This window comes from Onychostoma macrolepis, chromosome 13 (assembly GCF_012432095.1).
Source record: "Onychostoma macrolepis isolate SWU-2019 chromosome 13, ASM1243209v1, whole genome shotgun sequence".
Lineage (NCBI taxonomy): Eukaryota > Metazoa > Chordata > Actinopteri > Cypriniformes > Cyprinidae > Onychostoma > Onychostoma macrolepis.
The window spans coordinates 608,101-680,189 of record NC_081167.1 but is presented as its reverse complement, the minus strand read 5'-3'; the positions used below and the strand labels follow the sequence as shown (position 1 = coordinate 680,189).

General features: G+C 41.0%; 4 protein-coding genes, 1 long non-coding RNA gene and 1 pseudogene across 7 annotated transcripts in view; 1 reads left to right on the top strand and 5 right to left on the bottom strand.

Moving 5' to 3' along the window:
• The window catches only part of lgi1a (leucine-rich, glioma inactivated 1a), a 6,632-nt gene extending 5,852 nt beyond the window's left edge, over positions 1-780 (bottom strand). Inside the window, exons 1-2 of one of the 3 annotated variants that reach the window (XM_058795918.1) lie at positions 376-780; positions 201-272 (exon numbers count right to left, since the gene is read on the bottom strand). In XM_058795918.1, the coding sequence (XP_058651901.1) occupies positions 201-272; positions 376-551 (248 nt within the window). In that variant the 5' untranslated portion in view covers positions 552-780. The remainder of the gene's footprint in view (positions 1-200; positions 273-375) is intronic. The other 2 variants (XM_058795919.1, XM_058795917.1) reach the window with 2 other exon arrangements.
• A 1,971-nt stretch (positions 781-2,751) lies between these two features.
• On the bottom strand, positions 2,752-10,301 carry LOC131552264 (uncharacterized). Its single transcript, XR_009273934.1, has 6 exons — positions 10,241-10,301; positions 3,812-3,849; positions 3,676-3,727; positions 3,241-3,335; positions 3,087-3,142; positions 2,752-2,891 (listed from the first exon to the last, which is right to left on the bottom strand). It is a non-coding gene; the product is annotated as an uncharacterized LOC131552264 (long non-coding RNA).
• Positions 10,302-10,310: 9 nt separating this feature from the next.
• Positions 10,311-11,170, bottom strand: LOC131552572 (uncharacterized). The gene is made up of 2 exons (XM_058796431.1): positions 10,505-11,170; positions 10,311-10,331 (listed from the first exon to the last, which is right to left on the bottom strand). Exons 1-2 carry the CDS (start codon positions 11,168-11,170, stop codon positions 10,317-10,319), a joined length of 681 nt encoding a protein of 226 aa, XP_058652414.1. The 3' UTR covers positions 10,311-10,316.
• A 12,425-nt stretch (positions 11,171-23,595) lies between these two features.
• LOC131552521 (trace amine-associated receptor 6-like) lies at positions 23,596-24,597 on the bottom strand. The gene has a single exon (XM_058796352.1). The coding sequence runs from the start codon at positions 24,595-24,597 to the stop codon at positions 23,596-23,598; it is 1,002 nt and encodes a 333-aa protein (XP_058652335.1).
• Positions 24,598-44,046: 19,449 nt separating this feature from the next.
• Positions 44,047-45,048, bottom strand: LOC131552529 (trace amine-associated receptor 13c-like). Its single transcript, XM_058796356.1, has one exon. It carries the CDS (start codon positions 45,046-45,048, stop codon positions 44,047-44,049), a length of 1,002 nt encoding a protein of 333 aa, XP_058652339.1.
• A 14,260-nt stretch (positions 45,049-59,308) lies between these two features.
• Positions 59,309-60,817, top strand: LOC131551971 (uncharacterized; annotated as a pseudogene).
• Positions 60,818-72,089: the final 11,272 nt, after the last annotated feature.

Below are 72,089 nucleotides of genomic sequence, written 5' to 3'. Positions count from 1 at the left end.
AGGAGTAAACAAGTCTGACTACATTTATGACAAAGCGGTTTTTAATGTCTATCATAAGGTGTTATGAAGAAATACCATTATTACATACAGTCTGTATTGATCAGACAAAGCATGGGTTGATATCTATAACAACGCTCTCTCTCTCTCTCTTTGTGTGTGTGTGTGAGTCATGTAGATGTAGTGATGCTGATGAGTCTTACAGAAGATGGAGGGCTGGCGTGTGAATGAAACTCTCTTTAGGGATTTCATTAAAGCCGGACTTGACGAATGATCTGTAAATGAAAAAGAAATGAATAAACCAACCAACCTCTGAGCACAAACTGAAGCTGAACGATAATCAATATTACTATCGCTCGTGATTACTGCTGCGCTTACAGTGAGATGACATCAGGCGGGAAGCTCCTCGGTATTGATCCGGTATTGGCACACAAGGCGTTATCTTTGCTGCACGTGCATGAACCGGGGCAGCGCGCTTGTCTCCTGCGGCTGCCGTGAAGAACCAGCATCAGCGAGCACAAGAAGCAGAAGAGCACGGTCCTTCTGAGACCCATCTTCACCGAACCCCGAGCCTTCACCGATGCAGTCCCGACGATTGCGCTGCTGCGAGCCACGAGCTCATAACGGAAAGCAATCAACCAAATAATAATGTATTGTTGTTGTTGTTTTTGTCCAGATTTGTGTTAACTGCACGAGCAGGTAGAATCCATAGAAATACAATCAGCGCAGAGAAAGACAGTCAGCATCACAGTCGGAGAATGGGCGGGGCTTATCCGATCCACTTGTCTCAAATTGATCAAATACGAAGGATTTACACAATTTTCTGTATTGTATTTCTTCACCACGTACCTTAAATTATATTGCCTATTAAAATTTGTCAGTGACATTAATTGATTTTCCATGGCTACTGCTGAAGCAGCACGCGTCCAGAGTCACGTGGTTCCTGTTACTTTCCTCAGAGCTGGTCAGAATGAACCAGTAACAGTCACTTGATTACTGGCGAAAGTCTTTTATCTAATAATTAAATAGAGGTTTGAGACGCGGATTTCCATTTGTTTGTGAGGGGAAGCACATCGAATTGCTAGTTTTAAACGTTCAAATTTTAAGCTACTGTTTGTACTCGCAAAAAAAAAATGAAAGAGTTGAATGTGAATCGGTGATGGATTCGCTTCGTGAGCCTCACAGCGCGAACTGAGAGAAAACCCCGCGTGAGTGTGAGAAATCAACATTAACAGTTAACGTTAGCCTGGGACATCCCTGCTTGACCAAAGCAGCAAAGCCAAAATCACAAGAGTATGGTAAAACACTGCTACAAGGAGTTTACTTTTCAATTTCAAATTAATTTTGTTTTAAATGTTGTTTTAACATTTTTCATTGACACAGAAGTAATATGGTATTCCCATAGTTTGTTAGGCTTGGTATGCATGACATGAAACAGGAGGTGGGGTAATGAAATTCAGTCAAATATAAAAGGATTAGTGTTCCACTTCTACAGATCTTTCTGCTGAGTTCTGTGGGTGCAGATTTTGGAACAAGTTATATTCAATCACACACTAATTGCTGACTTAAAGAGGTTAGGGACAGGGGCGGACTTAGTGAGTTGGCCCAGATGAAAAATAAATATATTTAAATTGTGCTTTTTCAGACACACTTAATATATTTATATTATACTAGTGCATATTAAATGTATTATTTTGAAACAACTTTAAGTATATTAAGTGTATTTCAAGATATATTTAAGTTCAATTTTAATCTATTTGTAATATATTTAATATATTGAAATTGTGTTAAATTGGAACCACTTTAAGTATATTTAGTGCAATTTAAGTGTATTTCTTAAAATACATTTAAAATGTACTTTTAATACTTCATGAACTACAGGTAGAATATATTTGAAGCATAGTTTTAATTTGCTTCAAGTACATTTCAATTGTATTTCAGCTCATTAGAAATGCATTAGCATTACACTACTAGTATATTATATTAATTAGTATTATATTTTTCAGTATATACACAGACGTACACTTTGATATCTAGAAAACTTTAATGTATTACATATTATGTACATTACAGATATTCATACAGTATTCATAAGTACATTATTCAAATTCATACATTCATAAGTACATTAAATAAAGTACAGCAGCAGCATATATACTTTGGTGAAAAACAAAAAACATACTATTAAATGTATTAAAAATGTACTTCAAATGTTTATAGTATATTTGTATTACTACACAAGTACATTTTAAAACATTATACAAAAAAACATTATAATAAATTTAAAAAAAAGACAAATGCTATGGAAAAGATATCTTATCCATTTGTAGAACATTTCAGTTATATCTGTATTACTGAAAAGTTAAGAATTTTACATCAATGAATAAATAAAAATTTCAATGCAATTTTCTGAAGAAAAAAAACAACAAAAATTTACAGAACAACTAAGTGCAGAAGTGAATAGATGTGTGTGCAGACTGAAGATGATAAAGTTCAAGCAACAGAATAGGGAGGGATGGAGGGGGTTTTGGAGGTGGACGAGGAGATGGTGTAGGAATGGTGAGAGGCAAAGGTGCGGGATGATGGCAGGATGTGGTGAAGGGATGGTGATGGGAGGATGACGATGATGCCCTGGCAGCTTAGATGGAGTTTGACATATGGCACAGACCCAGAGAATCCCAGTGCTGACAACACACGGCGGAGTCGAGGGAGGGAGGAGCCAAGATGTAGATGGTGTGGCTGCCGACATCTGGGGGCCGACTGATGGAGACAGAGCTGGTGGATCCGAAGGCGCAGACGGAGGGCAGATGGAGCTGAGCATCGTCGCAGGTTCCGGAGACCTGGGCACAGCCTAGTTGTCCTGGGATACAATATTTTGCACAAGTGCCTTGCAGCTTTAGAAAAAAACAAAACAGAAACAAAATTAGATAATGGATTTTTACATGAATGACTGAAAGGAAGCACAAATTAGCCACCTGGAATGGACACACTGCTAACATTTTTCTTCCAAGATTGATCGAATCATCCTCCATTAGGCCTGATTCAAAAATCTCTATAACAGAGGTGATACGATATTAAAATATACTTACTATTCCTTTGCTTGTCTGTGCACTCAGATTTCAGTTTGTAGTCTATAGCAGCTGATCTGAAAAACAACAAATGTTAATATTTCTCACACGCACAAAAAAAGGCAAATGATGATTGGTGATTTGTTTTCTATTTAAGAATGACAGAACAATGTACCTGGTCAGAAATATAGTCAAAAACCTTCCCAGCCTCAGCAGTTTCAGATATGCTCTTACAAGCAGCCCTTCTTACAATTTAATCTTTGTTCTTATCTATAATGAGAAATATATATTAGAAAATAAAGTCGATAAGGTTGTCAAGCTTGAACAAATATAAACACCAATCTACCAACACTACCACAGTTGGGTGATCAGCTCAAGACAAAGTAACTGTATGTTCACAATCATGTTTTTTCAAAGATCATTAACCTCATTACAATGAAGCCAAATTGTTCAGGAAATCAGAAATAAATACACCATGTTGCAAATAAAAACTGTTAATGTTGTAAATGTTATAATGAATAATTTTATTTAGTTAATTTTTTTCTGCCAATGCATTTGTCAAAAACACGACTGGTACAGACAAATAACGTTAATTAAATACAAATCTTACCTGAAGTCACAGTGAGGTTCCAACAGCCAGACGCCATACACGCTTGCAGAAGCTGGTAAAAATAAGAACATACCGCTATGTTTTCTAATTAATTTCATAGTTCCCCCAAAACAATTTGAATTATGTCATCACTCACCCTTAAGATGCTCCAAACCATCTAAGACTTTCGTTCATCTATGAAAGAAAAGTGGAAATATTTTAATGAAATCTGAGAGATTTATGTTCCTCCAATGAAAAGATTCATCAAAGATGTTTACGTTTCAAAAAGTTAATTGCAAAAAAACATCGCCAAAGTAATCCATATGAATTGCATGATTTCCTCCAAGCGCCCTAAAGAGCGCATTCAAGGGACATTTGCACGCACATCATATCTGATTTACTAAGCTCTCTGCTGCTAGCTCATTATCATACGAACCAATCAGAGCCGTTCAATGGCTCTGGAACCAATCAGGTTTAGTCTGTGTTGTTTGAATTTAAACACAAATAAAAGTTTTTTGTTTGTTTGTTTGTTTGTTTTTTCAGATATGATGTTGAAATCCTTGTAGAAATTTCAGAAATATATATTAGAAAATAAAGGCATCAAGCTTGAACAAATTTATAAACACCTAGCTTATAACAATTAATGTATCATACTGAACAACAGCCTAATCAACCAAAGTAGCATAACCCATATTAAACAACATATTTTAAATATTGCAATGGTTAATAATATTTGACAAAGGTTTGTACATTGTAAATGTTAAAAATGTTTTTCAAAATATTGTACTTTTCCAAATATTACAATTATAAATATTTAAAATATAACCATGTGTAGGCCTACTGCAATATAAAGTACATTAAAAACAACATGATCTCACAGAATTCCGTGTAATGACCACAGACTTAATTAACCCCCGAATCTGTGGTGGTATCACGGAATCGCCGAAAATTCCGTGATGGGCTCACAGAAGTGATACCAATGTAAGTCAGCGACAGGCATCAGCCGTGCTCCACGCACGGATTCACTGGTTCAACACTTTAAATAGGAAACCCTTAGCATCAATATGCCGACGCGATAAAGGGAAATTTATCGTCATCATTATTGTTCAGAACTGGGTAGGTTTAGAGTAGGGGTGGGGTCAGGTACTCCAGTGAAAGTATACATTTATATACAAAATATAACTGCATCGGAGTCACTCTTTTTACGTGGTCCGATGCAGCGCTGGTGTTGAACCAGTGAATCCGTGCTTGGACCACGGCTGATGCCTTCTGTGACCCCATCACGGAATTTTCGGCGATTCCGTGATGCCACCACAGATTCGGGGTTAATTAAGTCCATGGTCATTACACGGAATTCTGTGAGATCAGGTTGCTTGTTCAGATGCATGGCATCATAGATTCTCTCAAATATCAACAGATTAAAAAAATCTAAAGCTGACTGCCTCTGTTAGAAATCTTATAATGGGTTGTGGTTGGATCTTCCATCAAGACAGTAATCCAAAACAAACATCAAAATCAACACAAAAATGGGTCACTGAGCACAAAATGAAGCTTTTGCCATGGCTGTCCCAGTCCTCTGAACTTAACCCTATAGAAAATGATTGAGGTGACCCAAAGAGGAGAAGCACCAACATGGAGCTGTGAATCTGAAGGATCTGGAGAGATTCTGCATGATGGAATGGTCTCTGATCTCTTATCAGGTGTTCTCCAAACTCTTCAGGCATTACAAGAGAAAACTCAGGGCTGCTATCTTGGGAAAAGGACATTGCAATAATTGGGTGCCAATAATTGTGGCCAATATGAACTAGAGAAAGCATTTTTTTCACAATGAGATCCCCCACTTTCAATTGTTTTACTTCAATGATAGGTTAGAATTTTTGGAATGAAAGATCAAAAGGATAAACAATGCAGATTTATTTTCACAGCCACCTTTGCTCATATTTACCAAGGGTGACAATATTTGTGGAGGGCACTGTGTATATATATAATGTGTCGTGAAAAGTTTTTTGCCCCCTTCCTGTTTTTTTTGCATATTTGTCACACTTAAAAGATTCAGATCATCAAACAAATTTTAATATTACACAAAGATAATGCAAGTAAATACAAAATGCAGTTTTTAAATGATGATTTCATTTAAGGAAAAAAAGCTGTCCAAACCCACCTGGCCCTACATGAAAAATTAATTGCCGACGAATCGTGCCTGGAATTTGGCCTGGATAACTCTCACGTTATTCTGAGACCCCGGCCCTGAAGTTTTTCTTTGGGAGCTGTGAATGAAACTGAAGTACTAGACGGTGCAGAACCTACATTTGTTATTGTATTTCTAATGTTATCTATTTTATCAGTGAAGAAATTCATAAGTCATTACTATTAAACTGTGAGGGAATATTTAGATCGGGTGGCGTCTGTTTATTTGTTAATCTAGCCACTGTGCTAAATAAAAACCTTGGATCGTTTTGGTTATTATCTATGAGTTTGTGGATATGCTCTGCCCTGGCAGCTTTTAGAGCCTGTCTGTAGCTGGACATACAGTTTTTCCACGCAATTCTAAAAACTTCCAAGTTAGTTTTTCTCCATTTGCGCTCAAGATTACGAGTTTCTTTCTTGAGAGAATGGGTATAACTGTTGTACCATGGCGCAGCACGTTTTCTCTAACCTTTTCATATTGAGGGGCAACAGCTTCTAATGTATTAGAGAAGATAGTGCCCATGTTGCTAGTCATTTCGTCAAGTTCACGTGTATTTATGGGTACACAGAGCAGTTGAGATAAATCAGGCAGGTTATTTGTGAATCTGTCTTTGGTGGCTGGAACAATAGTTCTGCCCAGACGATAACGCGGAGCCATATAGTTAATATCGGTAATATGCAGCATGCACGATACAAGGAAATGATCAGTAGCATCATCACTTTGAGGTACGATATCTATATCAGTAAGATCAATTCCATGCGATATAATTAAATCTAGCGTATGATTGAAACGATGAGTGGGCCCGGTGACGTTTTGCTTGACTCCAAAAGAGTTTATTAGTTCAGTAAACGCAAGTCCTAACGCATCATTTGTATTATCAACGTGAATGTTAAAATCTCCGACAATTAGCGCTTTATCAACATTAACCAATAGATCTGAGAGGAAATCTGCAAATTCTTTTAGGAATTCTGTATATGGCCCTGGCGGTCTATACACAGTAGCCAGAGCAAGAGATAGGAGAGATTTCTTTTGCATATCTGACAGTGTAACATTAAGTAGAAGTATTTCAAATGAGTTAAACCTGTATCCTGTTTTCTGAGTAACATTGAGAATATCACTATATATTGTAGCGACACCACCGCCACGACCAGTCTGACGGGGTTCATGTTTATAACAGTAGCTTGGTGGAGTAGACTCATTTAGACCAAAATATTCATTTGGTTTAAGCCAGGTTTCAGTCAAACAAAGTACATCAAAACTATTATCTGTGATCATTTCATTTACAATAACTGCTTTGGGTGCCAGTGATCTAATGTTTAGGAGCCCAAGCTTTAGAAATTGTTTTTGTTCATTTATTTTGCATTTTCAGGTTTAATCACGATCAGATTTTTCTAGATCCTACATTAAATTTATATGTTGACCTCACTATTCGGGGAACAGATACAGTCTGTATAGATTGGACAACGCAAGTACTTCTGTCATTTAGGAGGGTAGAGCAAAAGCCATTATAGCAGTTATTTGAGAATTGGCTTACTAGTCAGATGGAGCGTGGCGTCCTGGAGATGTTGTCCGACAGGAGTTCCGCTCCGACTCTGCTGGGGTGCAGGCCATCAGCACGGAAAAGCCTAGGACGCTCCCAGAAAAGATTCCAATTATTAACAAAGAGCAGTTTCTGTTCTTTACACCATGACAATAACCATTCGTTTAAAGCAAAAAGTCTACTGAACCTTTCGTGTCCTCGTCGATACGTGGGAAGTGGTCCTGACACGATGATCGTCATCGCGGGCGATGTGCTGCGCATCGCCTCGATCAGGCTCCTGAAGTCCCTCTTCAGTGTCTCCGCCTGCCGCAGCTTGGTGTCGTTAACCCCGCTGCAGCACGACAGCGCCGACGCCTCGTCGCCCTTCAGGATCACGGGTATCTGCGCAGAAACATCGAGAACACGAGCACCAGGGAAACAGTGAGTGTGCACTTTACCTTCAGCTAACGTAGCACGGACGTGCCGGACGATGGAGTCTCCGACGATCACAGCGTCGCGTTCCGTCTCGCGGAGGGGAGCGAAGCGGTTCCGGTGGAGATCTCAAGACCGGAGGCGGCGGAGGGGAGAGGTCATCACCCAGGGCCTGGCTCGCGTCTTCCGCTGCTGGTGCACCCAAGGTCCGTGGTGTCCCGGCGCGGAGTGAAGGACACCTGGGAAGATCGCGTCCTGGGTGCACAGGGCCTGTGCAGAGAAACACACGGAGTAGAGGTGGTGGGAGTGTTAGAAGCGCGCAGTATACTTACCCCGGACTTGTGAGCATCAGCCCGGGATGTTTCCAGCGCGGCTCTCCGCTCTCTCAGCTGGGCCTGCTTCTCCACCAGGTCGCGGATCTGCTTCTCCACGGCCTCCAGCTCCAGCTGCACCGAATGTAGCTTGAACGTGTCCTCACCTGCACTCAGAGGTAGACACAATTCCGCCATTTAGGCAAATAACAGTGAAACAATGGTAATGTGTGTAATAGAGTATTAGCAACGTAAGCGAGATTAGCAGCAACCACGCTGGCGATGCTAACTGGCTATAAGCTAATAGCAGACTCGGGAAATCAAAATAAAACTACGGATAACAAGGCGCTCTGATTGCTTTTGTTGTAGAATGCTATAGGGGATATAATCACACGTTATAGAAATGAAAATGATAGTGTATAAAACTGATCTTAAGATAGAAAATAGATGATAAGGAATTAACTCGACGGAGCTCAAGCTCAAAACACGCAGTAGCAACAGTCTCAGCAAAGCGCATGCGCAGAGTAAAGACAAGAGTTCACCTAAAACCTTTGCGTCCCATCCAGCGATCACACATGGAGCTTCCAGAGATCTGGACGAGGGTGCCTTAGGGTGCCCCAAAGCAGGTCCATCCTCAGAGGAATCTGTCAGGGAGGGACTGTTGCGAGGAGCATCAGTTCTGGGAACTAGGTATGGTTGGGACAGTATGGCGCAACTAAAAAGACTTACTCCTCCTCTTCCCTGACCTTGCACAATGTCTATGCGAGAAGGCTCACTGGAGGAAACGCATATTTGTGAAGGCCCTGAGGCCAGCTGTGTGCCAGTGCATCCATGTTGAGGGTCCCCTCAGTCAGGGAATAAAACAACTGGCAATGGGACGTGTTCTGGGACGCGAACAGGTCTACCTGTGCCTCCCCAAAGTGTCTCCAGATCAGCTGGACAGTCTCGGGTGGAGTCGCCACTCCCCAGAAGTGCGTGCTGTCGTGAGAGCTCGTCTGCTGCAAGATTGACCTCACCCGGGATGTGAACAGCACGGCGACCTCAGATGCTTCTGACTCCAAAGGAGGAGATGGTGAGCGAGTTGCGACATGTGATGGGAGTGTAGACAACCCTGATGGTTTATGTACACAACGGCCACAGTGCTGTCTGTCCGGACCAGTACTTGCTTGTCGTGTAGCAGCAGTTGAAGCGGCACAGAGCAGGCCATACTGCTAGCAACTAGAGGCAGTTGATGTACCAGATGCTGCATGCCCGTTGCACATGGCACCCCAGTTAATGGCAGAGGCATGTGTTTAGACAACAACATGCCTGGACACTTGCACCAGGGGAAGTCCTGCCCATAGAAAAGCAAGGTCCGAACGAGGGCTGAAGATTTGGCGGCAAGACGGAGTGACTGCAACCGGGTGCGTGCCGCGCTGCCATGTCCATCTCGGGACTCAGCTGTGAAGCGGTCTCATATGAAACAACCCAAGCGGGGTGACTGCAGCTGCGGATACGGATGCCATATGTCCCAGGAGCTTCTGAAACAGTTTCAGTGGAATCACTCTCCTGCTCTTGAATAAATTGAAGAAGTTCAGCATCCACTGAGCACACTCGGATGAACGACTGCTGTGAGGTTGACCGAGATTTCTTTTGCATATCTGACAGTGTAACATTAAGTAGAAGTATTTCAAATGAGTTAAACCTGTATCCTGTTTTCTGAGTAACATTGAGAATATCACTATATATTGTAGCGACACCACCGCCACGACCAGTCTGACGGGGTTCATGTTTATAACAGTAGCTTGGTGGAGTAGACTCATTTAGACCAAAATATTCATTTGGTTTAAGCCAGGTTTCAGTCAAACAAAGTACATCAAAACTATTATCTGTGATCATTTCATTTACAATAACTGCTTTGGGTGCCAGTGATCTAATGTTTAGGAGCCCAAGCTTTAGAAATTGTTTTTGTTCATTTATTTTGCATTTTCAGGTTTAATCACGATCAGATTTTTCTAGATCCTACATTAAATTTATATGTTGACCTCACTATTCGGGAACAGATACAGTCTGTATAGATTGGACAACGCAAGTACTTCTGTCATTTAGGAGGGTAGAGCAAAAGCCATTATAGCAGTTATTTGAGAATTGGCTTACTAGTCAGATGGAGCGTAGCGTCCTGGAGATGTTGTCCGACAGGAGTTCCGCTCCGACTCTGCTGGGGTGCAGGCCATCAGCACGGAAAAGCCTAGGACGCTCCCAGAAAAGATTCCAATTATTAACAAAGAGCAGTTTCTGTTCTTTACACCATGACAATAACCATTCGTTTAAAGCAAAAGTCTACTGAACCTTCGTGTCCTCGCCGATACGTGGAAGTGGTCCTGACACGATGATCGTCATCGCGGGCGATGTGCTGCGTACCGTCTCGATCAGGCTCCTGAAGTCCCTCTTCAGTGTCTCCGTCTGCCGCAGCTTGGTGTCGTTAACCCCCGCGTGCAGCACGACAGCGCCGACGCTCTCGTCGCCCTTCAGGATCACGGGTATCTGCGCAGAAACATCGAGAACACGAGCACCAGGGAAACAGTGAGTGTGCACTTTACCTTCAGCTAACGTAGCACGGACGTGCCGGACGATGGAGTCTCCGACGATCACAGCGTCGCGTTCCGTCTCGCGGAGGGGAGCGAAGCGGTTCCGGGTGGAGATCTCGAAGACCGGAGGCGGCGGAGGGGGAGAGGTCATCACCCAGGGCCTGGCTCGCGTCTTCCGCTGCTGGTGCACCCAAGGTCCGTGGTGTCCCGGCGCCGGAGTGAAGGACACCTGGGAAGATCGCGTCCTGGGTGCACAGGGCCTGTGCAGAGAAACACACGGAGTAGAGGTGGTGGGAGTGTTAGAAGCGCGCAGTATACTTACCCCGGACTTGTGAGCATCAGCCCGGGATGTTTCCAGCGCGGCTCTCCGCTCTCTCAGCTGGGCCTGCTTCTCCACCAGGTCGCGGATCTGCTTCTCCACGGCCTCCAGCTCCAGCTGCACCGAATGTAGCTTGAACGTGTCCTCACCTGCACTCAGAGGTAGACACAATTCCGCCATTTAGGCAAATAACAGTGAAACAATGGTAATGTGTGTAATAGAGTATTAGCAACGTAAGCGAGATTAGCAGCAACCACGCTGGCGATGCTAACTGGCTATAAGCTAATAGCAGACTCGGGAAATCAAAATAAAACTACGGATAACAAGGCGCTCTGATTGCTTTTGTTGTAGAATGCTATAGGGGATATAATCACACGTTATAGAAATGAAAATGATAGTGTATAAAACTGATCTTAAGATAGAAAATAGATGATAAGGAATTAACTCGACGGAGCTCAAGCTCAAAACACGCAGTAGCAACAGTCTCAGCAAAGCGCATGCGCAGAGTAAAGACAAGAGTTCACCTAAAACCTTGCGTCCCATCCAGCGATCACACATGGAGCTTCCAGAGATCTGGACGAGGGTGCCTTAGGGTGCCCCAAAGCAGGTCCATCCTCAGAGGAATCTGTCAGGGAGGGACTGTTGCGAGGAGCATCAGTTCTGGGAACTAGGTATGGTTGGGACAGTATGGCGCAACTAAAAAGACTTACTCCTCCTCTTCCCTGACCTTGCACAATGTCTATGCGAGAAGGCTCACTGGAGGAAACGCATATTTGTGAAGGCCCTGAGGCCAGCTGTGTGCCAGTGCATCCATGTTGAGGGTCCCCTCAGTCAGGGAATAAAACAACTGGCAATGGGACGTGTTCTGGGACGCGAACAGGTCTACCTGTGCCTCCCCAAAGTGTCTCCAGATCAGCTGGACAGTCTCGGGGTGGAGTCGCCACTCCCCCAGAAGTGCGTGCTGTCGTGAGAGCTCGTCTGCTGCAAGATTGACCTCACCCGGGATGTGAACAGCACGAAGCGACCTCAGATGCTTCTGACTCCAAAGGAGGAGATGGTGAGCGAGTTGCGACATGTGATGGGAGTGTAGACAACCCTGATGGTTTATGTACACAACGGCCACAGTGCTGTCTGTCCGGACCAGTACTTGCTTGTCGTGTAGCAGCAGTTGAAGCGGCACAGAGCAGGCCATACTGCTAGCAACTAGAGGCAGTTGATGTACCAGATGCTGCATGCCCGTTGCACATGGCACCCCAGCCAATGGCAGAGGCATGTGTTTAGACAACAACATGCCTGGACACTTGCACCAGGGGAAGTCCTGCCCATAGAAAAGCAAGGTCCGAACGAGGGCTGAAGATTTGGCGGCAAGACGGAGTGACTGCAACCGGGTGCGTGCCGCGCTGCCATGTCCATCTCGGGACTCAGCTGTGAAGCGGTCTCATATGAAACAACCCAAGCGGGGTGACTGCAGCTGCGGATACGGATGCCATATGTCCCAGGAGCTTCTGAAACAGTTTCAGTGGAATCACTCTCCTGCTCTTGAATAAATTGAAGAAGTTCAGCATCCACTGAGCACACTCGGATGAACGACTGCTGTGAGGTTGACCAAATCCAACTCCATCCCGAGAAAAGAGATCCACTGCACAGGGGAGAGTTAGCTCTATTCCCAGTTGACCCGAAGCCCCAGATGGCTGAGGTGACTGAGCACCAGGTCCCTGTGTTCGTACAACTGATATTGTGACTGCATAAGAATGAGCCAGTCATTGAGGTAGTTGAGGATGTGAATGCCTACTTCCCTCAAGGAAAGGGGGGTTGTCTCCATGACTTTCGTGAAGACACAAGGTGGCAGTTACAGCCCAAAGGGGAGGCCCTTGTACTGATATGCTTGTCCCTCAAACGCAAAGTGGAGAAACGGCCTGTGCCGAGGGAGAATCAAGACATGAAAGTACGTATCCTTCAGGTCGATCACTGCAAACCAATCATGAGGGCGAATGCATTGAAATATGCACTTCTGCGTTAGCATCTTGAATGGGAGCTTGTGAAGGGCCCGGTTCAGGACTCACAGGTCCAAGATTGATCATAACCCACCGCCTTTTTTGGGTATGAAGTATGGCCTATAAAACCCTGACTTCATGTCGGCTGGAGGGACCGGCTCTATCATGTCCTTCGCCAGTAGGACTGCGATCTCTGTAAGAAGGAGCATATTTGTCCAGCACGGAGGTGAGCCTGATGCCCCTGAACTTCGGGGACACCGGGTAAACTGAATCATGTAGCCGAGTCTGATGGTTTGAGTGAGCCAGCGAGACGTCTGGGGAGCTCTAGCCACGCCCACAGGAACTGTGTAAGGGGGACCGAAAGAACCACAGGTGTACCCACAGTGGGACAGCGAGGTGGAGCACAGGGACCAGACCTCTTTTTGAGGCCTGGTTGGAAAGAGTAGTCTTCATCAGGGGCAGAATTGAAGGAATATTACCTGTCTGTCACGTTAACCCTCTGGGGTCAACAAACGCGTATATGCGTTTTGAGGCAGATTTTCCTGATAAGGCCGAAATGAGCTTGAATTACTCTGCCATTTTTGATCGTACAGATAAGAGCAATACACCATTCGAATCTGTAAGGGGTCTACTTTTATTTGTATACACTCATAACAACTAAACTTTGTGCTTTTGAAGAATGAAGAAAACAAACAGGGTGTGCTCTCTGTCTTCTCCGTCTCCGCAAACTGTTTTTAGAAACGCGTCACTAAAATGATCTTTAACTCAGCAAATACTCAACACAGAGACATGGGAGTTATATCTATAGAAAGCTTGAAGTGTCTACTTTGAAATGAAGCAAGTCTTATCGAAAACAAATATTCTGTGATGAAGTAATCCGTATGAAACCAACACAATGTTCAGTCTGTCCCGTCTGACTCATTATCTCTAATGTGATCCCGCGGCTCGCGCTGTTCACATGTAAATAGCCGCGTGGGACGTGCGCACGTGCAAACGCCCAACACAAACAAAGAGTGTGGAGATTCATCGCGGCTACTGTTCATTTCTGGAAGACGCGCCGAGTAAAAGCAGGATTTCCCTCCAAAGAAGAACACGATTTCATCCAGCAGAGGCGATCAATCTGATGAGAAAGTAATGTTTCTTTTTTGCATTAGTTAATGTTTTATTGTGACATAAACGTGAACAGCTTTACTAACAGTTAGTTGGGTTTTCACCCAAACGACAACATGATGAATGCTACGTGTCTAAGAATGTTTATGTCACAGGCCGGGGTGGACACTTAAATGACCGGCCGTCACCTCTAACTTACACACCACCGTGAGGAGCTGCGCCACAGGACACAACAGGCGGGACAACAAAAGGCAAGTATAAAAATCTCTTTATTCGCTTTAAAACATTTCTTTAAAATGATTGCTGTCGTGACTTCGATGTTCTCTTCAACAGGATCCGAAGGGAGGAAGAAGTGAATATGCTTCACAACTTTAGCAGACTCTTCATTGGGCTCTGACAGAGAGAAGGGTACGTGTACTTCACAGCTTTAGCAGGCTCTTTACTGAACTCAGACGGAGAGGAGGGTGCGTATACTTCACAGCTTTAGCAGGCTCTTCACTGGACACAGACGGAGAGGAGGGTGCGTATACTTCACAGCTTTAATCTGCAGTCCACTGAAGTAGATGAAGTCTAAACTCAGGATCACTGCATAGGCAAGGGCTTTGGAGGGAAGGACAACAACCCATACTTGAAAAGATGAATAGTCAGAATAGTTAGGAGATTTATCCGTCATTATGGAACTTCTACTTCGCCATAAGCTAAATAAAGAGGACCATGTGTCCAAGGTTGAAGGTTGTCTTGAGTGTTGAGTTCTGTCCAAAAGCTCTCATGGATGAGGGTGTAATTTGCACCTGTATCAATAACGGCTTTTCCTCTCTAGGTACCAATACTAATGGCTACCTCCAATTGTTGTGGTATGGCAGTTGGCTGATTTGGGGTATTGGAACCAGTGGTGGTGCTTTCTTCCAGGATCAAAGGTGACCCAGCTGTAGCTGTTGCAGACACAATGTTGCTGGAAGGTGTAGTTGGCTGGCAAAAGTGAACCACCAAACTTCAAAAGTTGGAAAGAATGCTTGATATTAGTAGGATGATGCTGTTTAGTTGCCTGGTTGGAAGAATCAGAAATAAAGTGAACTTTTGCAGAGAGCTTGGCAATTTAACCGCCTGGGGTCAGCAAAGACGCCTGTGGGAGCACTTGCATTTTTTCCAGGTGACAGCAAAAAGAACTTAAACTGGTCGGTCATTTTTGATTGGACACATAAATGTAATACAACCCGAATTCTGGAAATGTTGGGACGTTTTTAAAATTTGAATAAAATGAAAACTAAAAGAATTTCAAATCACATGAGCCAATATTTTATTCACAATAGAACATAGATAACATAAATGTTAATCTCATTTCAAGTTTGATGTCTGCTACAGGTCTCAAAATAGTTGGGACGTTCTGTTCTGTTCTGTTCCCAAGATGGCGGCGCGAGTACATCGCGAGGCTCTGGGTCTCTCCAGATTTTGCAATTTTGCGGTATTTTTCTTACTCATCTCGGCCTGTTCGTGCAGAACAGTTGTGCCTTTACATCATACACCCGTTGTGAGCTTTTGGATATCGGTTTGCGAATTTCCGACATTTTTATGGACAATCTTCGACTCCTTCCTGAGATCGCTAGGACACCCGAGGCTATGCACCCTACCCGGCCGGGCGGAAGTGCTCGCAGGCGGCGTCGAGATCGTAAACAAAGGCGGGGGAAGCGCGGAGGACTAAGAGCTAAGCTAAGGCTAACACCACAACGGCTCTCTTTACCCAGCATTTTCCTTGCCAATGTACGGTCGCTAGTGAACAAAATGGAGGAGATTCGACTCAGCATCACACACAGCAAGAAACTTTTGAACTGTAACGTCCTAATCTTCACGGAAACCTGGTTAAACAGCGGAATACCGGACACCGCTATTGAGCTAGCGGACGCCACACACTCGGGCGGATAGAACATTAGATGGCTCGGTAAGACCAGAGGTGGTGGATTGTGCATTTACATTAACAAAGCTTGGTGCACAAACTCTGCTATTGTTGGGAGTCATTGTTCAGCTAACCTTGAGTTTCTCATGGTTAAATGTAGACCGTTTATCTACCGCGGAGTTCACTTCCACCATTATAACTGCAGCCTATATTCCCCGGATGCTGATGCCAAGCTTGCTATGAAAGAACTTCACGCAGCCATCAGTAAACAACAGACTGATCACCCGAGCGGCTTTTATTGTTGCAGGTGACTTTAATCACTCAAACTTAAAGTCAGTGCTACCCAAGTTTCACCAGCATGTTTCCTGTCACACCAGAGGAAACAAAACCTTAGACCATGTTTACACAAACATGGCTGGAGCTTACGTTGCGACACCCCTCCCCACCTGGGACAGTCAGATCACCTTTCTTTGTTCCTCACCCCAAATATGCACCCCTCATCAACCGTGTGAAGCCATCAGTGAAGACCATCAAGGTGTGGCCTGCGGGGCAGATTCCACACTCCAGGAAAGGTTTCTACACACAGACTGGAGTATGTTTGCTTCTCAAGCCACCAGTGGCGCTCACACAGACATTGACTCTTACACCTCCTCTGTATTGGATCATATCAATATCACCATTGACAGTGTTACAACCCAGAAACAGATCACCACATATCCAAATCAGAAGCCTTGGATGAACAAGGAAGTGCGACTCCTGTTGAAGTCACGCAACACTGCCTTCAGATCAGGAGATGCACAAGCCTACAGCACATCCAGAGCAAACCTGAAGAGGGGCATCAAAAAGGCCAAGCACTGCTACAAGCTAAAGATAGAGGGACACTTTTCCAACTCTGACCCTCGACGCATGTGGCAGGGCATTCAGGCCATCAGTGACTACAAACCCACCCACTCCACCCCCGCAGCCACTGATGTCAACTTCCTGAACGAGCTAAATTACTTTTATGCTCGCTTTGAAAGAGACAACAGAGAAACTGCCACCAAGCTCAATCCCTCAGCTGACCACCCACCAATCATACTCTCCTCCACAGATGTCTGCAAGGCACTGAGCCGGATCAGCGCGCACAAGGCTGCTGGACCAGACAACATCCCTGGTCGTGTTCTCAGGGCATGTGCGGAGCAGCTCGCTGGGGTTTTTACAGACATTTTCAATCTGTCTCTTGCCCAAGCAGCCGTACCAACATGCTTTAAATGCACTTCCATTGTGCCAGTGCCAAAACACTCTAGCCCGAGATGCCCTAATGACTACCGCCCTGTAGCACTCACACCCATCGTTATGAAGTGCTTTGAGCGGCTGGTCCTGGAACACCTAAAAGACTCTCTACCATCCACATTGGACTCACACCAGTTTGCCTACCGTAGCAATAGGAGCACAGAGGATGCAGTTTCCATGGCACTGCACTCTGTGCTCACTCACCTGGACAATAAGAACACTTATGCACGTATGCTGTTTGTTGACTTCAGCTCAGCATTCAACACTGTCATCCCAACCAAGTTAATAGCCAAACTTGGAGACCTGGGCATCAATACCTCAATGTGCACTGGATTTTGGACTTCCTGACCAACAGACCCCAGAATGTTCGATCAGGATTCACCTGCTCCACATCCATCACACTTAACACTGGTGTACCACAGGGCTGTGTGCTAAGCCCGTTTCTCTACTCCCTCTTCACCTCCGACTGCAAGCCTGTGTATGGATCTAATTCCATCGTCAAGTTTGCAGACGACACCACGGTGATTGGCCTCATCAGTAACAACGATGAGACTGCCTATAGGGAGGAGATCCAGCACCTGGCCACATGGTGCACTGAAAATAACCTGCTCCTCAACACCACCAAAACGAAGGAGCTCATCGTGGACTTCAGGAAGGAGTCAAGAGGCACACGACACCATCCACATCAATGGAATGGCTGTTGAGCGTGTCTCCAGTTTCAAGTTCCTGGGGATCCACATCTCGGCGGACATGTTGTGGAAAACCAACACCTCCAGCCTGGTCAAGAAGGCTCACCAGCGCCTCTTCTTTCTGAGGACACTGAGGAAGAATCAGCTCTCCTCGGCTATCCTGGTGAACTTCTATCGCTGCGCAATAGAAAGCATCCTGACCAACTGTGTCACAGTATGGTATGGGAGCTGCTCTCTTGCGGAGCGCAAGGCACTGCAGCGGGTGGTGAAAACTGCCCAGCGCATCACAGGAACTCCACTACCTGCCATCGAACACATCCAGAGGAAACGCTGTCTGCATCGAGCTCACAGCATCCTTAAGGACTCCTCTCACCCAGCCCACAGACTGTTTTCTCTCCTGCCCTCCGGCAGGCATTTCAGGTGCCTCCGGACCAGGACCAGTGGATTAAAGAACAGTTTCTTCCCCAGAGCTGTCTCTTTACTGAACTCTAACCCCCGTTGATCCACTTCCTCATATATTGTTAACTCTTCTCTCCTACCTCACATCGGCCTTATTTGCACTACTGAATATAAATTTTTATTACAGTAACAACTGTTTACTTTTGTATCTTGCACTACCATACCTAAATTGGATTATGCTCATTTGCACTGCCGACTGTTGTTTACATTATCAATGTTTACATTAGCATTTTGCACCGTACGTCTAATTGTAATATGCAATCACTTCCACTGCACTTTTACACCTTGTTTATAGTAATAGCCATCTGTATATATATTATATTGATAGTACATATCACCTGTAAATTCTGTTTATAGTAATAGCCATCTGTATATTTATTCACTATACATATTCACCTGTAAATTTTGTTTATAGTAATAACCATCTTTCTATATATATTTATACATATATTCAGTACATATCCTTGTCCTGCACTTATTCAACCATTGTATATCCTGCACTTGCTGCTATTGCACTTCTGGTTAGACCTAAACTGCATTTCGTTGCCCTGTACCTGTACTTGTGTAATGACAATAAAGTTGAATCTAATCTAATCTAAACGTGGGGCATGTTTACCATGGTTTAACATCTCCTCCACGTCTGGGCATCGAGGTTATGAATTTCTGGAGTTTTGGTGTTGGAATTTGGTCCCATTGCCTAATATAGGTTTCCAGCTACTGAAGAGTTCATGGTCTTCTTTGACATATTTTTCATTTAATGATGCATCAAATGTTCTCTATAGGTGAAAGATCTGGACTGCAAGCAGGCCAATTCAGCACCCGGACTCTTCTACTACGAAGCCATGCTGTTATAATAGCTGCAGTATGTGGTTTTGCACTGTCCTGCTGAAATACACGACGTCTGGAGGGGAGCATATGCCGCTCTAAAAACCTTTATATACCTTTCAGCATAGTACCTTCCAAAACATGCAAGCTGCCCATCCCGTATGCACTTATGCACCCGCATACCATCAGAGATGTTGGCTTTTGAACTGAACACTGATAACATGCTAGAAGGTCTCCCTCCTCTTTAGCCCAGAGGACATGGCGTCTGTGATTTCCAACAAGAATGTCAAATTTGGACTCGTCTGGCCATAGAACACTTTTCCACTTTGAAACAGTCCATTTTAAATGAGCTTTGGCCCACAGGACACAACGGCGCTTCTGGACCATGTTCACATATGGCTTCCTTTTTGCATGATAGAGCTTTAGTTGGCATCTGCAGATGGCATGGTGGATTGTGTTTACCAACAGTGGTTTCTGGAAGTATTCCTGGGCCAATTTAGTAATGTCAATGACAGAATCATGCCGATGAGTGATGCAGTGTCGTCTGAGGGCCCGAAGACCACGGGCATCCAACAAAGGTCTTTGGCCTTGTCTCTTACGCACAGAGATTTCTCCAGTTTCTCTGAATCTTTTGATTATGTTATGCAGTGCAGATGATGAGATTTGCAAAGCCTTTGCAATTTGACGTTGAGGAACGTTGTTTTTAAAGTATTACACAATCTTTTATGCACTCTTTCACAGATTGGAGAGCCTCTGCCCATCTTTACTTCTGAGAGACTCTGCCTCTCTAAGACATCCCTTTTATAGCTAATCATGTTACAGACCTGATGTCAATTATTTAATTAGTGAAAATTAACAATTGCTAGACGTTCTCCCAGCTGAATCTTTTCAAAATTTCTTGCTTTTTCAGCTCTTTGTTGCCCCCATGCCAACTTTTTTGAGACCTGTAGCAGGCATCAAATTTGAAATGAGGTCATTTAGTGGATAAAAAGGTAAAATTTCTCAGTTTAAACATTTGTTATGTTCTCTGTTCTATTGTGAATTAAATATTGGCTCATGTGATCTGAAAATCTTTTAGTTTTCATTTTATTCAAACTTAAAAAACGTCCCAACATTTCCGGAATTCGGGTTGTACATCACTTGAATCTGTAAAGGGTCCACTTTTATTTGTGTGTGCTCAGCATATCAACAAAACTTTGCGCTTTTGTAAAATAAAATAAATAAATAAACAGGGTGTGCTTTCAGTCATCTCAGTCTCTGTGAATATCCGTGAACAGTAGTGTCACTCAGCAATAATTCATGCACAGACATGAGAAATATGTCTATAGAAAGCTTGAAGTGTCTACTTTTAAATGAAGCAAGTCTTATTGAAAACAAATATTCTGTGACAAAGTAATCTGTATGAAACCAACGACAGGTCCAGTTTTTCCCGTCTGAGCTCATTAGCTCTAATTTGATCATGCCCACGCGCTGTTCGCAATATTTATATTACAAATCTCCAAGGTCTTTTGTCTAGTGCCTTTGAAGGTATTATCCACTGCCATGCAAACAGCATAACTCCTGTTTAATCATGTCTTTTGCAATTTTGGAATATCTGAGGACTAAGTCTCTGTTCAGAGGTTCACAACCTGGAGGTCCTTCTCCCTCCTCGGTGTGACCATAAGTCTATCCTCTGGCTATCATCCTGAGATTAATGGAAAACCTGAGCGTAAGATCCAGGAAAAGTATGAGTATTCCCAAACCTCCCTGCATCAACCTTCAGCGGATCTAACTCCATTCCAATGCATACTCTGCTATCAGCCCTTGCTGTTCCCCTCCCAAGACATTAGACTACTGCTGCCTTGCAAAAAGTTAAGCCCCAGACTTATCTGTCCCTTCTTTATAATCCATCAGATCAACCCTGTCACGTATAAATTAAAATTCCCCTCACATTACAGAATTCACCCAGCATTTCATGTTTCCCTCCTCAAACCTTACATTCACCCACATCTGATGTCTCCACAGAACCTGATCCTGCTGACAAACCCCCTCTACGTATGGTAGTGGAGGATAGCATGGTGTATTCAGTAAAGGAGATCCTGGATTTTCTGCATTGTGCTTTCCATCTGGAATACTGGTCAACTGGGAAGGCTATGGTCCAGAGGAGAGATCTATGGAGCCCCAAGATCTTACATCCCAATCTACATGCTGAGTTCCACACATCACACCCTCAATGTCCAGCACAGGGGGTTCTGTCATGGATTCACCAGGCTCCACTTTCACATAACTTTCATAATTCCGGAGTTCCAAACAGCCTCACCTGTTTTCAGTCACCACACTCATCACCAGCTCTATATAAGCACACACTTCACCCTTTTTGTCTGGTCTCCAATGTGGACAATGACTCAATGCTCTTTTCATTGTTCTCCTGTTTCTGATTTACTGCAATCTCGGTCTCCGAATCTGGTATCCCCTTACACTATCTTTTTTTTTTTTCTTTTAGTGTCTACAGTTAGGGTTAGAGTAGTCTCATATAGCCAGATCTTCACACTGAGAGCAGAAGGTCTGGACATGGAAAGCAGCCAATCACAGTTCATTTTGATCTTTTGCAAGGCAGGGAAAATGTAGATGTCAGAAAATGTACAAGTTTACTGCAACAATAGCATCTATGCCATGAACTTCACATACTTCTGATAATCCAGCATTTAGTTGATCCTGATAACTGGTCACAGTTTTAAACATGATGGCCTTTTTCTTCTCTGAGTGGCGTCACTAAACATTCGTTTCCAAGCAGACCGGTAAAAAAATGTGATATACATCACCTGGCAATCCTGTAGAATTCAAATGATCAGGTGACGACTTTGATCCGATTTTGCGCTCCTTATCAATCAGATGTTTAGCCAACAGCCCTTGGGCATGACATCTGAGAGTAGGGTTAGGGAATATGTTGCTTTGTAACTTGTTTAAGGAATGGAAAACACTTCTCTTTCTCTTACATATATAACACCATTGTTACTAATAATATTGTATCTTACTCTACTATAATGGCACAGTCTCATGCATTTCTTCAAGTCATTGTTTGTAATTCTTTTTTTTCTTGTTTGTATTTTCAAATAGCAAATGACTTGTATTTAAATTAAATAAATTTATTACACTAGTATTTTGTGCTTTGATACATTTGATGATCAGATATTTGTAATGTGTAACAAAATACTTTGATATGTTTGTGTCCATATCTGCTTATGCTTTTTTTAATTATATTATTATTATTATTATTATTATTCTTTTCTTTTTTTTAAGGTGGTATTGTGAGATTAGATTACTCTGGTAGGTTGGTGTTTATTTGGTCATGATATGATATATGATATGAATCATGATATGATTTTTCTTTTTGTGGTAAATGCCTTTTTTCATATTGCTAATTTTGAATGATAGTTTTTAAAAGTAAACATCTTTTATCTCTATTTATCGAGTCAACATAAAGAACTATTGTGAACAAAATGTGCTATATATTAATAAGCTTGCCATGCTTTTCCTACCATTATGAAATGTGAAAACATGCAATTTTAAAATCTTGCACAATGCAGAAATTCAGACAAGGGGCAATACTTTCACACTGTATAATTTTTGACTCAAACACATCACACAAACACTTGTCTGAACACAGTATGTTTAAGCCTATTCCATTACAACAGAAAAAAAAATGTTTCTAGTTAGATATGTTCCTCAAATCAGCATATTTTAAACATAATTCTTACAACTGACAGTTTGCAAAATGGTTTGTCATTTGTTCTGTTACAGAAAACTCATAAATATTATCTCATCAGTTCCCACGGCCTGCGCATTTCATGTCATTCAAATGAAAGAGAGCTCCACATAAAAAAAAAAAATAAAAACATTTTTTGTGAATATGGCTCTATTTCATGCTGCTCAGGGTTGTGCCTCTCACTTTTCTCTATATGCTTAAACAGGCACTGCTTGGGAAACAGGAGACATAAATAGCTTGTTAGCAAATAATGATTACATATATCAACTCTTAGTAATCATTTACCAGCTGCTGTTTTACTGTAAATTTTGCATTATCTTGTTTTCCTCTGGAAAAAAAAAAAAAAAATCTTTTAGAGATATTGTTGTAGTTGATTTTAGCCATTTAAGGCCTTCAAGAGAGCAAACGGAGACAGATAGTGTCATTCACACAAATACAGTACATGTTCACAATAAACATACATACATACATACTAAGCAGTACATTTAAACTTTTTACAGACATAATTGTTGCACTGGTGTGAGAGAGTGCTTAAAACAATAACCCTAACTGTTCCAATTGAAGACAGATGATCTTATTTACATTTGTTCTTCATGCTACTCATGCAAGCATTTAAATGGTTATTTCTCTTCTGGGAACAGATTGAAGTACTCTGATGAAGGTTCAAATATTTTCAGTGTCAAAATGTATTTTGCTGACACTCTAAACCATTGATAAAACATTGCATAGATGAGTGGATTCATGCAGGAATTCATGCATAACATCCAATACATTACATTAATTATAAGAGCATCATTTTCATCATGCCCAAAAGAAAGAGTAACTATGTAGTATGGCGTCCAAAAAAGAAGATAAACCATTACTACAATCCCTAAGGTTCTTGCAGCCTTCTTTTCTGATTTGGCTTTTTTTTCTGTGAATGAATTTAAATGCTTGGCTTGTCGTTTTGCTACAAAGCAGATTTTCATATACAAAGGAATAATTATACAGCAAGGTGCCACTAAACAAACTAAAGTATCTATTATTAGATTTTCCAGTGTAACAACAAGTACACATTCTCCAATACATGTGTGGTTTCTCTCTGGATGGAGTAAAAAGTCATACAATAGATAAAATGAATATACGAATGAGAATAACCAGTTTACAACAATAGAAACAACAACTCTGTTAGTACTGACTTTCAGTGGATATCGCAAAGGGTCGTTCACAGCAATGAACCGATCCACAGATATAATAATCATATTACCAAGAGATGCTACGACAACCACATAGAGAATAAGAGGAAATATTGAACACAATATTTCTCCAAAGTACCAGCATGGCTCAATGAGTTTCATTCCCTGCACTGGCATGAGAATCAGTCCTGCGATCAGATCAGCCACGGCCAGAGAGAGGATCAGCACATTGGTCGGAGTGTGGAGCTGCTTGAAGTGTGAGATGGAGACAATCACCAACAAGTTCAGAAACACGGTGAACACTGATGCTACTGAAACGAAAATGTACACAGCAATGTACTCCGCTTCAGGTCTGATACTTTTGGTACAAGACAAATTGTTGTCTGGAAAGCAGTATCGGACTGTTTGATTGTCCACGTTTGTCACTCCCCAATCAGACACTTCCATGATAGATGGATAATAAAGAGCAGACTGTGTGAGGATGCTTGTCAGTTTAGCTCCCTGATCCTTGACACTGACATGACTCAGCTTTATACTTATGAAAAGCACAGCGACCAGCCCATTCAACATGAGGTTTCATTATTCAGCTATCAAACCCACCCACTGGTAAATATTCATAGACCTGCTCAATCTGATCTATACAGTATAGAGCATTAGTGAATCCAATGATGCTTATTTACTCTTATATTTTGCCCATGATTACAGCATATGTCCTAACTCATATTAATTCTATTAGAGCAATTAGTCCAATCCACTACCTTCCATTGCACTCAAAATGATATGCATGTTAACACACAATCAATCAATCAATCAATTAATCAATAATCTGGATATTTTTAAATTATGTATAGAGTCATTTCCAGTACAGGGCTAGCCTTTAAACAGTACATAATTTTGTCAAAACTGAATTGTGGGAGGTGTTAACAGTGAGCCTGGCTGCTTGCAGAAGAAAACATTTCTTGAGTCTGAAGGTTCTAGTCTGAATAATTCTTAGCCTCTTCCTGGATGGGAGGACGGGTGAGAGGGGTCCGTCCTTTCCTCACACAGCTCTCTTTGGCCTCCTCTGTGACTCTTCAGTCTTCATGTAAGGCCAATGAGTGCTTCGAGGTGAACCATGGCCCATCTTTCAAAACACTTCATGTATCATGGTGGTAGTCTTTGAAGCATGACACTGTAGGCTGTTTCTTTGATGCTGTGGGTAAAGGTTGATCCTGGCTGCTCTGAGGGCCACTCTGTCACCTGATCACAAGGCTTCATTATGGGCTTTGGGCAGTTTGAGGATTTTAGCATTTAGCTAGGACCTTTGGTTGGGACATATAGTGACAATCCTAATGAGTACAATATCATGTTAGTGATGAATAATATTCAGTATTATTGAACTGATTGTACAGACACTATTGGATGAGTATATATAACTGAACTGATGATGTATTCCAGAGAGCTACTTTATAGATGAATTGAACTACTTTCATTATTGATTATCTTTACACAGTCATTAAACTGAACTGAATCAACACTTTTTAGAGCTGATTTACAGCAGAATTGATCTCTGTTTGCATCTTTGAATAATTCCTCCCTTGTTTATTGCTGTAAACCTGCTTTGAAACTATTTTTTATAATGTAAATCGCTATAAAAATAAAAGTGACTTCACCTGACAAGTCTTATGGGTACGGAGCCCTTTAAAGGACATTGTGGTGGAAAAAATTCAGGGTGGGAGGAAAAAATAATTTTAAAATGCTTTGCGTTCTCTCGCAAAACTTTTGCGTTCCCTCGAGAAACTTTGTGTTCCCTCGCAAAACTTTTGCGTTCTCTCGCAAAGATATTTGCGTTCCCTCGCAAAACCATTTGAGTTCGGACAAACTCTTCCTGTTTACTTTACAGCTTGCAGTGGTTACAGCTGGTATGTACACAATGAAGCGATTCATAAAGTTTTATTTTGAACTTGGACTCAAATAAATTAATAAGTCAGTGCTTAGTTCAAGGCACGGTTTTGGGACATAATAAAACGCTTAATGTGGCTTAATGTTTTAAAACAGTGACTTGGAGGACCAAATTCGATAATAATAAAAGCTGATAAAATTATTAGGCTAATATTAATAACCTTATTAATAATATTACTAAGCAGAATAGCCCAGAATATGAACGCAACGCCCTGCACGTAGCCTAAGCTTTTTTCCCCCCATAAAACGCTTTAGGTAGGCTATAATGAAAACGGTGATTTAAAAATACCAAATCTGGGAATGCAAAGTTTCTCGAGGGAACGCAAAAGTTTCTCGAGGGAACGCAAAAGTTTTGCGAGAGAACGCAAAACATTTGAAAAAATATTTTTCCTCCCACCCTGAATTTTTTCCATTCACCCCGAATTTTTCCCACCTCTCAAGTGGAGTCAAAAAATATCATAGTTATGAGTTCTTAGCACACAAATGACAGAACAAAGTTATATTTTCCTTCTAGTTCTAAATTTTCAATTCTGTTTAAGATTTGCTGTGTTGCGTGCTGATTTCAGAAACATTGAATGACTCTAAACGCCTCAGTAGTTTCCATGTCTCTCAATGAGTGATTCTGTGAAAAGTGCGGATCTAAGCTGCCTGTCTTTATTTTAGCAGTTATAATAGAGTCCGGTCTCATGAAAATGTGTATAAATAGTACGCCAAGTTAAAAACAAAAACTCGTGGTATTGATACGAAAAAATTGACTTTGGTGTGCATATGATATGCACGTGTTTGGGGTGCATATAAAATGCAGTTTTCACGTACATATGATATAAAATTTGTTGGTAATTTCCACTTTTTGTATTGCATAAAGCAAAAGTATTAATCTAGTGTATGTTTTCTACAAAAGCAGTACAATGGTTTAGGGTAATGATGAGTAACTTGGATGTAATGGGTGTAAGCTGCAATAGCTCTGGTTGCATCATCACAAGTTTATTTCTTATCTGTGCATTTAACACCTTTAATTGCTAGGCTTCAACCATGTTTAATGAGACATCATTATTGATGATAGATTTTTTTTTTTCTTCCAAGTGCTACTAGACTCCATGGAGAGTTTTAACAGCTTGGTCTAGTTAAAGGTGTTAATTGGTCTCAAACGAGTCTAACACAGAATCATTACATCATACTAAAGCAAAGAGGATACAGCAGTTTAGGGGTGATATTTAAAAATATTTTTTTATCATATTACTACAAATTCTTCAAATAGTTTTTAACTAAAAGTTTTTGAATTTTAAACCTATTCACAAAACTCATAAGATTAAGTCTTACTGAGGAATGTGGGAAATGTTGTGTAACAGTGTTTTAACCATGGAAAGATGTTAATGAAAAACAGGTCACATTACATTTACCTTGGGACAGATTTTACATTTACTGTCTGTAGCTTGCTAGCTCAGTGATGCCCAAAACTGATCCTGGAGCCTCTCCAACAGTGCACTATTGTCTCTCTCCCTAATTGAACACACCTTATTTAGGTGACTTGATTCAGGCCATAAGCTCAATAGTAGAGACCATATCACAAAAATGAATGAATGAATTAGTTAGGGTTGCAATGTGTAACGGGTTGTAGTACTTATAATTTAGATCATCACTGTATAGACCAATCAGGAAATCAGAAGCCAAGTATGTTCGACTATGGAGGTAGAGAGTAATTGCTGAAGGATGACAGAAAATCACAATTAAGGTAAGTATATAGAATATTTATGACTTTTTTCCCTTTCCACTGCAGGCCTTCCCCTTCTTAAAAGTAAACACTTACAATAAAATAAATAAAACAAATAATTCAAAGTAAATTACATCATTACAATGAAAAGAAATAAAAGGACAAATCACTTTGATCAGATCACTGTCAGTTTCACTTGTCAGTTGACATTTACCATGTACTCAACAGGAGAATGACAACAGTTTCTTCAGATTCAACAACAATTTTATGATATCACACAATAAGTTCGATTTCCAAATGTTCCGAAACTGATATCAGTTCCTCCTTCTAATTATCTCAGACAGTTCTCACTCCCGTATAGGAAAAACAGTGTCTCTGTGCAGGAATAGTTTTACCTTGAGTAGGAAAAAAAATAATAAAAAAAATGAATCACAATACTCTCTTGGTTCTGTAGGATGAATTCTCTTCTTTCTTTTCCAGTTTTCGAATTGGTTGGCTCGCCATCAAAGAAAATCAGTCTCCACTCAGGAAAAAAAACCTGACCACGTCCAGATATTCACTTTCCAGCAATACAACGATGTAATTAACCTATCGATCCTCACAGGAGTAAAATAACAACTGAATCCATTCAATACCTTCCTCTTTCAACTGATTTGAAGAGTGTTAAACACTATTTTCAAAGTTTCACTGAATTATATCTTCTTTCTTAACCGTTAAATCTAACGAATTTTTCTCCGTCTTCTCCCTTCTCAGGTCTTGCGCAATCTGCTGTGTCAGCAAGTGGGCGGTCCCACCCAACAGAATTCCGATTGGCTAACTGATAACTTGTTTAAATATTACAAATAATTTTTTTGTCAGACAATTTATTTTATGAAAAGTATTTGTTAATACAACCAATTAATTGTATTAACAATCTTCAATTATCTAATTTTATGAACCTCATTAATTTAAATTAATATATATATATATATATATTATAACCTTGTAGTAGTCTGGGTTACACCCTCTCCTCCTAACTGTGCACGGCTCGTGACACAATTTTGAGTGACTCAACATTTTATACGTCATATATGGAGGATATCTCAGGTGAACCATTCAGGCTTTCACTGCCACCCAATGCATTAACGAAAGCAGTGTTCAATCCTTGAAAAAATGACTGCACTACATCTATGAAAGGATTTCCAAGCTGTGGATAGGTAAGTATTTTAGGTTTCTCTCTTTGTCGAGCAGATCGTCTGTCGGAAGTCTGGGTGTGTCCACTACATTCATCTTCGGCATTTTCTTGGTCATTAACTGATGTTGCATCAGGGAGATGACCTGCCTCAACAGTTTCCAGAACCTCAGGCAAGCATTCTGTTGGAACCTCAACAGGTAAGTGTTCTCCTGCAGCTCCGGTAGATAAAGCTTGCTTTGGAACATCTTCAGGTAAGTCACTACTCTGATCCCTCAGAGCTACATCATCCACTGAAGGTGAATGAACAATCTCAAGGTTATGATAGTCTTCCTTTGGATCATTTGGCCTAAGAACTTCGTGAACGGTAGTAAACCTTGTTTCATCGACTGGGTATGCACTACATATTGGATCAGGAATTTCATCATCTGTCTCAAGAACAGAATGCTTCACAACAACATACATTTCAGATTCCCATCTGTCTGCTAACTAATGCTTCCTGCAGATACGGACATTCCTTACTAACACACAATCTCCAACTTCCAGAGAAGAATTGGTCACATGTTTGTCATATTGGATTTTGTTCTTTTCAGCAATTTTCCGTGCATTATGTGAAGCAACCTCATAACACTCCTTTAAGTGAGACTTGAGTACTGTTGAACGTACTGAAAATGAGATGCTGGTGAACTGTCTTTACAGGGTGATCCAAAAGCAAGATCAAGCGGCAGCCGAGGCTGACGGCCAAACATCAGATCATAAGGGGAAATTCATGTTTGGTACAATTATATGCATGGACCAAGGGTTTAACAAAATCCTTCCAATGACTTTTGTCCTTTTCTTCCAATGTTCCAAGCATGTTTAACAAAGTACAGTTAAACCGTTCCACAGGATTTCCTCGAGGGTGGTATGGCGTTGTTCGGATTTTTTGGATCCCAGCAATTGCACAAAGTTCTTTAATGGTATGGGATTCGAAGTCTGGTCCTTGGTCACTATGTAACCGCTCAGGGAAACCATAATGCACAATGAACTGATCCCATAGGCACTTTTGCGACGGTTCTTGCTTTTTGGTTTGGCGTTGGTATGGTCACAGAATACTTTGTAAAGAAATCAGTAATCACCAAGATATCACGAGTGTTGCTCTTCATCTAATGAATGAAGAGGTATCATATCAATCACAAGTGCAGTAAGGAGTACCTCAAGGCTCAGTGCTAGGGCCGTTACTTTTCACGCTTTACATGTTACCCTTGGGAGATATTATCAGAAGACATGGTGTTAGCTTTCACTGTTATGCTGATGATACTTAGCTCTATATTTCTTCGCAGCCCGGTGAAACACACCAAATTGAGAAACTAACGGAATACATAGTTGATATAAAAAACCGGATGATGAATAATTTCTTACTGCTAAATTCTGAAAAAACAGAGGTGTTAATTATCGGACCTAAAAACCCCACATGTAATAACCTAGAACACTATCTAACACTTGATGGCTGCTCTGTCAATTCTTTTTCATCAGTCAGGAACCTAGTTGTGCTGTTTGATAGCAATCTTTCATTTGAAAGCCATGTTTCTAGCATCTGTAAAACTGCGTTTTTCCATCTCAAAAACATATCTAAATTGTGACCTATGCTCTCAACGTCTAATGCAGAAATACTAATTAATGCGTTTATGACCTCAAGGTTAGACTATTGTAATGCTTTATTGGGTGGTTGTTCTGCACGCTTGGTCAACAAACTACAGTTGGTCCAAAATGCAGCAGCTAAAGTCCTTACTAGAACCAGGAAGTATGACCATATTAGCCTGGTTCTGTCAACACTTCACTCCCTATCAAACATCGGATAGATTTTAAAATCTTGTTAATTACTTATAAAGCCCTGAATGGCTTAGCTCCTCAGTACTTGAGCGAGCTCTTATCACATTATAGTCCTCCACGTCCGCTGCGTTCTCAAAATTCTGGCTGTTTGATAATACCTAGAATATCAAAATCGACTGCGGGCGGCAGATCCTTTTCCTATTTAGCGCCCAAACTCTGGAACAATCTACCTAACACTGTTCGGGAGGCAGACACACTCTGTCAGTTTAAATGTACATGAAAGACACATCTCTTTATCCTGGCGTACACATAACGCACTAATACGCTTCTATTATTCAAATCCGTTAAAGGATTGTTAGGCTGCATTAATTAGATCAACTGGAACCGGGAACACTCCCCATAACACACGATCCACTCAGTACATCGTAAGAAGAATGGCATCTACGCTAATATTTGTCTGTTTCTTTCTTATTCTGTTTCTCAATCCGTATCCGATCAGATGGTGGATCAGCACCAAGAGATGATGTCTGCAGCCCTGATTGTCAGTGGAGAGCCCCTGAGACATAAATTTCAATTATAATAAACAAACAAATATACAGGTGCTGGTCATATAATTAGAATGTCATCAAAAAGTTGATTTATTTCCCTAATTCCATTCAAAAAGTGAAACTTGTATATTATATTCATTCATTACACACAGACTGATATATTTCAAATGTTTATTTCTTATAATTTTGATGATTAGAGCTTACAGCTCATGAAAGTCAAAAATCAGTATCTCAAAATATTAGAATATTTACATTTGAGTTTGAATAAATGACCATCCATACAGTATAAATTCTGGGTATCTCTGGTTCTTTGAAACCACAATAATGGGGAAGACTGCTGACTTGGCAATGATCCAGAAGACGAACATTGACAGCCTCCACAAAGAGGGTAAGTCACAGAAGGTCATTACTGAAAGGTGTGGCTGTTTACAGAGTGCTGTATCAAAGCATATTAAATGCAAAGTTGACTGGAAGGAAGAATTTGGGTAGGCAAAGGTGCACAAGCAACAGGGATGACCGCAAGCTTGAGAATACAGTCAAGCAAAGCCGATTCAAACACTTGTGAGAGCTTCACAAGGAGAGAACTGAAGCTGGAGTCAGTGCATCAAGAGTCACCACGCTCAGACGTCTTCAGGAAAAGGGCTACCAAGCCACTTCTGAACCAGAGACAACGTCAGAAGCATCTTACCTGGGCTGTGGAGAAAAAGAACTGGACTGTTGCTCAGTGGTCCAAAGTCCTCTTTTCAGATGAAAGTAAATTTTACATTTAATTTGGAAATCAAGGTCCCAGAGTCTGAAGGAAGAGTGGAGAGGCACAGAATCCATGTTGCTTGAAGTCCAGTGTGAAGTTTCCACAGTCAGTGATGATTTGGGCTGCCATGTCATCTGCTGGTGTTGGTCCACTGTGTTTTCTGAAGTCCACAGTCAACGCAGCCATCTACCAGGAAATTTTAGAGCACTTCATGCTTCCTTCTGTTGACAAGCTTTATGGAGATGCTGATTTCATTTTCCTGCAGGACTTGGCACCTGCCCACATTGCCAAAGGTACCAAAAGCTGGTTCAATAACCATAGTGTTACTGTGCTTGATTGGCCAGCAAACTCGCCTGACCTATTGTCAAGAGGAAGATGAGAGACACCAGACCCAACAATGCAGATGAGCTGAAGGCCACTATCAGAGCAACCTGGGCTCTCATTACACCTGAGCAGTGCCACAGACTGATCGACTCCATGCCACACCGCATTGCTGCAGTAATTCAGGCAAAAGGAGCCCCAACTAAGTATTGAGTGCTGTACATGCTCATACTTTTCATTTTCATACTTTTCAGTTGGCCAAGATTTCTAAAAATCCTTTCTTTGTATTGGTCTTAAGTAATATTCTAATATTTTGAGATACTGATTTTTGACTTTCATGAGCTGTAAGCTCTAATCATCAAAATTAAAAGAAATAAACATTTGAAATATATCAGTCTGTGTGTAATGAATGAATATAATATACAAGTTTCACTTTTTGAATGGAATTAGTGAAATAAATCAACTTTTTGATGATATTCTAATTATATGACCAGCACCTGTATATTATAAAAATACACCGAGAAACAATAAATGCATTAAACTATACATTACAATTATAGCAAATGAATAAATCATATAAATGAAAAACTTCAAATAATGAATAAAACACAAATATAACAAATACATTAAATTATAAATTAAAATGCTCCATCTGGACAAGACCACGAGAATCAGGTAAGTTCTTTACACAATCTGGCATGGCTGCGATTGGAATTAAACTGCGGGTTTCGTCTGGCCAGAGGAGAACTGGCCCCCCGACTGAGCCTGGTTTCTCTCAAGGTTTTTTTTCTCCATTCTGTCACAGAGGGAGTTTTGGTTCCTTACCGCTGTCGCCTGTGGCTTGCTCAGTTGGGGACACTTAATTTCTAGCAACTATCGTCGATTTGCTTGCACAGATACTATTTAAACTAAACTGAGCTAGACAATGTCATCTCTGAATTCAATAATGAAATGCCTTTAACTGAAAATTGAGAAAATTGAGTGTTTAATCTTATCATTATATATTACTGACACTCTATCCTCCAATTTGATACTGTTAAGTGCTTTGACACAATCTTTATTGTTAAAAGCGCTATATAAATAAAGATGACTTGACATGACTTAACTTATCTGGTTCAAGAGAGAGAAAATCCATACAAACAAGCTGTAAGGGTCTTGTGGCTTGAATGTTTACTAAAGGCGCACTTTTCTGGGGCAACGCTTTCCTGCGGACACAATGACTACAGGTCTTAACTTTTTGCTCTACTTCAGCTCCCATCCTTGGCCAATAGTACCTGGAATGGAGCAGATCCAATGTCCTTTCCATTCCCATATGACCCATTTGATCATGTAGGCTGTTTAGAGCAAAACCTCTAAGACCTTCTGGCAAAACCAATTGGTAATTGACAGAGTCTCCATCTCGTCGTCGCCTGTACAGGACTCCATCAATCAACTCAAGATGGTCCCATTCTCGCAAGTAAAAGGAAAGGTCCGGATATTCTTTTATTAATGCAGTCAGAGGTTTTTCTCCTGATTCCAGGTACATCACTACCTCACGGATGACAGGATCACATCTCTGCTTTTCAACCAAATCTTCCTTCGTCAAGTGAGGTAAAGCAGGTAACCCATTCAAGTTCTTTTCTTGCTCATAATATTCAGGCACAGCATCAGGATGAAGCGCCAAGGACTCAACCAAGGTAACACCAGAATCATTGATCTGTTGGTTAGAATGTTTCTCGCAGATGGCCTTGACTACATCATTATCAGCGCTCTGTGAGTTCTCAGCACCCATTTTATGGTACTGCTCAAACTTCTGGATTCTCTCACTCTCTTTTGATGACAACGGATCCTCTGGTAAGTCTTTGTGTGGTTGCCTTGACAAGCTGTCTGCATCATTTTGCTTACCAGCCCGGTACTGCAACTTAAATGAGAATGTTGAAAGAGCAGCGAGCCACCGGTAGCTAGTAGCATCCAGCTTAGCTGTCGTCAAGAGGTAAGTCAATGGATTACTATCTGTTTTTCTGTCAATATGGGGTGCTGTGTGTACATTAATGAGGAAAAAAAATGAACTTATATGATTTTAGCAAATGGCTGCAATATAACAAAGAGTGAAAAAATTAAGGGGGTCTAAATACTTTCCGTACCCACTGTATCTGACAGAGGTCTGGAAAAAACGGCACTTCTCCGGCCAAAGTTTTAGCCCATATTCCTTCAGGCGAGTAAGGACTTGTAGCAACCGCCTCTCGTATTCTTCTAGGGTTCTGGAGAACAAAATCAAGTCATCCAAAAACACAAGCACTTCTTTCAGGTTGATGTCGCCCATACACCTTTCCATCAGCCTTTGGAAAGTGCTTGGTGCATTGGTTACCTCCTGGGGCACACAAAGGCTGTTTTGGGCTTGTCTTCTTCTGCAACTTCAATCTGGTAGTACTCAGATTTTAAGTCTAGAACGGTGAACCGGGGACACTTAATTTCTAGCGATTATCGCCGATTTGATTGCACAGATACTATTTAAACTAAACTGAGCTAGACAATGACATCTCTGAATTCAATAATGAAATGCCTTTAACTGAAAATTGAGTGTTTAATCTTATCATTATACATTACTGACACTCTATCCTCCAATTTGATACTGTTAAGTGCTTTGACACAATCTGTATTGTAAAAGCGCTATATAAATAAAGGTGACTTGACTTGACTTGACTTGAACCACTTCGAACCATTTAATGCTGAAAAAATTTCCTCAAGGTTCGGCAAGGCATATGCGTCCTTGACTGTTTGAAGATTTAGCTTCCGATAATCTATACAGAGTTGTTCATCACCATTTTTCTTTCTGACTACCACTATTGGTGACGAGAAAGGGGATTCTGACTCACGTATGACTCCGCTTGAAAGAAACTCCTGAAGATGTTTTCTCCAATGTCACGTGGATGGATTGGTCTAGCACGATGCTTGAACGGGGTCTCATCATGTAATTTGATGCAATGTTTCATTTTCTGTGTATGGCCAAAATCCAGATCATGTTAAGCAAAGACTTCTGGCATCTCATGAAGTTTCTTAGTGATTCGATCCTTCCATTCCTGTGACAGCGGAGAATCACCGAAATTCAAGATTAACTTTTCCTCTTTGATCACTGTGGGCGCACAATCTTGGGAAGCTGATTTAGACACAGCATTATCAGAAGAAAGCACTGATTCCAAGGCATGGATTTATGCAATGACACACCTCTGTGGAATAGTGATGTCATGATCAGTCTCATTTGTGAGAACCACAGGAAGATGACTAGATTGCCTAGAAGGAAGGGTAAGTAAACAATTCTTTACTACAATTCCTCCAGGTAAAGAAGATATGGAGGGGTGTTCCACTACAATCCACTTATCAGTTGGAAACCCAAGCACATAGACAATGCCCTGTAAAACGACGGTTTGGCCAGCAGCCATGACTTCAGGCACCTTGTCCCTCAACCTTACATGACCGAGGACACCGGTTGTGCCATATTTGTACCGCAATCTGAGGGTATTCAAGACAGCTCTGTAGCGTAGCCAAACAAAGAAGGCTGGAAAGTTACAGAACTCACTTTCAAGTGTTCCTCATAAAGGGTGTCCAATGTATTTGTCCCTATCAGGACTAAAGGCATGGTGTGAGACTTTGGATCTGGAACCACCAAAGCAAGGGTGGATACTTCAACACTTGTACCAATGAACTCTGCAGGAAAGATTACATTCAGTTCTATGTACCCAAGATAGGGCACAGAAAGACCGTTCGCACCTTCAACCTCCATCAAGTAAGAAAGGGAATTGATAGGGTATTCTGAAAGGCATTGCTCAAGAAAAGACAAAGGAGTAATGGTAACTTGTGAACCAGTGTCGATTAAACAGTTACATTCCTGCGCTGTAATAGTAACTTGCGCAATACATTTTTCACCAATCAAAACTTTGGGCAACTTGGCAATTTCCATCGTGGAATAGTGGCTTTGTATGGAGACTTTGGTTTTAGGGGGATACTTCGATATTTCAGTCCCTGATAGTCCCGCAACAGGAACTGACTCTAGTTTAAAGGACCCTTTTTCACGTTTTGAGACTCCCACTGGGACCGTTTCTCTCTCAGAAATGTATGCTTTTCAGCCACAAGTGCTGGGTTGGGCTCTGACTCACAAGAGGCGGCAATATGGTCATCCTCCCCACATTTAAAGCAATACCATGGCCTGGGTTTGTCAGTTTGCTTACGATTCACAGGTGTTGTGGATACAGCACTCTGCTCACTTGATCGTTTCTCTGTGACAGAAGCTTCCCGATCTACTGCTTGCAATGTAGATTTCTTTGAGGCCTCAGATTTAGAGGTAAGTTTTGTCATCTTACTCTGTAAAGTGGCTATCTGTTTTTTCAGCTCTTTAGCTTCTGTTGCCAATGACAGCACGCTGGAAGCTGTAGTTTGCTCAGGTTCATCAGATACCCAGGTCCTCTGAGTATGCACCAGCGCACGCTCCTTGGTACTACTTAGATGTTGCTTCATGCGCATGGTTTTTGCAGCATGTTTATCTTCCTCTGTATGTAAGTAACAACAATAACAGCTGTGCAAAAGAAGGAGGGTCATCTCGTTTTTGTGCCAAACGCAGGTCAGCGATTAAACCATCGTCCCAGCAGCCCCGACAGAATTGCTTCAAGAGATGCCGGTCTGCTTCACTGGCCGAAACACCACATCGCTTGATGGCTACACTCAAAGCTGCCTGAAGCTTATACAGGTAAGCTGAAGGTCTTTCTCCTGCATCCTGGAAGGTGCAAGTTCGTCACCATCTTCTACTGTGCCAAAGGAGAATCAAGCAACTGCAGGTAAGCTGATGTGGCAGCATCAGGACTCAAATGTTTAATAACATCAGCAGCCAGGGGCAAAAGACTGTCTAGGATCTTTGCCTTCAAACAGCTCTTGAAGAGATGACCTAATAGGGTTTCATCAGCAACTTCAGAGGTAGAGCTTGCAGGAAGAACTGCAACACTCATTTCTGTCAGCATTTCATTCAACATTGCTTCAAAATTTGCCCCACTGAGTTTTGCAATTTCTTTTAATCCCTTTAGGTACGATCTGGTAGCACTGCCCCCCAACTGTCATGTGTAAACACTGGATAAAGATCTCACTATGTAAGTGACATTCAGATCACAGGTCAGCTGGTAAGTGTATGGCAACAGGGGCTCTAAAGACTGTAAAGCACAGCCACTGTCAAACTCAATAATCAAGTCACGATGAAACTCAGATTCAGGATCTTGAATTTTGACTGACCTAACAATAGTACCATGTTCTTGCAGGTTCTTCATCATCTGCTGTTCCAGTTGTCCCATTAACTATCACAGCAATTGGGATTTTGATTCCTTCCTGAACAAATTAATTGGTTAGTCTGAACACCAAACTGGATTTTAATCAACTGCCTGTCCTCAGAAATACAGCACCACCTCCTGGCTGGCTCGCCAATGTTATGTAACGGGTTGTAGTACTTATAATTTAGATTATCACTGTATAGACCAATCAGGAAATCAGCGGCCCTCTTGAATTTCATAATATTCAGGAAATGGTAGATATTGAATTGATATTTGAACTTATTTGCATGTTTGTTTGTTTTTTGTCTTTTTATTCTCATTCCAAATGATCAGAAAAGAGGAAACCAACAATAAAACAGGAGAAAGTACTAAATTATTACTATATTACTATACTATATAGTAGTAAAACACATATGAACAGTAGCCTACTTTTTGATCAGTTCATCAGTAATATTCAGGAAATAATAGATATTGAATGGATGTTTGAACTTGCATGTTTTTTTATCCTATAAGTCTTTTTATCCTCATTCCAAATGATCAGGAAAAGAGGAAATCAACAGTAAAACAGGAGAAAGTAGTAAATTATTACTATATTACTGTGTCATAGTAAAATACATGTGCCTATTTTTTGATCAGTTGATCAGCTATATTCCCAATCAGGTATCTAGGTGACAGTTTATAGTTCTTGAGAGTATGGTACCTCTCATTGCATGGCACATTGCACAGACCTACTCCACACTGACTGCACCTGTACGGTCTGCCTGCGGCCCTTTGAGCACGTGCGATAAGAAAAAAAGGACGCAATCTGGCTGATCATCAGCAACAAGATGCCTCTCCTATGGACACTAAGACCACGTCCACCCCTGCCAGCCCCATCCCCGTTGGGCAAAGGCTCGAAATTATCACTTGTTTGTGCTTCGTGAACACTCTCGCCTTGCGCGGCGGCACCATTGCGCTGCAAAGATGTACCGGGAGATGCGCGATCATTAGACGGCCGATCGTCATTTCCAAAAGGCAAATATTCCCCTTCAGAGTCAGAATAGGTGAATAACATTTTATTTTTTATTTATGACTTTTTTCCCCTTTTCACCGCAGGCCTTCCCCTTCTTAAAAGTAAACACTTACAATAAAATAAATAAAACAAATAATTCTAAGTAAATTACATCATTACAATGAAAATAAATAAAAGGACAAATCACTTTGATCGGATCACTGTCAGTTTCACTTGTCAGTTGACATTTACCATGTACTCAACAGGAGAATGACAACAGTTTCTTCAGATTCAACAACAATTTTGTGATATCACACAATAAGTTCGATTTCCAAATGTTCCCAAACTGATATCAGTTCCTCCTTCTAATTATCTCAGACAGTTCTCAGTCCCGTATAGGAAAAACAGTGACTCTGTGCAGGAATAGTTTTACCTTGAGCAGGAAAAAAAAATATTTAGAAAATGAATCACGATACTCTCCTGGTCCTGTAGGATGAATTCTCTTCTTTCTTTTCCAGTGTTCGAATCGGTTGGCTCGCCATCAAAGAAAATCAGTCTCCACTCAGGAAAAAAAAACCTGACCACATCCAGATATTCACTTTCCAGCAATACAACAATGTAATTAACCTATCGATCCTCACAGGAGTAAAATAACAACTGAATCCACTCAATACCTTCCTCTTTCAACTGATTTGAAGAGTGTTAAACACTATTTTCAAAGTTTCACTCAATTATATCTGCTTTCTTAAGCGTTAAATCTAGCGAATTTGTCTCCGTCTTCTCCCTTCTCAGGTCTCGCGCAATCTGCTGTGTCAGCAAGTGGGCGGTCCCACCCAACAGAATTCTGATTGGCTAACTGATAACTTGTTTAAATATTACAAATAATTTTTTTGTCAAACAATTTATTTTATGAAAAGTATTTGTTAATACAACCAATCTTCAATTATCTACTTTTGTGAACCTCATTAATTTAATATATATAGTATAACCCTTAAGTAGGCTGGGTTACAAATGCTTTTATTTAAGCATTGCAACTCCTCCCGGTCACCTTTAAAGAGGATGTCCTGACAACTCAAATGGGCTCAGAGTGAAGTTCAGGGTGAACTGATTTTTCACACTAGACAGTATCTGAATGGGAAATCAAAAAGTATCCAAAACAATTGTGATTAGGCATGAGTTACTATGCAGGGAATACAAGAGGAATACTTAGACTGTTTATCAGCTTTAGCTTCATGCACCACAACCAGACAATGAAGTACTATAAAGCTAAATTAGTGCTAAAAGAACTGACAGGGTTGTTTAATACGTTTGATTACCTAATGACCAAATATACATCCAATGTGTTTGGGCAAATGTTGAAAGAGTTATGTGTACCCCTCAAGCTCTCTACCACTTATCACATCTACAATCTCAGGATAATAGATGACTAGAGGATGAGAGAGGACCAGGCCTGGGACATTTTAGTTGTACTTTTGTTTATGTTTTTACCTTAGTCTTAGTAGTCATGTCAAAGCAGTAACTAAATCAGCATACTATCATCTCAAAAACATTGCAAGAATTAGATGTTTTGTTTCAAGTCAAGACTTGGAGAAACTTGTTCATGCCTTTATCACCAGCAGGGTGGATTGTTGTAATGGTCTCCTCACCGGCCTTCCAAAGAAGACCATTAGACAGCTGCAGCTCATCCAGAACGCTGCTGCCAGGATTCTGACTAGAACCAGAAAATCTGAGCATATCACACCAGTCCTCAGGTCCTTACACTGGCTTCCAGTTACATTTAGGATTGATTTTAAAGTACTTTTACTCATTTATAAATCTCTCAATGGCCTAGGACCTAAATACATTGGAGATATGCTCACTGAATATAAACCTAACAGACCACTCAGATCATTAGGATCGAGTCAGTTAGAAATACCAATGTTTCACACAAGACAAGGGGAGTCCGCTTTTAGCTATTATGCCGTCCGCAGTTGGAACCAGCTTTCAGAAGAGATCAGATGTGCTAAAACATTAGCCACTTTTAAATCCAGACTCAAAACTCATCTGTTTAGCTGTGCATTTGTTGAATGAGTACTGTGCTATGTCCGAACTGATTGCACTGTATTTTATGTAAAATCATTTTCTATTCTTAACTGTTTTAAATTCATTTTAAATCATCAATTTTTATATCATTTTAAAAGTTTAAACAGAATGCTAAAGTAAGTACTTTGATGGTAAAGAGAATGTGGGCAAAGAAAGACAAGTGTGTTGGTTAATCAGTTGAAAGTAGGACCTCTGAGTTCTATTTGTTTGGTTTACGATGGTCAAAGTAAGTAGGGGGTGAAGTAGTGGAATAGTTAGGTGTTTTGGAAGGTTTTTTTTACTTAGTACAGAAGAGTTTGAACAAAGATTGAGGGAATGTTCGTTTTTAAATTCCTTGTTTTTATTGTTATGATTTTTATTATTATTTTTTTAATTCCTTGTTTTTATTGTTTTTATTTATTTTATTATTTTTTTTAATGACTATTTTACTTCCTTTTATATAAAGCACTTTGAATTACTACTGTGTATGAAATGTGCTATATAAATAAACTTGCCTTGCCTTACGGCAGTCGTTAGTGAGGGGTTGCCACTTACTTTTGTTTTGTTGTTTGTTTTGTAATTAAAGTTTTGTTAAATGTCTGCCAGTTCCCATCTCCTTCTTCCCTGAACTATGAACTACATTACAGCAAATAACAAGGGTTACCATAACAACAACAAGGCACGCAGGGATAAAGCACAGGAAGTGAACATAGAATAAAAGGAACATGGAAACTATAAAATAAAAGTCCAGAACAAAACAGAGTAACAAGCCCAGGAACGAACTCCGTGGCCAAATCAGGAAGAGCGGGTGCCGTAGCCATTCCAGGGGAAGCTGCTCAGACCACCTGGCAGTGGGGTGCCTCTGACGTTGCCTGACTGGGCAGTGCTGAGGCCACCGAGCTAGAGAGTGCTAGAGAGCACAGAGGCCACACTGAATGCCAGTTTCTTCCCCCTGAGATGGCTCCAGTGGCTGAGATGGTGCAGGCTGATAGTGTAAGCGGGGACCCAAGCTCCGCAGCCACCGGAGCCCCCACCCACCCACAAGGATCTAATTGCAGGGATGTTTTAATGAAAAGACAACGTAAACTAACAACAAGGAACACTGACAACAAGAAACAAAAACACTGGCAGAACAGCAACATGACATTCAACAACTGACAAAGTGAGTGATTGTGATGGAAACCTCTATGGATCAGCAATCTGGTTATCATTCCAAAGAAGAATGGGATGGGTCTACATAGATTTCTGTAAGCAAAGTGTGAGAGGGTGCAACAGGAGACCAGTTATTTGTGGTACTATCTGGAAAATGGTAAACTACAATAGCAGGTGGACAAAGTGGAAGTTATCTGGTGAAATCTTCAACCTAGGACAAAGAAAGAAGTACAATCTTTTCTGGTTTAGAGGGCTAATACTGCCAATTCATCCAGACTTTTAAAACAATAGCAACATCATTGATGAATTTGCTATACAGGACAGAGAAGAACCCTGTCAGGTGGACAGAGGACTGTAAGATTACATTTAAGATGATATAGGAAAAGATGTGCTCCAGCTCAATGCAAATTAACGCCTCTGACAAGAGAACAGGAGTGGTACTTGGAAGGTAAAGGAGCCTAAAACCAGTGCCCTACCTTAGTCAAGTCAAGTCAAGTCACCTTTATTTATATAGCGCTTTTACAATACAGATTGTGTCAAAGCACTTAACAGTATCAAATTGGAGGATAGAGTGTCAGTAATGTATAATGATAAGATTAAACACTCAATTTTCAGTTAAAGGCATTTCATTATTGAATTCAGAGATGTCATTGTCTAGCTCAGTTTAGTTTAAATAGTATCTGTGCAATCAAATCGGCGATAATCGCTAGAAATTAAGTGTCCCCAACTGAGCAAGCCAGAGGCGACAGCGGCAAGGAACCAAAACTCCCTCTGTGACAGAATGAAGAAAAAACCTTGGGAGAAACCAGGCTCAGTCGGGGCCAGTTCTCCTCTGACCAGACGAAACCCGCAGTTCAAAAGTTTATATTTCTATTTTAATTTTGTTGCAATTTCTAACAATAGTAGTATTATGTAGTTAGGTATTTTATTATATTTTAGTTATTTTGTTAACAATAGCATATTCCTTAGTAGGAAGCTGTTTTGCAGGGAGACATGGTATGTATTGATTAAGAAGGAATGTCTTGTCATGGGGTGCATGGAAGCCCTTCTGAAGCCCTTTGTGTCATGTATATCAAAATAAAAGACATACAAATACAAACAGACCACACTTTATTAGTATTTCAATATTATAGGCTTATGTTGAGCTCTATTATTTTACATACAAGTGCTGCATTAAGCAGTGAATAACATATTTGACAAATACTGCATCTACTCTACTCAATCTGTGATAAATCACTGCAGGAAGCAGAAAGTGTCTGACTTCATGTTTCCTTTCTCAACTCCTCCCTCAACTGCAAGTGACAAAACATAAAGCAAGTTGCAGCTGAAGTCAAACACACCTATTGTCACCTCTGGGAACTGCAGCCTTGGTACTTTGTAATTGTACATTTGATTCAAGGCTGTAACCATGTCTTGATCATTGGGTAAGATCAAGCCAATTTTGGGATTTAAAGAGATTTATTCCCTTAGTTAAAAGGAATAAATCAAGAAGAACAGTAAAATAACTACAATTTGTTGTCAATTTGTTACCTCACCTTGCTGACAATTTATTACCTCTCTTGTCACATTCAATTATGAATTAGCCTACTGGAATCACACCTTTATGATTGATTCAAAACTGCAAAATTAGACTAAATAGTAGAGTCACTTGCATCAATAGATATTACTGCTAGCCATTTAATATTAGTTGTAAGTAATTTTAAATGCTTAGCTACCTAAATCTTACCTCACCTTTAAACTGAATCGTTGCACTTTAACTCTTCTTTTTGAGAGGACCTGGCACATCACTGAGAGCTGTTAGTCTAAACACTGTCTGACACTCTAAATGAATCATAACATCTTTTTCTTCACAAATTTTTCAAATGAAACTAAACTGCTGAAACACTGTTAATACAAATGTTATACTTTTTCTTTTAACATATATCTTCCAAAACTGCATCAATTTTGCTTTCATGTACAAACAGAGCATGGAGGCAGAGTCATTCACAAATAAAAATGTTCACAATATATGAGACACCATATTTAAACATTAAAAACATAGCTGTTACATGACTTGATGTCATCTAATGTTCTATAAGAATTTGCTCAACAAGAATGCTACTGCATTTGGAGATAGATGATCTTATTTACATGTGCAGAGTTTGAGTTATCATTTTTCTTCTGGGAAAAGATTGAAGAACTCTGATGAAGGTTCAAATATTTTCAGTGTCAAAATGTATTTTGCTGACAGTCTAAACCATCGATAAAACATTGCATAGATGAGTGGATTCATGCAGGAATTCAAGCATAAAATCCAATACATTATGTTAATTATAAGTGAATCATTTTCGTCATGCCCAAACGAAAGAGTAGCTAAATAGTATGGCATCCAGCAAAGAAGATAAACCAGTACTACAATCCCTAAGGTTCTCGCAGCCTTCTTTTCTGATCTAGCCTTTTTGTCTGTGACTGAATTTAAATGCTTAGCTTGATAATTTGCAACAAAACAGATTTTCACATATAAAGAAACAATTACTGAACAAGGTGCCACTAAACAAACAAAGGAATCTAATATTAGATATTCCAACTTAACAGAAAGTACACATTCTCCAATACATGAGTGGGTTCTTTCTGGATTGATTAAAAACTCATACAAAAGATAAAATGAATATACAAATGAGAATAACCAGTTTACTACAATAGAAACAACAACTCTGTTGGTATTGACCTTCAGTGGATATCGCAAAGGGTCATTCACAGCAATGTACCGATCCACGGATATAATAACCAAATTACCAAGAGATGCTGTGACAACCACATACAGAATAAGAGGAAATATTGAACAAAATATTTCTCCAAAGTACCAGCATGGCTCAATGAGTTTCATTCCCTGCACTGGCATGAGAATCAGTCCTGCGATCAGATCAGCCACGGCCAGAGAGAGGATCAGCACATTGGTCGGAGTGTGGAGCTGCTTGAAGTGTGAGATGGAGACAATCACCAACAAGTTCAGAAACACGGTGAACACTGATGTTACTGAAACAAAAACGTACACAACTATGTACTCCGCTTCTGGTCTGATACTTTTGGTACAGGACAAATTGTTGTCTGGAAAGCAGTATCGGACTGTTTGATTGTCCACGTTTGTCACTCCCCAATCAGACACTTCCATGATGGATGGATATATAAGAGCAGACTCTGTGTGAGGATGCTTGTCAGTTTAGCTCCCTGATCCTTGACACTGACATGACTCAGCTTTATACTTACGGAAAGCAAAGCGACCAGCCCATTCAACATGAGGTTTCATTATTCAGCTCTCAAACCCACCCACTAGTTAAATATTCATAGACCTGATCAGTCTGATCTATACAGTTTAGAGAATTAGTGTATCCAATGATGCTTATTTACACTTATATTTTGCCCATGATTACAGCATCTGTCCTAACACGTACTAATGCTATTAGGACAATTAGTCCAATCCACTGCCTTGCACATTAAAGGGGTGGTTGATTGTGATTTCACTTTTTTAACGTTAGTTAGTGTGTAATGTTGCTGTTTGAGCATAAACAATATCTGCAAAGTTGCAGTGCTGAACGTTCAATGCAAATGGAGATACCGTCTTTTAAAATTTTGTCAGTTTAATGCCTACAAAAATGGCTTGTAGGGACTACAACGATAAACCCCACCCCCAAGAACAACGAAGAGCAACGAAGGGGGCGAGGCCATGCTGTGCTGCTTTAGACAAGAGGAAGAGAAAACTAGGGGTGCATGTAAAAATCTATTCATATATGAATGTCGATTCTGTCTTCTTTTTTTTTGTTATCAACTTTTTATTTATTTTCAAACACAACATCATAACACCCATTCAAAACAAATAAAACAAAACAACAGACATATAATCAATACTTTAAAAGTCCAGTCAAAAAGGAGAGAGAGAGGAAAAAAAAAAAAGTCATTCCTTTTTATAATCGAGTATGTCAAAGCAAAAAACCCTGCCAAGCATCAATAGTAGAAGACTTGGCCTCATTAATTTGCACTGGAGCTCTTGTCGAAGAACATCTCCAAGGCACTATGAACCATCTGACTAGTAAGCAAAACTTCAAACATTAAATTTGATCAGATATTAAAAAAATATATATATCAAATAAATATCAAATATTTTTTGAGTCCTGTATGTCTTACAAGGCCATCCTGTATAACACTGCATTGAGGACACTGCAACCTACAGAGGGGTACAACATAATTCAAAACGAGACACAGATGATAATAAAAAAGTGCTTTGAAGTGAAAATTAATAATGGTAAGACAGAACCGTGTACCGTGACCATGCCTCACTTCAAAGTGAAACAGTCTGTAATGGTTTATCTGCCATACCAGATGGACGGTGAAGGTGGGAATTAGAAGTAAGATTTTCTAAACTTTAAATGTAGTAAAGTGTTTGTTCAAGTAGACTTTGTTGCTTGTGGAAACCTCACACAAGCCTGAAAGGTGCTTAAAACTTAAAATCTTAATTGCACTCTTGAAACTGTTCACCAAAGACTAAATTTCAGTTCAGCAGAATTTTCTGCATACTTCACCACCAAGATCAAAATGAGCATTGTGAATGTAAAAGCTTCACATTACATTTATAACAATCATAGTTAATATCTGAATTGTATTTCAGGGCTGTTCGTGAAGACAGACAATCAAGAGATGTTGTGATATCCTGGACAGAATTCAGCTCCAGATCCACCCTCCACACCAGACTTCTCACTCACAAGGATTGCTTTCTAATAGCATATTATTTGTTCTCTTCAGAGTTAGGCACTTGCAGATATTACTTGATTTTAGAAATAATGAAAACTATATATATACAGTCATGGCCAAAAATATCAGCACCTTGAGTAAATATGATCAAAGAAGGCTGTGAAAATTAATCTGCATTATTAATCCTTTTGATCTTTTATTAAAAAAATTCTAACCTTTCATTGGATAATAAGAATTTAAAATGGGGGGAAATATCATTATGAAATAAATGTTTTTTTCTAATACACATTGGCCAAAATTTTGCTGCACATCAGAAATATATTCTTTGTTTTTTCTCATTGTGGTGGATGATTAAGGGAATTTGGGCTTTGTTTTCTCCCCTATTTATATTTCTGTGAATCAGGAAGACATGGCTGTATAATTTAATGTTCATAATCACCCTGGAGTGCTCAAAATTGTGAATCTGAATGGGAATATACTTCAGAGATATTTTACTCAAGAATTTCTAGGGGTGCCAATAATTGTGTCCAACATGCATTTGAGAAAAAAACATTTATTTCATAATGATATTTCCCCCCCATTTTAAATTCTTATTATCCAATGAAAGGTTAGATTTTGTTTACCAAATGAAAGATTATTTGTTTTTAATTAAATTTATTCAAATGTATTTGCAATCAACTGTACCCAGCTGTACTTATGTTTACAAAAGTGTGAACCAAATGGCCCATATAATTAGCCTCTTAGGTCGCCATTGTACTCTAAACATGGCGGCGCGACCGATGCTTGCGGCGGCCTCTGCGGACATCGGCTTTTCAGTGCAACAGTTATTACCCTGTATATTAAATGGGCGAAAGTTTGTTTACAGTCGTGACTTAATGATGGATATTAGAGAGCGGGGTGGTCGGCCGGTAGATCGGCATTTAACAGATCGGCTGGGGAAACTTGGACTGCTACGCCGAGGTTACATAGAGGATTCATCTGTATCACCTGGAGCTCTCGCGGGGAAGAAGCATCGTCGGCGACGATGTGACAGGACACGTAAGCGGGGAAAGAGAGCGGGTGTAAGAGCGAGGTTGAGAGCGAATCCAAACAATCCGGCCATCCCGTCAGTCCTGTTAGCGAACGTTCGGTCCCTTGATAATAAGATGGACAATTTAAGACTTTGGAGATCGCTGCAGCGTGATGTAAGAGATTGTTCTGTTTATATTTTTTCTGAGACATGGTTGACAGATAAAATACTGGACTCTGGAGTTGAGCTAGTGGGGCTAACACTTCACAGAGCAGACAGAGTGACGTCATCAACTGGGAAACTCCGCGGAGGAGGTGTGGCTGTTTATACAAACAACTCATGGTGCTCAGACGCGAGAGTTATTCTGAAATCTTGTTCTCCAGATGCAGAGCAAATGGTCGTTAAGTGCAGACCCTTTTATTTACCACGCGAACTGACAGCTATTATCATCATAGCAGTGTATGTCCCTCCAAGTGCTGAGGTTAAACAGGCAATGGGAGAACTTTATAGTACAGTCAGTCAATTACAGACTTCTTATCCAGATGCAATTTTTATCATTGCGGGGGATTTTAATAAGGCTAATCTTAAGTCTGTTCTACCTAATTTCCATCAACATGTTACATGTGCAACAAGGGGGAAAAAATACACTGGACCATTTTTATACTAACATCACAAAAGCATACACTGCAGCCCCCTTACCTCACATTGGCAGTTCGGATCACTTAACTGTACTACTTAGGCCTGCGTACAGGCCGCGGGTGAGAAAAGAGCCACCCACAGTGAAGGAAATTAGAGTGTGGCCACAGGAGGCCATTTTATCCTTACAAGGTTGCTTTGAATGCACACAGTGGAGCATCTTTAGGGATGCTGCAACATCTGGTGACGGTATAAACCTGGAGGAATATACAGAAGCTGTGTTGGGTTTTATAAACAAGTGCACTGATGATGTGACTGTTAAAAAATGTATCAAGGTGTACTCTACTAATAAGCCGTGGCTGACAGGTGAAGTTTGCTCCTTACTGAGGCTCCGCGACGCTGCATTCAGATGCGGAGACACAGTGGGGTATGCAAGAGCAAGGAGCAACCTGAAAAAAGGTATTTGCCAGGCAAAAAAGGCCTTTGGGATAAAGCTGTCTACTCAGTTTACCAACAGCAAGGATACGAGATGCTTATGGCAGGGATTTCAAATGGCCACTGGCCATAAACCTATAGAAAAGGTAATGGGCAATGATCCTTCTCTTCCTGATGACCTCAATGAATTTTTTTCTCGGTTTGAGGTTAAGAACACCGGAGTTGCATATATGCAGGAAGAGCCTTCCGTTCACCAGGCACTGCAGCTGACAGTAGACAGCGTGAAGAGGGTCTTCACTAAGATCAACCCACGGAAAGCTGCTGGGCCTGACCATATCCCAGGTTGCGTGCTAAAAGGTTGTGCTGAGCAATTAAAGGATGTCTTTTGTGATATATTCAACATCTCTCTCAGCCAGGCCAGTATACCCACTTGTCTAAAAAGCTCTACTATTATTCCACTTCCAAAAAAGTCCAATCCATCCTCAATGAACGATTATCGTCCAGTAGCCTTGACCTCTATTGCTATGAAGTGTTTGAGCGTCTAGTGATGAGTTACATCAGGTCTTGTCTTCCAACAAATCTGGACCCACTTCAGTTTGCGTATAGAGCGAATCGCTCTACTGAGGACGCCATCTCCACCCTGCTCCACCTCACACTGACACACCTGGAGAATAAGAACACCTATACCAGGATTTTACTTATGGACTTCAGCTCAGCATTTAATTCAATCTTGCCTCAACAACTGGTGGAAAAGTTGTTGCTGCTGGGTCTGGACTCTGGAGTGTGCAGGTGGATTATGAACTTTCTGACAGAGAGACGACAAACAGTCAGAGTTGGCAGTTTAACATCTAAAACAATAATTTTGAACACAGGTAGGCCACAAGGGTGCGTTCTGAGTCCTTTATTGTTCACGCTGCTGACATATGACTGTACTGCCAGTTTTAATAGCAATCATGTTATCAAGTTCGCAGACGATACCACTGTTGTCGGCCTTATTACTGATAATGATGAATTGGCATATAGGAAAGAGGTGGAGAAACTCACAGCTTGGTGCACAACGCACAATCTGGCCCTCAACACCAATAAGACAAAAGAGATGGTCATAGATTTCAGGAGAGCTGGGCAACATCACCATCTCCCTTTGACTATAAACAGCTCCGAGGTGGAGAGGGTTCAAAGCACCAAGTTCTTGGGGATCCATCTGACGGACAAGCTGATTACCAAAGATAACACCTCAGCTGTGATCAAGAAGGCACAACAACGCCTTCATTTTCTTCGCAGGCTGAAGAAGGTGGAACTTCCCATCACAGCCATGACGTTGTTTTATAGAGGGACAGTAGAGAGTCTGCTGACTTATTGTATCTCGTCCTGGTTTGGAAGCTGTACAGCAGAGGAGAGACACAATCTCAGCCGGATTGTGAGAACAGCGGAGAAAATTATTGGTGTCTCACTACCACAGCTACAAGACATTTACACAGAGCGCTGTGTACGGAGAGCTGGTAGTATCCTGAAGGACTGCATACATCCACTTAATGGATTGTTCTCATTGATGCAGTCAGGAAAAAGATACCGTAGCATAAAAACCAGAACTTCTCAGCTGTTGAATAGCTTTCTTCCCACAGCAATTAGGCTGCTAAATCAGAGTTTGTGACTCTTTTGTGATTTATTCTTTTAACATTTTAGAGCATTTGAAATAATTTTATTAGAATATTTATGCTTTATTATTTTAAATAATTTTATTGAACTGATTTATATGTATTATATAATGCACTGAATTGTAAGATGTGGACGTGTGAAACACAATTTCGTTTCTATGTGACATAGAAATGACAAATAAAGTATCATCATCATCAACATCAGGTCAATGAATCATGGGCTCTCCATGGGAGAGGTCCTATCAGGTCATCATAAGGTTACACTATCATTGGCTCTCCATGGGGTTATTGTATTGTTTGTAGCACATTTGTTACCAGGTATAAAGGTCTGGTCTCACAGACAGTACCTTGGGTTAAGATTGTTTGAAGGATGACATGGTAACATCACTGCTGAAGAACTGCTACACTGCTACCTTCAATAAATTCTTCTCCCCACAAGAGAGAAGAACTTTGGTCAAGCTTACTTATTTTATGTATTAGAGAAATCTAGTACATTGGCGAGCCACCCAAACTACTGCTCAGCCAAATACAGCAAAATCTAACAATTTGGCGAGAGCCAGCCAGGAGAGACTGACAAGAAGAGAACTCACCAATTGCAACAAGAAGTGAACAAAAGAGTTTTGGCGATTCTACAGTTTTTGAGTTGAAGATTAACAGAACGCATTTGTGGATACAAGTTATTTGAATCAACTGGATACGGTCTCAAAGATCCTAATTTGGTGAGTGAAACTATCAGCTCTCTAAAAGAACTTAAAGAACACTTTTTCATAAGTAAGCAGATCAATCAATGTATTGAGTGTAGCCATAATAATCAGTTTAGCACTGTTTTAAGAGTTTGAGGCTTAGACCTTTCTCTTGAGTCTGTAGGAACCTTTTAAATTATTTAGTTCATTCTCCTGAGACTGTAGGAGATATAGAAATAGCATTTATAGCTTTGTCCTGTCCTAGATTCTGTAAGAATCATTTTAGAAAGAGGTTTAGTCCATTCTCATGAGACTGTAGGAGCCATAGACATGTAGTTCTAAGCTTAGTCCTGTTCTCTGGAGTCTGCAGGAATTGTTAAAGAAACAATTTAGTCCGGTCATCAAGATATTGTAGAAGCAGAGGCTTGGTCCCTTCTCTTTATGTCTGTAGGAATTGTTTAAGAAACAATTTGGTCTGTTCATAAAGAGATTAGAAGCAGAGGCTTGGTCTTTTCTCTTTTTGTTTGTAGGAGTTGTGTAAAAAAAAACAAAAAAAACAATTGAGTCCATTCGTCCAGAGACTGTAGGAGCCATAGATAGCATTGGGGCTGATGTTGCTGCAAGAATTGGGAATTCTTGACTGGGTGCTAATTCAGTAGCCACTATTTTAGATATAAATAATGTTCTAACTTGGTTAAAAGAAGATGGGCATTGTCACGAATCCTGTCCATGCACTTCCGCTCACTCACTACCAGAGGTCATCTGCTCATCACATGGACTCTTGCACTGCACTACACTACTGTTGCATTTCACTAGACTCCAATTCCCATCATCCATTATTGATCACAGCTGTCACCAATCACTCATTGCACTAATCACACGCACACACTGATCACATGCCTTATTTAAACTCTGGACTTTCCTTCCATCAGTGCTGAGTATTGTATGCATTATCGCTGCCCTACAGAGCCTTGTTAGTTTCCCTAGTCTCGCCTTGTCTAGCCTGTTTTCGGATTGTGTTTTCCCCTGCCTGGACTATCGCTCACGTTTTGGATTACCTCTCTTGTCTAGCCCTCTTGATACTGTTCGCTGTCGCCTGACCCACGCCTGTTTCAGATAACTCTTTGCATTTCCTATATATACCTGTCTGCCATTGTTCGACCCTGCCTGTTATGACCACGTCTCTTGTCAAATAAAGCTTGCATATGGATCCGCACGTCTCACGTCTCGTCAGCCCCGTAACAGAATACTCGGCCGCACAAGGATCCAGCGGCTTATCATGTGGATATTGGCCAGGTATGGACACTGCAAGACTGTTATTAGCCCTCGAGCAGGGTTTGCGATCGCTCGAGGATTATGTACAGGAATACTTAGAGCTCGCATATTTTTCTGATCTGCCGGACTGTGTGCTCATAGATTGCTTTTGCAAGGGCATTAACCAGCCGCTCAAATCGCGACTTATTCGTGAGGGTCCCCGTTCGTCTTTAAGTGATTTTATGGACTTTGCTTTACTGTCTGTTGGCTCTTTGTTTACTGTGGGTGTCGTGAAAGAGGAACGCGACGCCGCACTCATTCGTGACATGACGGCCGCACTAGATCACGCTCACAAAATGGCGGACACAACAGCGCCCCGTTATGTCACAGCAGAGTCCAGTCCAGTCACAGCTGATCTTCATGAGCTAAATCAAGTCACCGTTGATCGTCACGAATCAAGCCAAGTCAAAGCTGATCTTCACGAGTCAAGACAAGTCAAAGCTGATCTTCATGAGCTAAGTCAAGTCACAGTTAGAGTCAAATCAAGTCACAGTTGCTGTTAAAGAGCCCAGTCAATTCACAGTTGCTGTTAAAGAGCCCAGTCAATTCACAGTTGCTGTTAAAGAGCCCAGTCAAGTCACAGTTGCTGTTAAAGAGCCAAGTCAAGTCACAGTTGCTGTTAAAGAGCCAAGTCAAGTCACAGTTGATCTTAAAGAGCCAAGTCAAGTCACAGTTGATGTCAGAGAGTCAAGTCAAGTCACAGTTGGTCGTTATCAATCGAGTCACGTCTCAACTGATCTCCCAGAGTCACAGCACGTCACGGCTGTTCGTCCAGAGTCACAGCACGTCACGGCTGTTCGTCCAGAGTCACAGCACGTCACGGCTGTTCGTCCAGAGTCACGTCACGTCACGGCTGTTCGTCCAGAGTCACGTCACGTCACGTCACGGCTGTTCGTCCAGAGTCACATCACGTCTCCGCTGACCTTCCAGAGTCACGTCTCCGCTGACCTTCCAGAGTCACGTCTCCGCTGACCTTCCAGAGTCACGTCTCCGCTGACCTTCCAGAGTCACGTCACGTCCGGGCTGACACACCCAGATCATCAAGGTCAGTCACCCATTATCCCAGTTTGATGTCTAGTGTGAGGGATGTACCGCTGGTGTCTGCACACACGGCTGGTATCCCTAAACCAGCTCACTGTAACCCTCCTGTTCTTGCGCATATTCCCCTGTCCAAAGTGCTTCCCAGGATGGGAATTGCTTTATGTTGCGTTTGGGCTGCATACACCACCGCAGAACTGCCCGAGGTGACTGCACCCGCTGCAGCTCCTCCAGAGGTGGCAGCACCTGCTGCAAAACCTTTAGAAGTGATGGGGCTTGCCTCAGTCCCTTGTATGGTGGTAGCACCCAGCAATGTACTCTCAGCCTGTAGTATTGTGGTCGAAGAAATCATTATTAAACTCTCCTTGTGTCCTGAGGTTACCGCCGTAGAACCTCCAGAGGTGGCGGCAACCGCTGCACAACCTCCAGAGGTGTCAGCGGTATCCATCAATGTACTCTCTTCCTGCCCTGTCACGGCTATGGAGGCCGCCTGTGAATTCTCTGCCTGTCTTATCACGGCTAAGAACTCTTGTCCGGTTCTGAATCCGGTTTTGAACTGCCTGTCTGTCCAGCCACTGTCAATAAGTTAAGTCTTAAACTGTCTTCCTGCCCAGTTCCAGTCACCGAAACGTCTGTCAATCCAGTTACCCTCAATGAGTCTGTTCTTGAACTGTCTGTCTTGCAAGTTTCTGTCACTAAACTGTCTGCTTCTGTCTCTGTCTATGCCCCAGATTTTGAGTTACCCATCAGTCCTGTCCCAGCCACTGCATTTGTTTATGAACTATCGTTCTGTCCAGTCCTAGTCAGTGAACCTATTGATGGTTTTCTTCATGTTCCCTACCTCAGTCCTTGTGTTTGTGCATGTTCTTTCTCTTCCTAGTGTCTCGGTCTTCCCTAGGTCCCAGTCTCTGCTGTGGGTTCCTGATCCGTCGTGGTGTGCTCCTGCTCTATCTGCTCCGCTTTGGTGGTCCTCTGCTCTGCCGTGGTGGTCTGCTGTCTGGCTCTGGTGGTCTTCTGCTCCGCCCTGGTGGGCTCCAGCTCCGTCTGCTCCGCCCTGGTGGGCTCCTGCTCCGTCAGCTCCACCCTGGTGGTCTTCTGCTACGCCTGTTCTGTCTGCGCCGCTGTGGTGGTCTGCTGTCTGGCCCTGGTGGGCTCCTGCTCCGCCCTGGTGGGCTCCAGTTCCATTGACTCTGCCCCGGCTTCCTACTCGGTCGGCTCTGCCTCAGTCCCCATTCTCTCCATTTCCACATGGACCTGGCCCTCCGTCCCTCCCCCTGTTCTGCCTCCGCTCCACCACCCTCCTGGATGTTGTAGGAGCGTCTGGAAGCCGCTCCTTGGGGGCTATGTCGCGAATCCTGTCCATGCACTTCCACTCACTCACCACCGGAGGTCACCCGCTCATCACATGGACTCTTGCACTGCACTACACTACACTACTGTTGCATTTCACCGGACTCCAATTCCCATCATCCATTACTGATCACAGCTGTCACCAATCACTCATTGCGCTAATCACACGCACACCTGATCCTACGCACACACTGATCACATGCCTTATTTAAACCCTGGACTTTCCTTCCGTCAGTGCCAAGTATTGTACGCATTATTGCTGCCCTACAGAGCCTTGTTAGTTTCCCTAGTCTCGCCTTGTCTAGCCTGTTTTCGGATTGTTTTTTCCCCTGTCTGGGCTATTGCTCACGTTTTGGATTACCTCTCTTGTCTAGCCCTCTTGATACTGTTCGCTGTCGCCTGACCCATGCCTGTTTCAGATAACTCTTTGCATTGCCTATATGAAGAAGAGAAGGCGATTAGTCACCAGAAGAGATGGACGGCAGCGTGTAAGTGTTTTAATACTTGTTCTTGTTCTGTTGTTTAAATTAATTACTTGCTGCTAGGAAAGAATAGTTCGTTTCCTACCTATTTCTATTCTGCTTTTTCGTTGTGGTTTTATATTTTTGATTGCACTTACTGGTCATTATAATAACTGCCCTTTAGCTTAAACTCCTTTCCTGCACTTACGTGTGAAGTGTTAGTTTCGATTTGAGCCATTGCCCTGCGATTGGCTGGTGGTTGTGCCAATTAAAAGCGGCCACAGCTTTTTTTCACTCTAGACTGTGTATTTGTTTGAGGTCTGTGCGCTGACGTGGAAGCGTCTGCGGAAGCGTTCAGCCGTCGTGTTCAGCCTCCTCGTGTGAAGACCGAGGAGTGTAAAGACCTGCGACTTTTTCCTGCATGACTTTAACCGAGCAACGACACCGAGCTACACACTTAAGTATCTTTTTTCCTTCCTCACACTCTGCTTTCCTATCCTCTTTCCTTCTACCTCTGTCATGTGTCTCCAAAACATTCCGGTTCTCTCTCAGCCACGCTCTAACATCACACACAGATGGCAACGTAATCCTGCTAACCTACGCCCTATCTCTACATCTTCCACTACACCTCTGGCTTTCTCTGTGGGTCTCTGGAATTGTCAGTCAGCCGTCAACAAAGCTGACTTCATTTCTGCCTTTTCTTTAAAATCCACTCTCAGCATCTTGGGCTTGACTGAGACCTGGATTCGTCCAGAAGACTTAGCAACCCCAGCTGCTCTCTCTACTAATTTCTCTTTCTCTCACACTTCGCGTCAAGTTGGCCGGGGTGGGGGCACTGGCCTGCTCGTTTCAAACAATTGGAAATACTCAACCCGCTCTAACCTATGCAATTACAACTCATTTGAATGTCATGCCATTACTGCATCAGCTCCGATAAAACTCCAGATTGTGGTAATCTACCGTCCCCCTGGACAAATTCTAGCCACCTTCCTAGAGGAGCTAGGGCCTAGGGTTGTTGTCCTCTTTCGTGGAGGATGGCACTCCACTCTTAGTCTTTGGTGATTTCAACATTCACCTAGACAAGCCTTATGCTACAGACTTCCACTCACTCCTAGCTTCATTTGATCTCAATCGCCTTACCACTACTAGCACGCAAAAATCAGGCAACCAACTTGATTTAATTTACACACGCAATTGTACTGCAGATAACATTCTGGTACAACCGCTAAATATCTCGGACCATTTCTTCATTACATTTACACTACATTTTGCTACCCGTGTGCCACCAACCCTCCTACCGGTTACTTTTAGATGAAACCTACGCTCCCTTTCTCCTTCCCATCTTTCCTCTGTAGTATCATCCTCTCTTCCCTCACCTACCCATTTCTCATCTCTGGATGTAAACGCAGCTACTGAAACTTTATGCTCTACCTTAACTTCCTGTCTAGACGACATTTGTCCTCTCTCCTCTAGGTCAGCACGGGCTGCCCCTTCTAACCCCTGGTTATCTGATGTTCTTCGTGAACATCGGACTAAACTCAGAGCGGCAGAGAGAAAATGGCGCAAATCAAACAACCCGTCGGACCTGAGTAGGTATCAGTCTCTGCTCTCATCTTTCTCTGCTGATGTCCACACTGCCAAATCCTCACATTTCCACAACAAGATCAACAGCGCTCCAGACATGCGTAATCTCTTCAGAACATTTAATTCTCTCCTCTGTCCCCCTCCACCACTTCTATTACAGCTGATGACTTTGCAATTTTTTTACAGACAAAACTAGATCGATCAGTGATCAGTTCTCACCTCCACGCACACAGGACCCCCAACCAACCACATCCACTGCTAAAACTCCCATCTTCTCCTTCTGTCCCCTGACGGAGGCTGAAGTATCCAAACTTCTCCTCTCCAACCATCCTACAACATGTCCTCTTGACCCAATCCCCTCACACCTTCTGCAAGCAATCTCTCCCACGCTCTTACCGGCACTCACACACATCATCAACACATCCCTCCTCACAGGCATCTTCCCCACTGCGTTCAAGCAGGCTCGGGTAACCCCACTGCTCAAAAAACCTACATTAAACACTTCTCTTATAGAAAACTATAGACCTGTCTCTCTCCTTCCATTCATAGCGAAAACACTTGAACGTGTTGTCTTCAACCAGGTCTCATTGTTTCTTTCACAGAACAACAAACTGGACGCTAAACAGTCAGGTTTCAGGAGTGGCCATTCAACTGAGACTGCGCTTCTCTCGGTCACTGAAGCCCTGCGAATTGCAAAAGCCCATTCCAAATCATCAGTCCTCATTCTGCTGGATCTATCTGCCGCGTTTGACACTGTCAATCATCAGATACTCCTCTCCACTCTCTCATCACTGGGCATCGCTGGAATTCCACTTCGTTGGTTTGAATCCTATCTCACTGGTAGGTCTTTCAGGGTGGCCTGAGGAGGGGAGGTATCCAAAGCACATCCACTGGTCACTGGGGTTCCTCAGAGATCGGTTCTTGGACCCCTCCTCTTCTCCACATACACTACATCACTGGGTCCCATCATACGGGCATATGGATTCTCCTACCACTGCTATGCTGATGACACACAGCTCTAGCTCTCCTTTCAACCAGATGATCCAACGGTAGCTGCAAGGATCTCAGGTTGCCTGGCGGACATCTCGGCATGGATGAAAGAACATCACCTTCAGCTCAACCTGGCAAAGACTGAGCTTCTTGTCTTTCCCGCCGCTCCAACTCTACAGCATGACATCACGATCAAGTTAGGTTCATCAACAATTACCCCATCAACTTCGGTCAGAAATCTTGGTGTAATCTTTGATGACCAGCTGACCTTCAAAGACCACATTGCAAAGACTGCTCGATCTTGCAGGTTGGCACTACACAACATCAGAAAGATCAGGCCCTTTCTGACGGAGCATGCTGCACAACTTCTTGTCCAGGCCCTTGTAATTTCTAGGCTGGACTACTGCAATGCTCTTCTGGCTGGACTTCCATCAAACACAGTCAAACCTCTACAAATGATTCAGAATGTGGCGGCACGACTGGTCTTCAAGGAATCCAAAAGAGCCCATATTACACCTCTCTTTATCTCATGGCATTGGCTACCAATCGCAGCTCGCATCAAGTTCGAGACACTGATGCTTGCTTATAGAACAACCACAGGCTCAGCACCCGCCTACATGCACTCACTATTAAGAATCTACATCCCCTCCAGAAGTCTGAGATCTGCTAGTGAGCGACACCTTATGGTACCATCACAAAGAGGCTCAAAATCACTCTCCAGAACATTCTCGTTCACCATTCCTGGCTGGTGGAATGATCTTCCCACCCATATTCGGAGTGCTGGATCCCTGTCAATCTTCAAGCAACAGCTGAAAACTCATCTCTTTCGACACTACTTGACTTCACCCTACACATTAAAAAAAACAACAAAAAAAAACAAAACTCTTTCTCCTTATTTATTCCTTCCCTTGCTAGCTTGTACTTATTTAAACAATGCCTGAGACTTGGTGTTACAAGCACTTTGTTTGTCGGATTGCCTCTTCAAGATGAATTGCTTCATGTGTTCCCCAAATTGTAAGTCGCTTTGGATAAAAGCGTCTGCAAAATGACTAAAATGTCTAAATGTCTATATATACCTGTCTGCCATTGTTCGACCCTGCCTGTTATGACCACATCTCTTGTCAAATAAAGCTTGCATATGGATCCGCACATCTCACGTCTCGTCAGCCCCGTAACAGGCATAAAGCCATGAAATTATAAGTTTGTTTGCCTTCTGTTGAAATATACAGAAAGAAAGATCTAACATAAATTGTCTAAGGGACAAATTTGAAGCAAAGTAATTCAGCCTTCTGAGCTAGGACTCAGAAAGAATTGAAGAAGTCTTATCACTCAGGATTTGTCAAAAAATTTGCCTTAATGTGAATGTTTTGTTTAAATGTATTGAAAACTGAGTTATAAAAATATTAACTGTAACTGAAATGGTCAGTCTAACAGACTGCTTTGAATTTAAATCAGAATAAGCACCTTTTTACAGCTCTAACAACTTTTGTTCTGTTTTCACACCTCTGAGGGCACTTTTCCTGTACTTGCTATGGCTGAGTCTGCACGAAACAATGGTAATGGCTCTGCTCTGAGACCAACAACAGAAAGACATGGGACAGAACCTCCAAATGTGACCATTGATCAGATGTTGGACAATCTGAATGAATATTTGGACAAAAGGCTGGGACTGAGGAAGTGCCATGATGATATGTTCCAGAAGTACAGCATTAAGCACTCAGAGAGTGGACTATGGGCATTGCCGGACATTAAAAGGACTTATGGAAAGACACAGCGCTTTTGGGCAATCACCAAGAAAGATGGATTGTCTGTGATTTTGGCCAAACAAATTATGCAGCATCTGCAGAAGTGTGAGACTGACAAATTGCAACATGAGATCAAAGCAGAGAAAGCAAAAGTTCGAGCACTGGCTGAACAATTGCAGAATGTAAAGATGGACAAAGAAAGACTGTTAATTGAGAACGACAATTTGCTAACTTTACTCTCCAAACAACTGGAATCAAAATCTTCAAGCAGCTCTGATGACAGTGACGGAATTACAAAGATGCTGGAATTACAAAGAATAACTTGAAGGTTAGACTTTCTCCTGTAATTGTCAAGAACAGAAGAACTAAAGTTGAAATCGCCAATGAGGAGGAGTATAAGGAAAATGGTGAACTACGAACTCACACTGTAAAAAAATTGGTAAAGAAATATGTTCCATACAGAACATACCAGCCAGCTACTCCAGAGCAAGTTGACAAATGGTCAAAAGAATTGCCAAGATGTGTACAAGCAACCACGGAAAGTTTGGCAATTTCTTCAACACTTGCAGAAAATCTATAATTTACATCGACTGGATGGTGTGATGATTGTTAATGTGAACTTAAGAGACAATGACCAAAAGACACTAGCAGAAAGTGTCGAAAGAAGGATCGGTGAATCTTAAGAAAACATTGAGTCTGGATGGGAAGCTGTACAAACTTTCTTGTTCAAACTGAAACCTGCAGAAGTTAATTGGGCTAAAATTACGTCTTGCATGCAGAAGACAGGAGAAAGTGTTGCAGAATTTGAAGAGCGCTTCAGACGAACTTGGATGGAACATTCTGGTATGAATGAAAGTGAAGATCTTGACAAAGACACTGGACTGCCCCTGAAAACATCATTTGTAAATTGGTTAAAATCAGGGATTTCTAAAGCCCTTAAAATCAGGTATGATGAGTGGGACAGCACTGGAAAAGCATTCATGCAGATTGTTGAGTGGTCAGCAAAGATTGAAAGAACACAGGAAGTCAAACTCCAATCTTTGCAATCCAAACCTTTGCCATGCAACAACCAGACAATTGGGAATGAGCATGAAGACAGTGAATATCTGAGATACTCAAGAGCAAAAACTCAGGGAAGATGCAGACATTGCAACGAGGAAGGACACTGGGTTCGTGATTGTAAGCTGAGTTTGAGACAAAGTGATGAAGAGGAAAACCTGTTGAAAAGGTTTCAGCAATTGACAGCCAAACAAAAACAGACTCTGCTAAATGCTGTGGAGCCGCATGGAAACTGAAGAACCTCTCTCTGCAGCACCAGCTAGCGACATCTCATCCAAAAGCTGATGGACTCCATGTGTATGCAAACAAGACAAGTGAAGACACCATACAGAAGGGAAAAGCATACACAGAAACCGCAACAACTGAAGCCAAAGATGATGTCCTAGTAGGCAGTGCTGCTAAACAAGCCATAAAGGAGAGAGTTGAACATACAGCAGCATTAAGACAACTTCAGAAAGACGCACAAGCAGCTTTGCATAGTAAACAGATTCAAACTGAAGTGTCCATAAAGCAATCATCCATGTTAATGGAAGATGGAGCAAAACTGCATGATGACACCCAATGCATTAAGGAAAACCACAAGGAAAATGGACTATGCCCTTTTGAACATGCCACAGGCCGGCCCATGTCCAATGAAAATCTGACATCTAATAGCCTTGTCCAAACTGATGAAAGAGTCAGCCTGGCAGTACACAATGCCAAGAATCAAGTTTTGGCGCCTCCAAAGGGGGTCCATGGTATAGTGCCTAACAAATGGGTAAAAATGAAAAAAAATCATTTGTCACAACAAGAATCCAGGTGGGAAAGACCACTTGGGGATCTTTTAGTAACTGATGCAGCAGTTAAAGCGCAGGGAAACAATGAGTGGATTGATGTGAATTTGCCTAGAGACAAGGGATAGATGGCAGTAGTGTTTTTCAGAGTCCAGATATGGCGGGACTAGGGTTTATAGGCTCTAGCTTGTCGCCTGAGGATGAAGACATGAACATTTCACCACTGATAAACGCTGTAGTGTCCTGCCAACATTAAATAGGGACAGTTTTATTGGTAATTAGGCATGATTTGTTTAAAACCTTTTCTTTGGAAAGATACGTTTGCCTTTTCTCTTGTGTGTGATTGCAGGTGTTTCAGAGGATGAGCAAAGACATCCAAATCTTGGACCAAACTGCACTAGCCACCTAGATGAACATGTCTGAACATCCACAGAACACAACGACATCCACCACTTCCACAAGATTGCAACATCAAAATAAAAAAGGACTTAGGCATTCAAGATAATGCAAACCTCACCATGAACTCTTATTCTGTCATCTTAAGTAATGGAGCCTGAATGCAGCATTCTGTATTACTGAAAGTATGTTTTGTGATCAAAAATGATCAAAGGGGGGATTGAAAGATTATTTGTTTTTAATTAACTTTAGTCAAATGTATTTGCAATCAACTGTACCCAGCTGTACTTATGTTTACAAAAGTGTGAACCAAATGGCCCATATAATTAGCCTCTTAGGTCAACATCAGGTCAAGTCAAGTCAAGTTACCTTTACAATACAGATTGTGTCAAAGCACTTAACAGTATCAAATTGGAGGATAGAGTGTCAGTAATGTATAATGATAAGATTAAACACTCAATTTTCAGTTAAAGGCATTTCATTATTGAATTCAGAGATGTCATTGTCTAGCTCAGTTTAGTTTAAATAGTATCTGTGCAATCAAATCGGCGATAATCGCTAGAAATTAAGTGTCCCCAACTGAGCAAGCCAGAGGCGACAGCGGCAAGGAACCAAAACTCCCTCTGTGACAGAATGGAGAAAAAAAAACCTTGGGAGAAACCAGGCTCAGTCGGGGGGCCAGTTCTCTGACCAGACGAAACCCGCAGTTCAAAAGTTTATATTTCTATTTTAATTTTGTTGCAATTTCTAACAATAGTAGTATTATGTAGTTAGGTATTTTATTATATTTTAGTTATTTTGTTATTTTTGGTTGATATATCTGGGGATATATCTCTGGGGTCATCCGGCGTCCTGGTCTCCGCCGACGATCAGGGCCGCAGACATCACCTCCGGCGCCGACCCACCATCTGATCGGACACGGACCGAGAAACAGACTAGGAAAGAAACAGACAAACATTAGCGCAGATGCCATTCAACTTACGATGTAACGAGTACATCGTGTGTTATGGGGAGTGTTCGGTTCCGGTTCATCTAATTAATGCAGCCTAACAATCCTTTAACGGATTTGAATAATAGAAGCGTATTAATGTGTTATGTGTAAGCCAGGCTAAAGAGATGGGTCTTTAATCTAGATTTAAACTGACAGAGTGTGTCTGCCTCCCGAACAGTGTTAGGTAGATTGTTCCAGAGTTTGGGTGCTAAATAGGAAAAGGATCTGCCGCCCGCAGTCGATTTTGATATTCTAGGTATTATCAAACGGCCAGAGTTTTGAGAACGCAGCGGACGTGGAGGACTATAATGCGATAAGAGCTCGCTCAAGTACTGAGGAGCTAAACCATTCAGGGCTTTATAAGTAATTAACAAGATTTTAAAATTTATCCGATGCTTGATAGGGAGCCAGTGCAGTGTTGACAGAACCGGGCTAATATGGTCATATTTCCTGGTTCTAGTAAGGACTCTAGCTGCTGCATTTTGGACTAACTGTAGTTTGTTGATCAAGCGTGCAGAACAACCACCCAATAAAGCATTACAATAGTCTAACCTTGAGGTCATAAACGCATGAATTAACATTTCTGCATTTGACATTGAGAGCATTGGTCGCAATTTAGATATGCTTTTGAGATGAAAAATGCAGTTTTACAGATGCTAGAAACATGGCTTTCAAATGACAGATTGCTATCGAACAGCACACCTAGGTTCCTGACTGATGAAGAAGAATTGACAGAGCAGCCGTCAAGTGTTAGATAATGTTCTAGGTTACATGTGGGGTTTTAGGTCCGATAATTAACACCTCTGTTTTTCAGAATTTAGCAGTAAAAATTACTCGTCATCCAGTTTTTATATCGACTATGCATTCCGTTAGTTTCTCAATTTGGTGTGTTTCACCGGGCGCGAAGAAATATAGAGCTGAGTATCATCAGCATAACAGTGAAAGCTAACACCATGTCTCCTGATAATATCTCCCAAGGGTAACATATAAAGCGTGAAAAGTAACGGCCCTAGTACTGAGCCTTGAGGTACTCCATACTGCACTTGTGATCGATATGATACCTCTTCATTCACTGCTACGAACTGATGGCGGTCAGATAAGTACGATTTGAACCATGCTAAGGCACTTCCACTAATGCTCCAAGTTTTGTAGTCTATTCAAAAGAATGTTGTGGTCGATAGTGTCGAACGCAGCGCTAAGATCCAGTAGAACTAATAAAGAGATACAACCACAATCAGATGATAGAAGCAGGTCATTTGTAACTCTAATGAGAGCAGTCTCAGTACTATGATACGATCTAAATCCTGACTGGAATTCCTCACAGATATAATTTTTCTCTAGGAAGGAATATAATTGTGAGGATACTACCTTTTCTAGTATCTTTGACAGAAAAGGGAGATTTGAGATCGGTCTGTAATTAACTAGATCTTTGGGGTCAAGTTGTGGTTTTTAATGAGAGGCTTAATAACAGCCAATTTGAAGGTTTTGGGGACATATCCTAATGACAATGATGAATTAATAATAGCCAAAAGAGGATCTATGACTTCTGGAAGCAGCTCTTTTAGTAGTTTAGATGGAATCGGGTCTAACATACATGATGTTGGTTTAGATGATTTAACAAGTTTATACAATTCTTCCTCTCCTACAGTAGAGAATGAGTGGAATTGTTCCTCAGGGGTCTATAGTGCGCTATCTGATGCGATACTGTAGCTGACGGCTGCAGGGATACAATTTTATCTCTGATAGTATCGATCTTGGAAGTGAAGTAGTTCATAAAGTCATTACTGCTATGCTCTTGGGAAATGCCAACACCTGTTGATGCTTGATTTTTCGTTAATTTAGTTACTGTATTGAATAAATATCGGGGTTATGTTTGTTTTCTTCTAGAAGAGACGAAAAGTAATCAGATCTAGCAGTTTTAATGCTTTTCTGTAGGATAGGGTACTTTCCGCCAAGCTAAACGAAATACCTCTAATTTAGTTTTCCTCCAGCTGAGCTCCATTTTCCGGCTGCTCTCTTTAGGGCGCGAGTGTGCTCATTATACCACGGTGTTGGACTCTTATCCTTAATCTTCCTTAAGCGTAAAGGAGCAACCGCATCTAAAGTGCTAGAAAAGAGAGTCCATAGTTCCTGTTACATCATCAAGTTGTTCTGAGCTATTGGATATGCTGAGGAACTGAGATAAGTCAGGAAGATTATTTATAAAGCAGTCTTTTGTGGTAGAGGTAATGGTTCTACCATATTTGTAACAAGAAGTTGGCTTTACAGCTTTAGCTATATGGAATATACAGGAGACTAGATAATGATCTGAGATATCATGGCTCTGCTGCAAAATTTCAACGCCACTGACATCAATTCCATGTGACAGTATTAAATCTAGAGTATGATTTCGACAATGAGTAGGTCCTGACACGTGTTGTTTAACACCAATTGAGTTTAGAATGTCTATAAATGCTGATCCCAACGAATCTCTGTCATTATCAACATGGATATTAAAATCACCAACGATTAGGACTTTATCTGCAGTCAGCACTAACTCCGATAGAAGATCAGAAAATTCTTTAATAAAGTCTGTATGGTGCCCTGGTGGCCTGTATACAGTAGCCAGTACAAACATCACAGGGGATTTATCATTAACACTTGTTTCTTTGGATAACGTTATATGAAGCACCATTACTTGAACAAATTATACTTGAAACCCAACCTCTGAGAGATACTGAAAATATTTCTATAAATTGTAGCAACACCTCCCCCTTTACCTTTTGGACGCGGTTCATGTTTGTAACAGTAATCTTGGGGTGTAGACTCGTTTAAAGTAATGTAATCATCTTGTTTTAGCCAGGTTTCTGTCAGACAAAGCACATCTAGTTTATGGTCAGTGAACATATCATTTACAAAAGTGCTTTTGAAGAAAGGGATCTAATATTTAATAAGCCAAGCTTTATCATGTGTTTATCTGTATTATATCGTTTTTTTATTTGTTGAACATCAATTAAATTGTTACTATTACTTTGGTTTGGATGTTTTCTGTATTTTCTAGTTCGGGGAACAGACACAGTCTCTATAGAGTGATATCTAGGTGAAAAAGTTTCTATGTGCTGAGTTAACGGACTTTGGTGACGTGAGGCGGCTAGCAGACGATCGGTTTAGCCAGTCTGTCTGCTTCCTGACCTGGGCTCCAGTTAGTCAAGTACAAACTCTAAGACTATGTGCCATATTTCTAGAGAGAAGAGCGGCACCACCCCAGGAGGGATGAACACCATCTCTTTTCAACAGGTCAGGTCTGCCCCAAAAATTCTTCCAATTGTCTATAAAGCCTATGTTATTTTGCGGGCACCACTTAGACATCCAGCCATTGAGTGACGACAGTCTGCTATGAATCTCATCACCACGGTAAGCAGGGAGGGGACCAGAGCATATTACAATGTCTGACATCGTACTTGCAAGTTCACACACCTCTTTAACATTATTTTTGGTGATCTCCGACTGGCGAAGTCGAACATCATTAGCGCCGACGTGGATAACAATCTTACTGAATTTACGTTTAGCATTAGTCAGCACTTTTAAATTTGCCAAGATGTCAGGCGCTCTGGCTCCGGGTAAACAATGGACTATGGTGGCTGGTGTCTCTATTTTCACGTTCCGTACAATAGAATCGCCAATAACTAGAGCACTTTCATCAGATTTCTCGGTGGGTGCGTCACCGAGTGGGGAGAACCTGTTTGATGTTCTGATCTGAACGGAAGAGTGGTGTTTTGACCCGCGACTATGCCGCCTCACTGTCACCCAGTTGCCCTGCTGCACGGGCTCAACCGAAACCGAACAATGTACAGGACTCCTTGAGCTAGTCGCATCCAAAGCAGTATCTACAGCCCTCACATTCTTACTATCCTCAACTAAAGTTTGGATGCGTGTCTCTAGTTCTAAAACCTTCTCTGTCAGCCTAACTATTTCCCTGCATTTATCACATGTGAATCCCTCGCTGCTGACAGAGACAGATAAACTATACATGTGGCAAACAGTGCAAACAACAATAGCAGGAGAAGAAGCCATTACTCACCGTGATTGATGAATGATACCAACTTAACTTACCACTGTTGTTTGATGAGCTTGTGAAAAACGGAGCGAGGAAAAAATAAAATAATAATAGGCCTCATTGGTTAGGTCAATGAATCATGGGCTCTCCATGGGAGAGGTCCTATCAGGTCATCATAAGGTTACACTATCATTGGCTCTCCATGGGGTTATTGTATTGTTTGTAGCACATTTGTTACCAGGTATAAAGGCCTGGTCTCACAGATAGTACCTTGGGTTAAAATTGTTTGAAGGATGACATGCTAACATCATTGCTGAATAACAGCTACACTGCTACCTTCAACAAATTCTTCTCCCCACAAGAACTTTGGTCAAGCTTACTTATTTTATGTATTAGAGAAATCTAGTACATTGGCGAGCCACCCAAACTACTGCTCAGCCAAATACAGCAAAATCTAACACAAAGGTGCCGATATTTTTGGCCATGACTGTTTATGTATATTTTTTTCTTCCCCCAAAGCACCTAAAAGCCATTTCACACTTGCTATACTCCAACAGGGTGAACACACTGACCAAACAAAACAAAATAAGAATTTTTTTAAAAAGAAAATAGTTTTTGTGGCAGTATGAAATGGCCATAATGCTGTATGTTAGGTGTAAGATTCATTAAACTTGGTTTGCTATAATACATCTATTCAGAAGTGCATCAGTGTGAATCATAATTCCCCCCACATTTTCTGTATATCCATAAAGTGATATATTTGTCATAGTATTCTTTCATTGGTTAACTAACTCATTAAGACAGTCTCTTGCTCCCACCTACTGGCATAACAATGTAACCTGCAAGGTTTTTTTTTTTTTTTTCTGAAAGGACTTGCATAATGTTTTGACCCTGGATGCTTATAGAACGATAATCTTTCATTTATGGGCCAGAAACATCATAAGCATTTATAATTTTGTAGGTTCATGCTAAATGTACTCTTTATATTAATCCTCCTGAAGTCTATTTTGCTTCTTATTTTACTTTTGTCATTTGGAAATTCTGCAAATAAAACACTTGGTTTTTGGAATTTGACGTGTCTGTTGTGCCTGCCAGGGGACTGGTACTCACTCACCCCAACCAATTTTATGTTTACTTCCCTGTTACTCCCTTACCATAGACCCTTACATCTGGGACGTAACAAAGGGGCAAATCATAATCTTGATAATGAAAACATTCACATGTGTGTGGAGATTTAATTTATTTCCATATAGTTTGAGTAAATGGGAATATATTCTATGAAACATGTTTAAGTTTATTTAATTGAATATTTTAATGTTTTAAAATATTTGCATTTATAGAAATCTAATATATTTACATGTACAGAAATGTAATATGTTAACAAATATTAGAAATTAATATATGGACATGTATTACAAATTAATAATTACATATTCTGATATCTAAATGTGTTTACATATAAAGGAAATATATGTAAGTATTTCTGATAAAAATATTTAATGTGTGAAAAATATTAAAAGCGGCCAAAATCAAATATTTAAATATATTTCTAATATATATTTTACATATTGTATAAAATATATATTCTTCTTTTTGAATTTAAGATATTTAAATATATCAAAATATATTTATTAAAATATATTTCAGTCTATGTGACTTCTGTATGGGTAGAAACATATGCACATAAGTTAATTTTATGAACTTATTAATTTAAATGTAAGTACATCTTAAAGTTAAACATTGAAACTGCATGATGTAACCACATGCAACCATTATCTTGGCCTTGCAGCACCCAGATAAAGTATAGCAAAGGTAATGTATACTTTATTGTCCCGTATAATTAAATTTGTCTTCTGCTTGAACCACCACATTCTTCTATACATTCATCAAAAAAAAAAAAGGATCATACAAACAACTATGTACATGGTAAAGATAATAATAATAAAATCCTTTACTTGTTGCTATTTAAGCTCACAGGGCTTGTAAAGGTTTGCATTTTCTCACTCAAGATCTTTAAGGGATCTACAACCATATGACAAAAGAAGAGTTCGGAATGACTAAAACCTAAAGAGACTGACTGTTATTAGCATACATTAGTGGAGACCATCCCCTGCACCATCCACTATGTCTTTTCCTGTCTCAATATAACAGTTGTGAAGCATATGGTTCGGAGAAACTGCTCTAGCACATCCTGAGATTAGGTGTGATGAGTGGTAGAGAGCCTGAGGGGTACACAGGATTCTTTCAGCATTTTGGATATAAATGTAGTCATTTGTTAAATCAAACACACACACACATATATAAACTGTCAGTATTTTTAACTCAAATTTAGCTTTAAAGTGCTCCATTGTCTGGTTGTGGTGCATGAAGCTAAAGCTGATGAACAGCCTAACCTCTCTGCTCAAATTTCATTTGTATTCCCTGCATTCCGTGGTTGATCTCTCAAACACTTTTCTGATTTCCTATTCAGATACAGTGTGAAATCTCAGTTTACCCTGATCTTCACTTTGAGCCCACTGGAGTTGTCAGGACATCCCCTTTAAAGGTCACAGTGAGGAGTTGTAATGCTTAAATAAATAAAAATATAATTAACTAATTAATACATTTTTGTGATATGGTCTTTACTAATGAGCTTATGGCCTGGATCAGGTCATCTAAATAGGGTGTGTTTGATTAGGGAGAGAGACAATAGTGCACTGTTGGAGAGGCTCCAGGATCAGTTTTGGGCATCACTGAGCTAGCAAGCTTCAGACAGTAAATATAAAATCTGTCCAGAGGTTACTGTAATGTGACATGCACTTTCATTAACATCTTTCCATGATTGAAACACTGTAACACAACATTTCCCCCCATTCCTCAGTAAAACTCGATCTTAGGAGTTTTGTGAATGGGTTTAAAACTCAAAAACCTTTAGTTAAAAACTATTTGAAGAATTTGTAGTGATAAAAATATTTTTTAATGTGGACCCTGATCTCCAATATCCTCTCTGCTTTCTTATGATATAATGACTCTTTGTTCAACTCTTTTGAGACCAATCAGCACTTTTAACTGGACCAAGCTGTGAACTCTCCAGAGAGCCTATTAGCACTTGACAACATTTGTCATCAGTAATGATGTCTCATGAAACATATGGCTAAAGCCTAGCAATTAAAGGTGTTAAATGTATAGATGAGAAATAAACTTGTGATGATGCAACCATCTAACAGCTATTGTAGCTTACATCCATTACATCCAGGTTACTCATCATTACCCTAAACCACTTTACTGATTTTGGTAACACTTTATTTCAATAGTCCACTTTAGACATTCTACTACCAGTAAGTAACTTTGCAACTACATGTCAACTAGCAGTCATTAAAGTATTACTAGACTGTCTGCTTAATATCTTCTAACACTTTATTTTGATGGGTCCACAACATACAACATACTGACTATTAGAAACTTTGCAAGTATATGTGACCCTGGACCACAAAACCAGTCTTAAGTCGCTGGGGTATGTTTTGTAGCAATAGCCAAAAATACACTGCATGGGTCAAAATTATAGATTTTTCTTTTATGCCAAAAATCATTAGGATATTAAGTAAAGATCATGTTCCATGAAGATATTTTGCAAATTTACTACTGTAAATATATCAAAACGTCATTTTTGATCAGTAATATGTATTGCTAAGAACTTCATTTGGACAACTTTAAAGGCGATTTTCTCAATATTTAGATTTTTTTGCACCCTCAGATTCCAGATTGTCAAATAGTTGTATCTTGGCCAAATATTGTCCTATCATAACAAACCACACATCAATGGAAAGCTTATTTATTCAGCTTTCAGATGATGTATACATCTCAATTTCGAAAAATTGACACTTAAGACTGGTTTTGTGGTCCAGGGTCACATATGTCAACTTATTCTACTGACCCTAAACCTACTCTACTGAGAGTTCATAGACATGTAGTTGCTAATTAATGAGAATTAGTTGACATGTAGTTGACACTTGGTTACAAAGTTACTTATGGTTAGTAGAATGTCTAAACTGGACTATCGAAATAAAGTGTAACCATAAACATAAATATGATAATAAACTATGATATCCCTTGCGAAAAATAAAGTTGGTTTTACTATAGTAAAAGTGTGGTAACCATGTATTTTTTTTTTTTTCAAGTTACCATTTCTTTAATGGCAGCTTTACTACAAATACCATGGTATTTATTTAGTAAAGCCATGGTTAATTTTCGTAAGGGATATCGATGTTTAGATTATATTTTGGTACATTTATTTAGCTGAATCACAATAAAACTCAAACTAGTTTGATTATAGTAGCCTATTTGTATAATTAGATTAGCCTACTCCTTTCAGTAGGTTGTCTATGTGTAGTTTTATACTTGTTTAAACTTTTACTGCAGAGGTAGCCTACAACATTTCTCTCTATTGTTATACCCCTGCATTTTTTTGAATGTTGAACAATTGTATCAACATATGTAGCCTGTATATTCTATATCCTGCAATCCAACAGAGGATAAGAGGTACAGAGAATGGATCAGTTTTTATAGAGAAAGACTGCCTAGTTAAATGTTTAGCCATGTCACTACTGATTTTTGAACTAATCAATCATGTTAGCAACTTTACAGCACTTATTATGAATTTCACTGACACTGTAGTAGGGTTGCTTTGTGAAAACATCTAAATGGTTAATTATAGATATAGTAAGACAGAAACTCACCTGTTCCCCACTCATGTTGGTCTGCTGTATTCCCTGAAAAGGTAAACAGGTGTTTCGGGTCTCGGGAGACTAGCGTAAATTGACCAACAGCACCATCTGGAAAAGGATGTTTTCAAAACCATCCATTTATGGCAGGGGTCTCAAACTCAAATTGGCTGGGGGCCATTGCTGTGACTGACATCTCATAGAAGGGCCGTTTTAACATTGAAGCACAAGAAGAAAGCCAGACACTTGGCAGCGCTTCTGCTCACACAACTGAGCCACGTTTGCCCTGATGGAGTTCACAGTTGAAACCTTGAGTACAGCTTCAAGATGAGCATCACTGAGCCTGGACCTGAACTTGCATTTATTGAAGTTCATAGTTGAGAAAAGTTTCTCACACAGGTATGTGCTTCCAAAAAGGCACATTAACCGACTGAACACTTTGGAAAGCTCTGGGAAGCATGGAGGTAATTCTCTCAGAAACTGTGCAGTCTTGTCTGCATTTCCTTGTGCCTCTCTGAATTTAGTTTTTAGCTCACTGTTGCACTGCAAGTCAATAAGTTCCATTTGCAACAAATTTGGGACACTCTCCACATCAACTGAGAAGGGGTCTGC

Bases quoted from the DNA above. Each gene is read 5' to 3' on its own strand.
- LOC131552572 (XM_058796431.1), bottom strand. From the start codon at position 11,170: ATGGCGGAATTGTGTCTACCTCTGAGTGCAGGTGAGGACACGTTCAAG.
- LOC131552521 (XM_058796352.1), bottom strand. From the start codon at position 24,597: ATGGAAGTGTCTGATTGGGGAGTGACAAACGTGGACAATCAAACAGTC.
- LOC131552529 (XM_058796356.1), bottom strand. From the start codon at position 45,048: ATGGAAGTGTCTGATTGGGGAGTGACAAACGTGGACAATCAAACAGTC.